This window comes from Mus pahari, chromosome 1 (assembly GCF_900095145.1).
Source record: "Mus pahari chromosome 1, PAHARI_EIJ_v1.1, whole genome shotgun sequence".
NCBI lineage: Eukaryota > Metazoa > Chordata > Mammalia > Rodentia > Muridae > Mus > Mus pahari.
The window spans coordinates 89021373-89093461 of NC_034590.1; the positions used below are offsets into that span (position 1 = coordinate 89021373).

General features: G+C 43.3%; 1 pseudogene; it reads left to right on the forward strand.

Moving 5' to 3' along the window:
• Window positions 1–883: 883 nt before the first annotated feature.
• Window positions 884–13940, forward strand: LOC110325025 (annotated as a pseudogene).
• The last annotated feature ends 58149 nt before the right edge of the window (window positions 13941–72089 follow it).

Here is a 72089-nt window from a genome sequence, read left to right on the forward strand (position 1 = left end):
CCAAGGATGGAAAGAGTGTAAGAGCTCATAGAGCTCAGGTTCCAGCAGGCAAGGAAGGGGACAGAACAAGGTCTAGGACAGAGCTGAGAGACAGATGGGAGCAAGCCAGGAGATAGGAGAGACTTAAGAAAAAGGGTTAAAGACAAAATCTTGCCAGAGCAAAGATTCCTGTACAAAGAGATATAGAGTAAGTGTCTTAGCTAAGAGATGCCCTGAAACACAGTGGAGAAGCATACAGCAAGCAGATTCCAGCAAGCCAACAAGAGATGACCTTTCCATGTGATGGACACCCAGGAGGGAAGAGTAGGCTCCTGGAGCCAGAGACACTGTGGCCAGGAGGACTCTTACTGAGTGGGTGAGAAGATGAGTGGTTATAGCAGGTGGACAAGAAGTGACTGAAGAGGCAGAACTCCCAAATTTGGAGTTGAATACTGAGGGTGACAGAAACCAGAAGAAACAAATGATCCATGCCTTAGGATAGCCACATCCTCAGCTTGGTTTGATTAGGAAAGGCCACAAGCCCCTAGGAAAAGCGTTCATTTGTGCCCTCCCAAGTGTTCTGCACTAGCTATATGCCAGGGTTTTAGCATCAGATATATAAATTGTTGACATAACTGTTCCATGATGTGGAAAGGTCTTTTGTAGATGGGAAAGAAAGAGAACAAGCAGGGGCATCTGGATGAGTCCATAGCAGAGAAAGAAAGAAGTAGACTGAACACGGCCAGCACACTAGACATGGCTATCTGTGGATCTGTGAAAGGGGGTGGGGGGAGAGCAGGGAACAAAAAAAATAAAGAGAACACAGTAGAAATAGAAAGAGTTGTAAGGAGGGTGAATAGCTACTGGGGAGGGAAGGCCAGGAGACTGGGGTAGAGCCCTTGAAATGTCCAACAAGGACTACAGGAACTGGGGCATCCTGGAGGATGCCATAGACCTTGATAAGCTTATAAGCACCACAGGTATATGGCAGTGGAGAGCCCTTTGTCCCTTCTGCCAGAATGAAGAAAGACTCCTTTTGGCAGGCTAGAACCAGCTCCACAATTTTCTGAGGAATACTGACTTTTTATTTCGCCTTCAGAAACCCTCCTATAGTTCAAGTTGAGCTCATTTATGGATATTTGTATTGCCATTTAGAGTTTGGGAAACTGGAGTTTCCATTAGACCTGACAGGAATATTCCCTACTTTACAACTCAACCATTCATTTATCCATTCATCAAATACCTACTGTTGGTATTCTGTCTAAATCTACACCCACAGTTCCTGGCAGCAGCCAGGTATGCTCCTCCCCACAGTTTCCTGGCAACAGCCACATAGACCTGGCCCTATAAAAGGGAATTCTTGGCCCCTCCTCTCTTTCTTACCTTCTTAGGCTCTTGCCTCTTGCTTGCCTCTTGCCCTCTTAATCTCCATTCCCTTCTCCCCTCTCTCCAGGTGGCCATGGCTGGCCCCTACTTCTCTACTCTTCCTTTCTCTCTGCCTTTCTCTGCCTCTGCTACTCTCTTAACTCCCCTCCCCATTCCCTGAATAAACTCTATTCTATATTATACTGGTGTGTGTCTAGTCCCTCCGATGGAAGGGATGCCATGGCATGGGCCCGCTGAGGCACCCCCTTCCCCCACACCCCACTAGAACATCTTCTTACATCTCTTTATCTTTTTAAGATCACAACACCTACAGTTTCCTGCTCTGTGGCAAGCACTGTGCTAAACACACCATAAAACCTGCTGTTATTTAACAGTGAGTAGGCAAAACATGTCTGTTTGTCTGCCTACATATCTATCTATATACCTACAAGTCTATCTACCTTCCTACATATCTATTATCTATATATTTACCTGTCAATCAGTCAATCAACTAATCAATCATCAATTTATTTCTACAGATACAAAAATACAGACTATAACAAATGTGCCAAAAGATAAGCACAAAGCTCTATAAGGATTTGGTAAGATTTATCCCAGAAACCTAGTTAGCAACTAAAAGATGAAGGAGACCTTACTGGAGTAGTTGAGAGGGGGGAGGGGTAATATCTGTATATAGACCTACAGAGGTCATTAGGAACCAGAATCTGCAGGACCTCACAATCCATATTAAATGTTTTGGTTTTTATCCCAGAAGCCATAGGGAGCCACCACAGAGGTCTGAGTGAGGTGGAGATATTTGACATGATCAAATTTGCTTGACAAAAAGCTCTTTCTGGCTATAGAACTCCTCAAAGCTCCCTGCCACTTGTCCTAGCCATGAGCGGCCTCCCTGCCCAGTCTGGGGCCAAGCAATTACTTTGTCCTGGTGAGGACAGCCACAGTAGGTGACTGAAATCTCAGCCCTGTATTTATTGACTTTTGGCTGCTGTTCATAATGAACTCTCAGCTTCCCTAGGGGGGCTGAGTAGATTTGCCGAGAAAGCAAGAGCGAGAGTGGGGCAGGGACTGTGAGGAGGGATGGGCTATGGCTGGCACTCAGGCTTTCACATCTGTCTCCCTCAATTGATGCCTGCTATGGGGGGATGCATTAGAATTCTATATACCTTGCTTGTCTTTTCCTAGAGAAGAAAGGCTGGTGTGGGGAGAAGTGGGCCCCTCATCAACAGTGAAGGCAGATGCTGCTCACATGAATTGCTGTATTAATAAGCAGGGAGAAGCAGATTCCAGCTTTCACCCAGGATGTTTAATCTCTCAACTTCTAGTGGCAACTTCAGACAAATGGGCTGAGCTGGGCACTGCAGCCTCTATGACTAGGAGCCGAAGGGGAAATTTTTTTGTTTCTTTTGTTGGGGATTTTGATTCCAGGGATAGAGGCAAACTCTGGGAAAAATAAAGGTAAGTACCCAAAGGAATCTAAGTCAACATATCATAAAGATGGACACATCTGTGTTCACAGCAGTGCCACTGACATCCTAGATGTGGAGCCTAGCTACTGTCAACCGGTGAATGGGGACAGAGAACATGGTACACGATGGAGCTTTATTCAGCACTAAAGAAGAGTGAAATTATATCATTTGCAGGAGAATGAATAGAGCCAGAGTGAATCATGTTAAACAAAATAAACCAGACAATGACTACAAATATGCAACATTTCTCTCATGTGCCAATTCAGGTGTAAATATAGATATATGTTCACATATGACAGGAATGTAGGCATAATCTTTTGTATGCTGTATTCATATTAAGGATAGTTCATCTACACAGGAAAATAGAAGGTGGACTATGTGGGTGAAGAGCGGGGTCTAATGGGAAGAAAGAGAGCAGAACAAGAGGGACTGGTGGGGAAGAGGAGCTGAATGTTGCATGAATTCTGTCTTGTACATATGAATGACACAGAAGGGGACTTTGGTGAGGAGAAGAGGAGTGGCGAGGGGGTGTGTGGGGAGTGGCAGGTGGAGGAGAATAGTGGGTGAAGGGCAAATGTGGGCAAATTCACTGACACTTGCTTGAGAAAATGCCCAATAAAACATTTTTGAGCATGATAAACAGAATATTTAACTACGGGCATGGTGGCTTTGGAGTGGCAATACAGCACTCCATCTTATATGCTCTCCTAATCAGCAATGTCCTCAGTGACAGTGGCCTCTGACAGAGAGATTACTTTGCATGGAACTTCTGAAAGAGCAAGAGTATATTTGGCCCAACCAGAAGTGCCCATCCAAAGAGGAAGCTGCCTCTGCTAGGACAACACTTACTGCTGTTCAGAGCTGAAAGCTGTCTTTTGAATCTCAGAGGGGAGTCCCAGGATGTTTCTGGGTGGTTGACTGGCAAGAGGGACAGAGATTAAGTTATGAATGACATTACAACTATTACTTCTGTAAGAAGTAAACTCAGACACCCGTCAGTGGAAGCCAGTGTATGCCAGGCCTACTCTGTAGATAACAAAATGTATCTCATGAAATTTTATTGAAATGGCACAAACAAGGGACTTCCATATGGGAAAACTGAGGCACTGAGCACACTAGGGTGGCCTTTGCCAGATTTTAGGGCCAGGTTTGTCTGCCTCTCAGAACTATGTTTGTAGCTGCCATTGAACTGTTTCCTGCATCTTCTCTCCTCTGCTCAGTAGAGACATTTACAAAATATTCCTAAAAGAGATTAGCCTGTTGGATTGGCTGGTTTTATCCAATCTAGAACATTCCTGAGGCTAGTTCTCCCATAGGACCATATTTGAACTTGAAATCTGCCAGGACTGATTCCCATCTCTGTATAGACGCTTAAGACCAAAGAAGAGCTCATGTAACTCAGTGGTCCCAGATTGCTGATGAAAAAAATTGAGACCCATTAAAGGGAATTACTAGCTGAGGTCTCACACAGGAAGTGTGTGGTAAGAAACCTCTGGGCAGTGGGCATACTAGGGTTCGTTGGGTAATAAAAGGCTGGCACCTGCCCACACATGGGAGAAGGAAGTAGACAAGCTGTTCTTGCCTACCTGATTAAAAGAGTTTAGTTAACTTTTTTCTTTCCTTAATCTGCCCACCTTCCCAGAACTTTAGAGAGAGAGAGAGAGAGAAAAAAAAGAGCTCTTGGAAAAAAAAAGTCTTATTCTGATGTTTTATTAATGGAGACTGCTGGTGTTTCAACCATTTTAATTAGGACTGAATTTTACTGTATTCAGACCCCAGAGAGCATCAAGGGAAGGGAGCCACTGAGGAAACCTGAGGATCAAATGAAAAGATTAATTAAATATAAACACATAGGCAGCTTGAGGCTGGAGGGACCAGCAGCCCCTCCCACCACCCACATGTGGACACAGAGCAAGGCCCCTCCCCCCTCACACATGTGGCTATGAAGCAAGGAGGATCAAGAGCACAAATATATGAGTTGCTTTATACTTAGGGAAAGTTCCAGTTTGACACCAGCCAGTAACTCTTCATCCAAAGACTCAGGAGTGGAGCCCTTACTTGGGACACTGCTTCTCTACTTCTCCTTCAAGACACAAGTTCTGGCTCTGTTCCCCTGTTAGTCCATTGATGTCTGTGTTCTGACCCAGTGTGTGCTGGATACTGGTTTGGAACTGAGTGCTTTCCAGAAGACAACTAGCTTAGTCACCACAGCAATGCTCCAAGAAAGATATCTTTATGCCCCCATTTTATAGGCAAGGAGACCAAGGCTGAGAGAAAAGCTAATGTGCTTGAAGACTCACAGCTGCTAAGTGATACAGTTGGAGTTCAACCAAGGATTCTGCTCAGCCCATGGCTCTGACCACTGGGGATTGGTGCTGGCTCTGTGTTGTGATGACAGAGGCCCAAGGTCCAGGTTCATGTCCTCAAGTGTTAACCTCCAATGGGCTCCCACTTTACTGGGCTAGCAGCTCGTCTTTACTCTGGCATTATAAAGCTCTGAGTCCGTCCTGTCATTGTGTAAGCTGTCACCAGTGCCACTGTTCAGATGCTTGCTCTGAGACCGCATGCAAGTTGCTTAATTTCTCCAGGCTCCCATTACTCCTTCTCTGTTTTCCTTCCTTCCTTTCTCAGTAGTAGGGAGTGAACCCAGGACCTCATATATGCTCTGCAATTGCTGTGCCACTGAGCAGCACCCCCAGCCCTCTTACCTTTATAAAACTGAGATGACAGACTGTGGAGATGGCTCAGCAGTGAAGAGTGCTGGCTGTTCTTCCAGAGGTGCCATGTTCAGTTCCTAGCACCCAGGGCAGGTGGCTTGCAACATTCTACAATCCCAGCTTCAGGAGATCAGGCACCTCTGTCTTCCAGGGACTCCTGCACTCATGTGCCTGCATGTACATAACCACCGGTGGACACACCCACTTACACATAACAAAAATAATCACACAGTTTTGAAAATTGAGATGATGATATGTGAAAATCCCCAAGACAGTAACTGTCAGGAGAAAGCAACTCCTGGCAGCTCAACTGGCACTATGATTGTAGTATTACAGATTAGACAATTGCAAGAATCTCTTTCCTAAAAGGCTTGAGATTCTTTTAACCCCTTACACTTGTTTTGCTTTCTGTCTCTCAGAACTCACCCTTGAGCTTGGAATGACCTTTTCAACGTCCCTTAATGAGGGAGGCCTACCTGTTGGCTTACAGACAATTCTGCTAGGCTCTGCCCAACAGCTGCCTAGCAAGGGCTTGCCTCATTGCCTCCCAGGCTTGAGCCAGGCATGTAAGAGGATCACTGGCACTTCCTCTCTTTCTCTCTTCCTGTCTTTCTCCTCCTTCTCTGCCTCTACCCCTTTCCAGGTCCCCGCTCCCCTCCCTTCCCCCACAATAAGCCTTCTTTATACCAGGCCTGTTGTATGGCGTGATTCCTCAGGGGGGCATCTTGGCATGGGCCTGCCAAGGTATTCCCACTGCCGGGGGCACATTAAACCGTATTATAAAACATTACACTGCCCCTTTGGTATTCCTAATTTGGGGTAAATCTTTGTCTGGTCCAGTCCAGGCCAAGCATCCCTTAGATACCAAACAGGTGATGCTCCTCCTTCATCCGATGCTGCTCCTCTACACTAGGGAATGTCTACATCCTTAGAAGCTTCTGGTTTTCCTTGTCCCAAGAGCAAGGATGATAAAACATGAAGCAAGCTTCATTGCAAACACCGGTGGAAATCATGCAGCAACTAGGAAAGCCTGCTGAGGACTTTCTATTTCCCTGCAATTAAGGATTAAAGTGGAGGGGGGGAGTGTATTGTGTGAGAGGGGCTCTCTTAACAGATGATTTACCCTTTTAGCCATTTTAAACTGGGATGGAATTATGTTTATTAAGCATATTTAACAGTAATTGTTACCAGCTAGTTTTAAAACTTTAAAGAACATACTAAATTTCGTGTTCATGTTTTCGTTCTATTTTTGAGATAGGGTCTCATTGTGTGTCCCAGGCTGTCTTCAAATTCAAACTTACAACACTTTTGCCTCAGTCTTCTGAGTGTTAAGATTATAGGTAAGTGCCACCATGCTTGGCATATAGCATGTACATTTTTAAGTCAACACATGGTGAGTGATTCTACGTGTATGTGGATATGTGACTCTTCAGCATACCAATAGAATGCATTGTAATGATCTCAGGGTGACTGGCATGCTTACACCTCATGTAGATGTCATTTCTTTGTGATGGGGATATTAAAAGTCTTCTCATGGCTACTTTAAGATTAATTAATTAATTAATTAATTGTCAACCATCATCACTCCACAGTCCTACAGAACATGGGCACTTCCTGTCCAGCTGCCTCTCCCATACCCACTAACCACTTCTTAATCTCTCCACTCTTTCCGAATGTGTGATATATATATATATATATATATATATATATATATATATATATATATAGAGAGAGAGAGAGAGAGAGAGAGAGAATAAATTTCATAGTATTTAAGTAAGTTTACAGTTTTTGTTGAGCCATGTTCACAGATGTTCTGGGCTACAGGTTGGATAGTCCTGCTGCTCTGGCTTCTGCTCATTTGTTATCTGTCCCTGTGGAGTTAAGAGCATTTAAACCACAAAAGCCAACAGAAGCCTGCTAATACAAAGAGAAGCATTTATGGAATGAGGTAGCAGAGCTTGGTCAGTTCCATGGAGATAAACCCCAAATCTTCTCGTGGCTTCCACGTGGCTTCATGCCTATGACCCACCTCTCTATGCCCCAAACTACACACAGAAGATATAAAAAGAAGGTTATTGGAAATCACTTTCATGTAGAGCATTTATGAGGATTAAATGTGATATTGTGCGTAGGGAAATGAGACTAATCTCTGGCTGTAGTTAAGTGTATCCATTTATTGTTGGCTTTCACACCAGAAGGTCAGTCCTGTGGCTTAGAATATAACCTTCTTAAGAACATGAACCTTTACTGGAGAACTCCAGAATCTAGTTAGATGCCAGGCACTCAGTAGGTGCCAGCTGAATGGGAGTTTGTGGACAAGGGGAGCAGGGCTGGTCTCCCATCAATGTGATAAGTATTTGGGAAAGTCATGCAAGGAAGAAAGCTGTGCTGAGGCTCACAAGTACAAAGGCTTCAGTCCACAGTCACTTGGCTCCATGATTACTGGGCCAGTGATGAGGAAGAATGACATCATGGGAGCCTGTGGTGCAGCAAAGCTGCTCACCTCCTGGCATTCTGGAAGGAAGGAACAAGGAGGGACTAGAGATAACAGTACATCTTCCTCTTTACCTCTCATCACCTCAAATAGTACCACCCAGTTATGAACCATCAATGGGCTCATCCCATGATCCACTCATTAGCCCAGAGCCCTCATGATTCAATTGCCTCCCAAAGGCCTAGGTCTGAACACTGTACTGAGGACCAGGCCTGCAACACATATACATGTGTCTCCCTACTGGAAAATGCTTCAGATCCAACCTATAACAAGAGATCAGTTGTATGTTGTAACCCCAGTGTAACAAAGAGTCATGAATGCTTGATAATCATTATTAGCATCATTAGCCATCAGAGAAATACAAATAGAATCACATCAAGATTTTGTCTCAACCCAGCCATCCTGAGACCAAACACTAGCAAGGATGCTAGTTTAGACATTGCTTGTGGGAAATTTAAGCCATTCCAGCCACATGCAAATAAGTACTGAGTAAATTGACTATCCCACCCCTGAAAATTTTCCCAGAGGATTTCTGTAATGGATATTTTAATGCCAACATGACACAAGTAACGTCATCTGAGAGGAGGGAACCTCAATTATGAAAATGCCTCCATAAGATTGGGCAATATGCAAGCCTGAAGGGCATTTTCTTAATTAGGAGGGCCTAGTCCATTGTGGGTGGTGCTGTCCCAGGGCTGGTGGTCCTGGCTTCTAAAGGAAAGCAGCTGAGCAAGCCATGTGACCAAGTCAGTTAGCAGCACCCCTCCATGGCCTCAGGATCAGCTCCTGTCTCTGGGTTCCTGCCCTTTCCTCTCCAAGTTGCTTTTGACCATGGTGTTTTATCACAGCAATAGTACCCCTAACTAAGACAACGTTCATGTTCATGTATTGAAGAGACACTCATGTTTACTGAATTCAGAATAGTCAAATGACAGAGGCAGCAGAGGAGGAGATAAAGAAAATGTAACTTATATACACAGTGGAATTATTTTTCAGTGACAACAAAGTTATGCTATTTTTGGAAAAAAATGGATGTAAGTGAACATCCCATTAACCCATTAGTGAATTAAGCCCATCTCCACACATCTTCTCTCATTTGTCTGTCCTGGATTTTATATAGACACATGAAGTCATCTCCATGCAGGATCCATGAAAGTAGAATTGAAACCATCTGAGGTCCAAAGGGGACTAATGGGAGGGATGAGTAAGGACAGACAAAAGGAGAGAGTAGGGCATATGGAATATGCCCAAAGTACATTATATATGTGCACGAACATGCTCTTATGTAACTCAGTATAATTAAGTTAAATGGAAAGACAAAAGAATAGCTGGATGCTGAGAATTGTGACTTATTACAGTCACAGCAAAAACCCAGATCCACCTCTACTAAAAATATGGTAAGCTGAGCACGACAGCGGTTAATCCGACACTCATTATGTGTCCGGCATTTAGCACGTGCCTGGCACCTCTGAAAAGCTTAGGTGAATCAAGTCCTTTAATTTTATTTATGTCTCAACCTGTGAGACAAAATTCACCAGACTCAACACAAAACCAGCCTGAAAATCTGGTTGTTTTCTTTTAAAGGAGTGAAATGTCAACAAGTACAAATGAACCCAGTGATAATTGAGTCCATCTGGGGATGTTGGGCAGGGTCAGGTGAGGACAGATGTGGAATGCTGATGAACATCTGCATCCCCGGTCTCCCCTGCTTGTTAATCACCAGGATGTTTGCTGCCTACAGCACTGTCCCTGCTTCAAGCCTTTTCTCCGCACCCCCTTTCTTTTCAATTCACCCTTGATTTTCTTAACAGGACAAATCTCATCTAGCTTGCTCCCTTCCTTTAGGGAAAGCATGGAGAAAGAATGCACATGCTCCCATGACTTTAGTCCTCCAGAGCAGGAAGCTCTCTTGTCTTGGGGGCAGTGCTCAGAGACAGTTTAATTGGATGCAGGGCAGACTGCTAGGAGCAGGTGTCAAGGAACCATGGCCTGAATCAAATTCCAGATTAATTAAAAGGTGTCCAAGTGGATTGAATATTTCATATTCTGAGGGCTAGAAATCAAATATGAAGGTGCAGTGGGAGGAGGGCTGGAAAGGGGGGATTGAGGGAAGAAAAAGAAATAGGAAGAACAGGAGGAGGAATGGAGAGGAAGAAGAGGGGATGGAAAGAAAAAGGAATAAGAAGGGGAGGAAGGGGAAGACAGAGGAAGGAAGAAGGTAGGAGGGAGAGGGGAGAGGAAAGGAAGGAAGGAAAGGTGAAGCAATGAAGGGGAGGAAGGAGGAGCGAAGAGGGAGAGAGAGAGAGAGGAGGCAGGGAAGGGGAAGGAAGGAAGGGGGAAGCAGAGGAAAGGGGAGGAAGGGAAGAGAGAGGGAGGAGTAAGAATGACTGCATGGACTCCATGAAACTTTTCTAGCTTGCCACCTTTGTCATCAGACATTCCCAGAGGACCATGTATTTTTCCCATGGCCCCGTTTCAGCCGACCCTTTCTGCTATCCCATGAGGCTAGTGCTCTCTCCTGCATCCTAGATGCTGGAGTTTGGGGAAAAAAAAAACCACTCTTTGTCTTTCCCTTTCAACTTCCAGAGTTCCAGAGTTCCAGAAGTTTCTGTGTCCAAATATCACTGCAGCACAAGCAGGAATCCAGGAATTAAAGGTCAAGTGCCACTTCCCAGCTACAGGCTCACCAGAGCTTGGGAAATGTTTCTGCAGAAATGCATGCTTCCTGTTATATTTCTGTGTCATACAATTAGCATGGCAAAAGCAAAACAACTGTATGCTAGCCAAGGCTCCTGCTGCAGACCTACAATCTCAGCTTCTTGAGGGTGGAGGGCTTGTGGGGGGAGGCAGGGCAGGAGGGTTGCAAGTTCGAAGCCTGCCTGAATTACAGAGTGAGTTTTGGGGTTAATCTGAGAAGCCCGAGTGAGACCCATCTCAAAATATAAAAGTAAAAATAAGAGTCCTGGAATGGGGCTCTGGCAGGCATGAGGCTGTGGGTTCAAATCCTCAGCACAGCAAAACAAAACCAAGTAGACAAACAAGCAAAAAAAAATTCATGTAGACAGGAAATGTAGATGAACTTGAGAGCCTGGGAAATGAGTTTCTTGGGTCTCTCTCCAGCCTTGGCTTTAACCTCTATGCTCATTTAAGCAAGAGTGCAGGCTGTCACCTCTTCTGCACCTGTTTGTATATCTGTCCTGTCTGGCCTTGGTCTTTGTCTTGTTATTTCTCCTCTGCCCACCCCTTTCCATGTCTTCTTTCTCCATTCTCACAACTCTGCCCACCTACTCAGCTTAGTTATCTTTCTCTCCTCTCTGCTCCATTGTCTCTCCCTTCCTTCTCCCCTTTCTTGCTGTTCTTTCTGTGGTCCTTCTGCTCTTTGTGACCTTCCATTGTCTTCCCAACTTTTGCTGGCCCTCTCCTGCTCCTGACTTCCAGCTCCCTTTCCTACTTCTTCCTTCTCTCTCTTGTACATAGGTATTGTGGGTGTCTTGTTGATACCATCACTTCACAGTAAGCAAATATCCATCTCTAAATCTTGTATCAAAGATGCTGAGGTATCCCTTGAAGACAGACCCATCTGGTTCATGCCTGCAACTTAATAAAAATGTGTTTTCCTTTCAGCCTCAGGTGTCAAGTAGCCTTGACTGGGGTCACCTCTAGGAGCACTGGTTAGTGTGACTGAGCCACAGAATAAGAGGGAGGCAGGATGACACAGAGTGTCAGGGGATGGATGGCTAAACAGGTTGGTACAACAAAGAGTGTTGTCCTTCCTGGATGGCCACTTTTAGCTGATCACTGGTCTATCTGAACTCAGTCACTTGTCCTTAGGGGAATGGTCTCCTCACTTCTCCCCGCTCTTCAGATTCATGGTTACATCATCAGTGTGGTCAAAGTGTGGTCTGGACCTTCCTATCCCACTTTTGGTGATTTCCCAGATAAAATGCAAGACAGAGGGAGCCTCTGGACTCTAATTATTTTGCTAACTCCTTGTTCTGCATATCAATTTCCCTCCTCTGCACCATTCATATTCTATAGGTCTGGCTGATGGGGAAGATGCCTGGGGAAATCACATGGCTTTGCACAGGAGATTTGTTCCGACTTCGGAAGAGAAACTATTTTATTTTGCTTGATAATCTCTTATTTATGGGTTTGTTCTTTTCTCAATATTAATGAGATCTCCTATCTCTATCTTGCTGTGACAGCTTTATCAACATCTCCACGACTGCCTTTCCATCCTGTAAGAGAGCTGTGATCAAATAGAATTGGCATAAATAATAGGAAGGATCCATGGGTTGCTTGTGATGAGCAGAGACTTGCTTGATGCTGAGGCCAACACTAAACAATGGTCCAATGCAGAGAGCTGGGATTCTTTCCGCTCTCTGGGGCTCTGTGGGTTCAGATTCTCTATGCAGTGGCAGACACTGTAAGAGGGGCTCTGGTTTTTTGTTTTTTTTTTATTTTGTTCGTTTGTTTGTTTTACTCATGTTCCAGTAATTTGGATTAATGACTGGATTTTCTCATCAAGAAAGAAGGCAAAAGCTTCAGAAAGAGCTGTGACTTAAGGGTGGTCTGCAGTCAGTGGTGGATGACGCTTTTTATATGAAGCTGAAGCCATAGCTTTAACCTCCAGCATGGCAAAAACAAGCAAACAAACAGAATAATCAAAGAGCTACACACTTCTCCAAGGAGAGTCACCACTCAGTACCACAGAGAACTTGTCCCAGGGGCCCCAGGGTTCCAGAGTCAGAGATGCTCACACAGTGAGATCTTCAGACGGCTCTCATCACACCCAGTTCTGCCTAAGCTGTGTGAGGAGTGGCCATATGATGTCTAGGGAAGGATGACATGAAGTCTTGGCACAGGCAGCATACATGTGTTTTTTTTTTTTCTTGAATGTTTTTGATAAGGCTGGGTTGCTAGACTGCTGTGTCCTTTCATGACTCCACAGACTGGTCAAACTGTGGCAGCGAAGCAGTTCAGAGACAGAAGGCATATGGACGCAGAACAGTTGGGATCAGGTGGTTTGAGCTCTTGAATGGAGAAGTCACAGCATTTTGAAATCTCAATGTGTTTATTATTGTGACAGGGAAGACAGTGCAGAGATCCCTCCATCTTATATTGTTGCTGAGGCCATTTCAGGTTTAGTTAGAATTTCATCTCCTTGATGGAGACTCCCATGGAAAATTACCAAGATGTATTCTAGGAGTCCAAGATCTAACTTAGCTTCTTATGCAGAAGCCACTCCAGCTAACCACCTATCTTTGTTTCTGTAAAGTTGTTTGCTCATATGAAGTCTCCCCTGGCTGCCAAGCAAGACAGGACATTGGTCCTCTCTTCCTTGGGACTACATTCTGGTTTGGAATACCTGAGTATAGTCACAGCCAGTTGGAATAAAGACATTCAGTTGTCTGTAACTGTCTGAGTAGTCAACTCTGGTGGGCTCCCCACAACATTATACATAGTTGAACAAGGAGTCAGCATTATGGTATTGCACTGAGTCAAGAAGGCCAGTTTTGCCATCACCACACCCTTGCAGCAGGAGCTGGTGGCTAGGGAGTGCAGTTAAGTGACAGGTTTGGCATCTCAGGTCTCCCACCCCATGCCACCACATTGTGCAAGAGGAAGATCCATGGGAATGGAGCAGCAAAGGTGGAGCCCAAGTGCTGCTCTGCTCTTGCTCAAGCTTGCCCCTGCCAAGGTAGACAGGAAGCAGGAAAAGGTCACAGGGAAGGATAAATCATCAGACAAAACCGTGCAAACAAAGGACAGCAGGCTGAAGTGGCTGACCAGCAAACCACAGATCTGCCTACAGAAAACAGAGAGGCAGAAACCCAGAGTCCAGCCTCTGAAGTGGAAAAGCAGCCCAGCCTGACTAGCATCCATCACCTCAGTTAGCGATTCCCGCCTCCCTTCTTGTGCAATCGAAAGGAATCATTTGTTCAACTGTTCTGTAAATTTAAGTTTTTCAGTAGCTATAGAAACACTTTTAAAAGGTGGGGGGAGTCCAACCTCATCCCATTTTTAAAGTACAATTTATTTAATTTTTTAAATAATTTTTAAGAGGTAAATCATTTGCTGGTTGTTTATTTGCATATATATATATATATATATATATATATATATATATACTATTTTTATTTTTTATTATATATATATATATATATATATATATATATATATATATATNTTTTTTATTATATATATATATATATATATATATATATATATATATATATACTATTTTTAGGTACAACCAGAAAATATAATGAGAAAATACCAGGATACTGAATCAAGAGAGGCTGTGACTGTCTTGGGAGTCACCATAACATTCCGTGGAGGGGAATAATTTTATGTCCTATAATTCAAAGAATGCTTAATGCCAATTTAGAGTCTCAATTGTACCTTTGTGTCTGGAATATTTTCAGTTATATCTGGTCTCATGTTTCTAGTAGAACCATTTCCTAAAAAAGCCACTCCTTGGTCCTGTCCTCTTAGAAGTGCAAAGTCTCTGGTCATGGCAGTCCATTTTCCTAACAGTTGTAATAACGTGCTGTGAATGATGGGAATTTTGAGTTCATACTGTATGTGACTTGAAATTGTGATTCAGTGGAATGTGGACTGTGGGTGTTTGTTTGGTTGTTGTGTGAAGACTTAAGGGCAGCTTGCCAAGTTTGAGGCTGGAGCATCAAACTTGGCAAAGAGAGACAGCACGTGCCTCTTCACTTGGGTACATGAACATATGCATAGCTCTTGAGAGTCTGGATGCATGAACACAATATATGACTCTTCAGAGTCTGGGTACATGTGCTAAGAACTGAAATGTCTGTACTCCGCTCCTCAACCAGTAAAATCTCAGTTGTGAAAGAGAAGGAGTATCAAGGCAACTTTGACTAACCCTGGTAGAGGCAGTCTCTCAGGGCCCTAAACATACACTGTGTCTTTCCTCATACGCCATCAACAGTTGCATTAAGACCAGGAGCAAAGGCTCTCCCATTTTCTTGAGGCTAGTCTGGGGAAGCCTTTGCTATGTCCCATGGATCTGAGCATTGGGTCCTTGTCATTGCCAGCTTGTCAACAACACACATCTACCCAGGGTTTCCTCTGCTCACCACAATGGGTGGCTGCAGATATGAAAGTATGGAGAACTGACCATACTTGCAAACGCTTTCTTGATAGCCTCCCATTATCCTTTGATGTTCAGTGACAAAGATTTATTTTCATTAATCTCAGAAATAAACAGAACTCAAGAGTTCACTTTTATTCAGTCACACTTCTAAAACTTTCTATAATCTTCCAGTGTGCTTCCTGATTGTAGGTAAGAAACTCAAGCTTAGAAAGGCTATGAACAGCCGGGCGTTGTGGCACATGCCTTTAATCCCAGCACTTGGGAGGCAGAGGCAGGTGGATTTCTGAGTTCAAGGCCAGCCTGGTCTACAAAGTGAGTTCCAGGAGAGCCAGAGCTATACAGAGAAACCCTGTCTCGAAAAACCAAAAAAAAAAAAAAAGAAAAGAAAAGAAAAAGAAAGAAAGAAAGAAAGAAAGAAAGAAAGAAAGAAAGGCTATGAACTTTACACTAGTCAGGGCCCTGGGTGAGGAGAAGTCTGGGCTACTGTGAAAGGCTGCACAAGCCATCCCTACACAAGTCTGTGGATTGTTCACTTGGGTCAGCAAGCTGTAGCCAGTGAAACACATCTAGTCTATTAACTGCTCTTGGGCTTGAAGTTTTACTGGGACAAAACACTGGAGCTGAGGAAATGGCTCAGCCAATAAAGCACTTACTTACTGGACACAGTGTGAGGTAGACTTCAGATGCTCAGAACCCAAGAAAAAGTTGGGTAGGAATGATGGCTACCTATAACCCAGGACTCAGAAACAGAGTCCCCAATGTAAGCCGAGTAAGTAGGCAAGCCAGAATTGGCAAGCTTTGGAGCCAATAAACAAGGCAGAAAGTGATCAAGGAAGACGCTACGTAATGACTTTGTGCCTCTGTCGGCACACATACGTTCAAACTGAACATAGTCAATTTGAACATGTTCAAAACTGCAGCTCTATCTCTTTACAGAGTAGATACATGGCCTCCAATGTAGAAGAGAATGTACACTCCCCGGAGGCACTCCACATGGAGACCCTGGAGGCAGAATTTGAACATGCATCTAGGTGCTCATTTATTTTTTTCCTCCATCATGAGGGCAGCCTTGAGAATTTACAAGTAGGAATAGTTCCTCCACAAATACATATGTATGAAACCCAAGGTTAGGGATAATGATGACTGGTACAGTATTGTTTCTTCCAGGAAAATTTAGCAATAGTATAGAAATCCATCTCCGAAGAACATAGCTACCCTAAAAGTGGGTGCAGTCATGCAAAGACCAATTGCCAAGGTGTGGAAATGAATTTCCCTCTGTGGAACAGCTGCTCTAGCAAGGCACACAGTCCCTCATCCATGACTCCGGATGCTCTGGCTCTCCTGTATTCTGTTATTCTAAAATGCTGCTTGCTGCATGAACCACAGCTATTTTATGTGCCAATAAGAAAAGCAGCAGCCATAGGGCCATGTCTTTAATTGTAAAATGAATCTTTATTTCACAGTATAATTTGAAAACAATAAAATGTCAGTCCTAGAACTGGGTCTGGGGGATAGCTCAATGGATCAGGGTCCTTGCCTTTAGGCTTGGGGACTGAGGTTGCTCCTTGGAGCATGCATGGTAGAAAGTGTCCTCTCCTCTAGCCACCACATGCATGCTGTGGCACACATTCATGTGCATGGACACACACAGGTGCACAAGTGAATGACTAAATAAATGTAAGAAAAACTTTAATACTAAAAACAAAGTGAACCCTAGCACAAGCAATCTGTCTCATCCACTGCCATGAGTGGACTTACCCCCAAATCTCTACAGACACAGCCTTTGCTTGATCCTTCACAGATTTTATAAAAGTCTCTTGAAACAAAGAATGAATGTGAAGTGCAATGATCACCGCACTGTCAGAAAGTCTTGAACAGCTAAGGAAAAGGTTCGCTAATACTACCTGCACTTACAGGGAACAGTAGGCTTATTGATTGCTTTATCAGTTAGGAGGATTCAAAACTGTTACTTGTTACATGCACCACGTGAACACATGCACAGAGACCAGAAGACATCGGTGTCTTTCTCTGGTACCCTCCACTTTATATATATATATATATATATATATATATATATATATATAGAGAGAGAGAGAGAGAGAGAGAGAGAGATACTGGGTCTCTCATTGAACTGAAGCTTATTAACTTGCTAGAGTTACCAATGAGCAACTAGCCTCTTGCTAGAGTGGCTGACCAGCGAGCATCAGCTACCCTCTTACCTCTGTCTTCTCACCACTGGGATGCACTACTGTGTCCAACTTGTGAGTTGGTGCTGGGGCTGCAAACTCAAAACCTCACACTTGCAGCCTACGCACTCCACCCAGTGATTTCTCCCAGCAGCTCTCTCTTCCACTTCTTTCTTGATGATACAACTTGGTTTCTTTAAGGGATGCAGTTCATGGAAGGATGGAGCATCCCCCTGGCCCAAGGATAAGTCATGTTTGGAACAAGAGGTTTGCCTCCTTTTGAAAATGAGAGAATGGGATGCAGTTCTGGTCAGTGGCATGAGGAAACATTTCTCAGACATTTGAGGAACTTCTAGGGGATGTGTTTTTCACTGTCTGAGGCATTCCTAGCGCAGTGTTTCTCAACCTTCTTTTATGCAGCAGCCCTTTAATATAATTCCTCATGTTGTGGTAATTTTGCTATTGTTGTGAGTTGTAATGCAAATATCTGTTTTTTTCTGATGGTCTTAGGCCATCTATAAAAGGGTCCTTCTAATCCCCCAAGGAGTCATGACCCACAGGTTGAGAACCTCTGTTGTAGGGTGGTGCATTCTTTACCAGTCTGGGAGTTTCTAGGGGATGTGTTTTTCAGCCTAGAGAGACAAGGTTATGCTTTACTCCTCTTGTTCAGAATATGAATATTTTATTCAAAGTTCTAATTCTTGAATTATGTAGTCCTGATTAATGAATCCTGAAGGGATTAGTGTGAAGACAGAACTTAATGTGTTTATGATGGAAGCCTGAAAAGCTAGTATAGAAAGCAAAGTGCACATCCATCTCAACTCTGACCTCCTTAGTGGCTCTTGTCATGCTGTTAATTTTGGTTTGATTTAAAGAAGCAGCTGTGCCAGGGAAGCAAAAGGTTGTTGGAGGGTAGTGGACCAGAGGGAGGGAAGAGGAGGGGAGAAAGAAGGATGGGAGAAGGGAGAAAAGGGGAAGAGATAGGGGAGGGAGAAAGAAATGGAGGGAGACACAGAGGAGAGGGGAAAGGAAAAAGTGAGACAGGGAAGAGAGGAGGAGGGAGAGAGAGAGAGAGAGAGAGAGAGAGAGAGAGAGAGAGAGAGGAAGAGAGAACAAGGGAGAGAGGGGGAGAGAGGGAGAGAGGGAGAGAGGGACAGAGGGACAGAGGGACAGAGGGACAGAGGGACAGAGGGACAGAGAGCCAGAGAGACAGAGAAACAGAGAATGATTAGAAAGCATTATCAAGTTTGGCTACTGCTAAATGTCACTATCCTCTAGGAAACCATGCAAATTTCAAACTGCATCTTGAGTCTAGGACTAGCATTTTCACATATGGGTACAAGTTCAGGCTCTGCATGAGCAAGATGCAAGTGTAGGGGGTTACTGGTACACATTTAGATCATACCAAATTGTGATGTAATCCCAACAGTACTGAGTCAGGAGATGAATCCTTTCTTGACCTCCAGTGTGTGTGTGTGTGTGTGTGTGTGTGTGTGTGTGTGTGTGTGTGTATGTGTGTGTGTGTGTGTGTGTGTGTGTGTGTGTGTGTGTGTGTTAATGAGTGTATATGGGGGCCAGACCTTGGATGTCATTCCTCAGTTGCCGTCCACATTGTTCTATTTTGGGGACAGTGTCACTCTCAGGCCTGAAACTAACCAAGTAGGCTCTTTCAGTGCGGGCATAATCAAGACTTTAAAATGTGCTTTGTAAGAGACTCTGTGTGATGCTGGCCATCCACATAAGGGAGGTTAGTGCCTTTGAGAAACCATCATTAAAAGAGACTTTGTGTAATTAGATAATGTCTGGAGTTGCCTCGTCTTTGAAGAATTAAATAGCGCAGCTCATATCTCCAACTGCAGCTCGTGCTATTGGATTAGACCTCCCTAAGTCCTATGGCTTATGTTAGTATCTCCAGCTAGAATTTCCATTAGTGTGAAAAGCGTTTATCTTCTGCTTTCTGGCCTGTGCTCTTCTTGCCTCTTGCATCTGTCCAAAACTGCAACAAAGCTGATTCCCCTTGCTTCTCCAAAATGCTTGTCAATTGAGAGAGCCTCACAAAAGCCAGGTTCCTCTCAGTGTTTTTTGGTTGAATACAGTTATCCAAGGAGTTCAATTATAGCACAGCCAATGGTTTATGATAAACTGCTCGATAGTCTTGTTCTGAGGTGCTTTTGTTAGACTTGCAGGCTGAGGAGAGAACATCTCATTGGCCAGTGTTGCCCTCAAGGCTTCTGTCCAGCAGTTCTGCTAGGGTCCTCTGCCCCTGAGACTCTCTACACATCCTAGTCTTCTTTCTAACACCTGCTTTCAAATTCCCTTGTGTTAATACACAGAGATGTTCAGTGTTCCGTGGGAGTCCTAAACTGGAAAAACTCGGGATCCATCCTTCCACAACCCAAATTACTGGCCAAGTGCAGCCCCCTCCATGAAGCTCAGCCTTAAGTAAAGGTTTTATTTGGGAGTGGGTAGGAATCGATCCGGGGTGTTCCTCAGAGGGATAATGAACCTGACCAAGGTGTGGAAAGTGAAACTGCAGATAACCAGAGATGTGAGAAGATCAAATTCCTCCTAAACAAAGACACTGAGGCATGCGGCATCAAGTATCTGCCCCTGTCCTACTCCTTGCCTTGAATGCATTTCAACCTTCATTAAATCTTGTGAGTCAGAGAAGGCAAGGGACCCCATGGAACTAATCAGAAAGGCTACTAGCTCCAAGGTCACCAACCATGATCTCCAGTAGAAATGCAAAGGACAAGACCTTTAAGCCCTAACTTTAGGGTGTCCATAAAATGAGATGAGATGAACATTCTCTGAACTTCCAGCTAGGCTTCCTACTACGTATACATTAAATGTTCAGGCCAGGCATCCAGGTTGCTGCATCCCAAACACTGGCTCACTCCATCCTAGGCCAGTGACTGAGCCTCTCAGTTCATCTATCCACTTACCAACCTATGAGCGAGCCTATTCACTCATCTGTAAAGTTGACAACACCTTGGGTTGTTCTGAACATTCATTAAGTCAAGTCTATGTCTTCTGCTTAGAACCATGCCTGGCACAAACCAAGTCCTCATTAAACATTAATTCCTAATGCAGCTCTTTACCCAACTGGTTGACAATACGAGCTTAATCATACAAGTTAGCTTTGACTCAAGCAGGTTTGCACAGGATGCTATCAGTGAAGCTAATGGTCACAGCTTGCTTTGCTTATACATCTATTATATAGCTATCAGATGAGAATACATACATTGTAAAGGGCTGCTTTGCGGAGTAGTTGTGTGTCTGCTGGGGAGTGCTCTCATCCTTTCCTGTGATCACTGCTGACTGCTGGATTGTGTTCGCCTCCATGAATTATCATGTACCTGGTCTGGGCTGTACCCTGCACCTTAAATCTTTGCACATTTGTGTGATTCTGCAAATGGACACACACACACACACACACACACACACATACACACACACACACACATTAGGATGCTGGACTTTGACAGCAGTTATAGTTCCTTAATCTCTCCCCACCATTACATTTTTTAAGGCAGGGTCTCTCTCTGAGCCTGAAGCTCATGGATTTGTCTAGGCTAACTGGCTGACTCGCGGGCTTGAGGAATCCACTTGTCTCCACTATCCCTCCTCCCCAAAGCTGGCGTTACAGGTAACCCATTTCTAAGATCAGCTTTTCACATGATTCCTGTAAATCATAAATCAGGTCCTCATACTTCCATAGTAGAAACCTTATGGACTATGCTATCTCCCCAAACTGACTGGGATTTAAAACAACACCACCACTCCCCCCCCAAAAAAACCCTCTAGGTGATTGTAATTACAGCTGATGTTGAGAACCGTTCTTAAGAGCAGAAGCAGCCAGCACACATGGGACGTGGGATGCAACTCAGTGGTAGAGTTTGCTTAACATGCATAAAGCCCTAGGCTGCATCTCTCCAGCACCGCAAAACAAAAGACAAATAAAATAGCAAGACCACATCCAAGGCACACCACTACAAATTAAGCTAGAATCATTGTAGCTGGGTACAGGCATCAACAGATTTAAAAGCTCTCATGGAGATGCAAGGTGCAGCTGGGAGCTCAAGGCCACGGTGCTTGGAACTCACTCATTTGAGTCTAATAACAGGGCTATTTAGGATTTTCCCACTGGATCCAGGTTTCATTCTTGTCAGTTTTATAGCCTGCAGTAACAAACAATGCAACATACCTACTTGTTAAAAAAAAAAAAAAAAAAAAAAAGACTAAGCTGGGGCGATGTGGTGATGGGGCGATGGCTCAATGGGAAAAGTGCTGGCTGTACACACTTGAGAACCATGTTAACTACAGGCTGTGGTGGCACACTCCTGTGACCCCAGTGCTGAACGAGTGGAGACAGGTGGATTCCAGAAGTTCTGGCTAGAATTAGAATGGCAGGATCCATGGTTCAGTGAGAGATCCTGCCTCAAAAGACACTATGAAGAGTGATCAAGGATACCTGATATTGACCTCTAGCCTTTCAGTGTGAGCACACCTGGTTCCACTCATGTATACACACAGACTACAGAAACACACACACACACACACACACACACACACACACACACACACACACCTTTGTGTTGAAAAATATCTCCCCTCTCCCCCACATTGCTACATTCATCTAATTATCTCAGTGTCCTAACACCATAGGATTATAGTGTACTTTGTAAAGTGAGAGTTCTTAAGATCACACAACCTCATCTTGGTAAGTCCATACTGCTGTACATCTGTTTCCTGGAACTTATCACTCTTCTGACAAGAGTAGTCACTTTAAACTCTTACCTTGTATTCTTCCTCTTGGCCAGGTGAGTGAAACAAATATGCTCACGGACACACACACACACATACACACACACACACATACACACTCACACATACTTTCAAAGTATTTTCTTGCCTACTTCCTTTGGCTTTTGTAGTGATGCTGGGCAGTGAGCACTGAAGACCTGTAGACTGTGTAAGGACAGGAAGGGAGAATGTGCTGCTCACTGGGACCTGGCACAGTGCCCCACATGTGGCAGACACATAGTAAATGAACACCAAGAAGATATAGTAATCCTAAGCTTTAACAGTGTGGATCCATCCTTCCTCAGGACTCCCCTCTGACTCAAGTTATTCTTGGATTGACCTATTATCTGGGGATTTTCTCTCACTTATTTTTTTCCACATAGACTGTTTCCTCTGCCTTCCAGGTTCAAACCCATCTGTCAAGACTCAGAACAAATGCCACTGCTTTATGAACTTAGCTGGAGTTTCCACTAACAGAAGACATGGTAATCAGCCTTCCATTACTATGACAAATACATCTGATCATCAACTTTCAAAAAAGAAAAGGTGTCACTTGCTTTAGTGTCGGAGGCTTCGGGCTACAGTCTTGTTGCTTGGGGTCCTGTGTTGAGACCTCATACCACTGTGGAGTGTGCAGAAGAACAATGCTCAGTGCATTGCTGAAAAGGGAAGAAGGAGGAAGAGGAAGGCACGAGGTTCCTACCATCTACTTCAGTGACACACATCTAGTGACCTGTATGTCTCCTAGTGGGCCCCACCTCTTAGAAGTGCCACAAAACTTGAGACAAACCCTTTGACACATGGGCCTTTGGGGGCACATTTCAGATTCAAAATATAGATTATGGCAATGGTTTTCTTCTTCCAAATTCCTATGAGGAAAGTAATACTGACCTAAACAGTCTAGATGGATTCCTCATGTCTCCCTTCCTTACTGTGGGGCCCTGAACAAGTCATAGGACATCTGTATGGTCTTTTCCAGGCAAAACGATGGGATATGGGCAGCAGGATTGCTCAGTGGGCTGAGACACTTGCTGTCAGACCTGATGATCTGAATTTGATCCACAGGACCCACATGACAGAAGAAACTAATATCTGCAAATTGTGATCTGACCTCTACATGACTTTCTCTAAGTAAATAAATCTAACAAAAAGTTCAATTAAAACATTGGGATAAAATACTACTAACAGAGGCTGGAGAGATGGCTCAGCAGTTAAGAGCACTGACTGCTCTTCCAGAGGTCCTGAGTTCAAGTCCTAGCAATCACAAGGTGGCTCACAACCATCTGTAATGGCCTCTTCTGGTGTGTGGAGAACAGTGAAAGTACAGTTTTTTTGTTTTGTTTTGTTTGACTTTCACAGTTGTGTTCCAGGTCTCATGGCAGACATTAAGCCTGTCATTGTGAGCATCTGAATTGTTTCTAGACTGCTTTACTACCAAATGCAATATAAATGGATATCTGTGTTGTTTAGAGAATGACAAGAGGAAGGTCTGTAAGTTCTCAGTTGTGGATAAAGTGCACACTTTCAATATATACTAGTACAGAAAAACAAAACAAAACAAAAAATAGCAGTAATTTCTGGGACCTCAGTTCATAGGTGAGGCACTGTGGTGTGAAATAACTCACACCTAAGGTCAAAGGGCAACTCACTCACTTGTTTCCATACAAGATTATTTACTGAGGCCCTTCTGTGTGTCAAGAACTGTGCTGCTAGGAATGAGATAGAGCAGTGAGTCAGACAGACAAAATCCCCACTCCCAAGGTTGTGACAGAGGTGCCTCTAGTATAAACAGATGCTACCAAGTGCAGTGAACGTGACAGAGGGGAGTTGGGGATATGACAGGACAGAAGTTACAAACTTGACTTCCCCAAATTAGGGCATTTACACTGAAAGGGGAAGAGTATGAACCTTCAGTACTCTGTGATACAAAAGTGAAGGGTCACGTTCTTTCTGGCCCAGCTGATGGAAGAGCTCTCACTTTGATAACTCAACATCCTTTCTCTTTGAATCCCTGTCTTTGCTAGTTCCAAGGACAGATCATCCCACTGATGGCTTAAATATGAAATGTCCCGCACAGACTCGTGTGCTTGAATACTCCATGGCCGGATAGTGGTGGTGGCTGAGAAGGCTAAGGACCCTTTCCCACCTCCAGGGAAGGGCTTTGGTGTTTTATAGCCTGAGTGTACTTTCTGTTCTTTCTCTTCTTAATTGTTGGTGCTATGTGACAAGTTTGCCTCAAGCTTCTGCCACTACACTTTCTCCACCACAATGGACTCAATTCCTCAGGAACTGTGAGCCCAAATAAACTCTTTCATATGCTCTTTCTTTTCCAGCATTTTTCCATAGCAACAAAAGACACTAATACATCCCCCTTCCCTTCAAATGCAGGGCTGGGAGAGAATGGGGGTTTCCTTGTGACTCTGGCTTGCCTGTTTCTAGCCCCTCTTCTCTGAGCTGCCAGCACCTCTATAAGTCATCATCTGTATCCCTTCTCCAGTCAGACATTTTGTAATAGTCTACATTCTCCAAAATCACCTCTATGGGATACTAAAGAAAACTGGCTTTTAAAGGAGCCATGTTGGCCTTGTGCAATGTCCCTTCCCTTCCCATATATCACAGTCAACCAAGTCATCAAGTTCCCATTCCAAGACAAGTCATCCCAAAGGTATTTGATGCTGGGACGCAATGGGACTGATGCGTTGTTGGAGGACACAGGTTAGATTTTCGTTTTTAAAATCTATAAAGTTTACATTAAAATCCCAGTTTCAGACATCTGGGAAAACAAAAGACCTGGTAACCCCATCCTTGCCTCTCTACACAGCAACCTTATATTGAGCTAAGTGGTAGATGGGTCTTACAGATGGAGCATGCAAATTACAGCTTACCACAGACCCCTCTCCTCTCTCTCTGCTGTCTTCCTAACAGAGCCTGCTCCAGGGACTCAGCATGCTTCCTTGGTCTCTGAAAGCACTCGAGCTAGCACAGAGTCTGAATCTGGATTTAAAGTGGGATCTGGCACATGATAGGAGCTACATTAAGAGTACCCACTAGTAAGAGCAATTATGGCATCCATTATTCAATGAGTAGAGTCCCAAGGCTGGATAAACAGGTACTTTTCCTGGACAGCACTGAGTAGAACACAACCAAATACATGAAGCACTTTGTTTCCTCCTTCCTAATTGGCACTCTTGCAAGAGGATGTTTCCCAGAAAATTGCGCAAAATCTTTCCCCATCACAGAAATAGTGCATGTTGTTATAGCTAAGAGATTATTATTTACCACTACTGCATAATTAGGCATAATTTCAATAATTGCGTGAACACAGAGTACTGAATAAATATTCCCTAGGAAAACATGAATTCACAAAATGAGAATCAAGTTGATGGTGATGTCTGCAGAGTCCTAAAGGGTATCTGCCATTCTGACCAGGACAGGGAGAAGGCACAGAGGGGACCATCAGGGCCATGAACCAGCAAAGCATTTATGTTTTCCTGGTCAAGCTGGTGTGTTTTCTTTGTCTCAGTCTTTTACAATGTGAGCCCACCGTAATGAGGAATAACAGCTTATCTGACTGAAATGCTATTCTACTAAGCTGATGGGTGTCCTTTCAATCTAGGGATATTCCTCTCCTTCAGCTTCTCAACTCTCCTGTGCTCCTATCTCTTTTTACATTGCTGGCTTATGCCAGTAATCTCTGTGCTTGGTAGGTGGAGTCAGGTGAGTTAAGGTCATTCTCAGTTATATATATATATATACACATACCAGCCTGGGCTACAGAAGACCATGTCTTACAAAAACAAAATAACAAAGTTCAGTAATATATAGTCAGGAGCAGCTGTCCAGGGTCTGGGAGCTGTCCCAGGTGCTGACATTGAGTGGGACTCAGAACAGCCATGGACCTGAGCCCTTGTCCTTTACAAGCTCCACCCATTGGTCCTCAGGGAACTAGAATTGGTCTGCCATTCCACAGGTTCTTGTTGAGGGTTGCCTTCCTGCCAGTCAGGAGCCCCTGTGCTGCAGAGTCTGCAATAATCAAACCAGACATGTCCTTCCTCTCTTGGAATAGGGAAGAGGTAGATAAGTTATCTAAACAAGAATCCAGGAAGAAGTGCCAATAAGAAGGAACACAAGGAAGTCACCCACTGCAGAGCCCTACCTGAGGGCACTTCATAGGGCTCCAATCTCTTCTTTATTCATGTCTTGACGACAACCTACATGCTCTCTCCCTAACCAATAAGTTCCATTTTTCATACTTTCTTTTTGAGGTAAGGCCTTGCTGTATAGCCCAGAATGGCCTCAGACTCAAGATCCTCCTGCCTCAGACCCTCTACGTACTGGGATTACAGGCATGGGTTACCATGACCGGCTTCTCTCCAGTTTGTCTTGCATTCCGAGGTTAGGAATCTGAATTTGACTCCTAGGCTGCCACTGTTATGTGTCCTTCAGCGTCTTTGTTTTCCCATCTGTGGAGGCGAGACAGGATCTCTCCTCTGTGGTAAATTGTAAGAAATGATAGAAAAATGAAACATGGTGCCAAAAGTTGATAGACAATATTTCCATGTAACGTACAAGTCACTCACCGCATGCTTACTTATAAATGGATAAGTGATCTGGACCTTACTCAAGCCTTCCCTTTCTGGGAAGCATTCTCATCACCTCTACCCAACCTCTTTTTACATGCAATGCCTTTGATTTTGAAGCCTAATCTGGGTGTTGTTAATTTATTTCGTCTGCTAATGATCAGCTCCACCAAAACCTACCTGAGATCCTTTATATCCTTGGCAAGTATTCCCATCCACCTAACATCCTGCTGAGTCTTTGTGAGGCACTGGATTGATTTGTGTTTATTGATTGACAGCATGTGCATGAATTGCCTTCCTTTGTTCTAATGCTAAGTCATCTCCTGCAGACACAGAGCAGGGGAGATATGTATTGTGGTGTTGGGATTGCATTGGAACATCCCCTCCCACCTCTGCCCAGTTATAGCAATATTGCTATTCATGCATGGATGGCTATTAAGACCATAGTCCTCAAATTTACATAGATAGGCTGTAGTGGGTCACCCCCTTCTTTCTTGCATGAAGGAGAAATAAAGGATAATTGCAGGGCTTTCTTCAGTTCCATTTGTGTATGTGAGGAGCCTTACACTGGTAGTAATTACAGAAAGGAAGGAAATGGAATAAGTAGCAAAAGAAGAATTAGTTGTGCTGACCTAATTAAACTCCCACAGGAAGGATTTCCCTCTTACTTGGAAGGTACTCTCAGATAACCTTGAAGCCATTGTATGAACCTCTGCACTTTTCATCTCAAGGGGAGTGAATGGCAGAAAGATCATTCTGAAAAGGCAACCTTTTGAATGTCTTTCAGAAACTAAATGACCTTGATTTCTGGACCAGTTCCTCCCAATGAAATTAGATTTCATTGAACCTTATTAATTAGCAAGGGGAAACTCATCCGACTGGAGAGAAGTGCTCCCCTGAAACGTCCTCTGGCAAAAGAGCTTTGGGAAGCCTGTGGGAGCAGAGAGGTGAGGGGTCTGAGACTCTAGTCAAAGCTGGCTGGATTTTTTTCATGTTATTTGTGCACACACACACACACACACACACACACAGCTAAAGAAAGGCACCCTTTCTTGTCAGATAATACTTATGCTTTGTCTCCTTATGTATCTGGTCCAAAATACCACAAAGAATTATCCTGACAGGACACTACAGACTATGTCACTGACAAGAGTTTGATAAGTGAAGTATTTGGGTTTTGCAAGTTTTCTCTGTGCATTGTGTGAAACATGGATAAAAGGGGGTGGTAAAAATGCATGAAGAAGAAGAAGAGTTAGAAAGTGTACCTAACAAAATAGATGGTGTGAGCCAAGCCAAGTCACTCTCTGCTGGCTAAGGTGACAGGTAGTGTGTACATATTTTGCCTGTGCTGTTGCATTGGCTTCTCCTAATACTCATGAGAGACAAATAGGGTTCCATTGTTTACATTTTACAGATGTGGAGACTGACTACTAGACTATTTTAAAAACTTGATAGACACTTGAGCCCTTGCTTGTGATCCCAATGCTGAGAAGGTAGAGTCTGGACGATTCCTGGGGCTCTCTGGCCAGCTTGCAACAGCTGAATTGGTGAGCTGCAGGTTCAGTGAGACACCCTGTCTCAAAGCATAAGTTAGAGAGCAATTGAGGAAGGTATCCAATATTAGCCCCTAGCCTCAACACACACACACACACACACACACACACACACACACACACACATGTTTAGGAAACTTGTAAGAATTACATAACAGCAGGGACCAAACTTAAGCTTGACTATGTGGCTCTGACATGTGTTGTGGGCCCTGATCTACTGTTAATGCAAAGACAACACTTTGTCCATGTGAGGCTTGGGAAGAAACCCACTTGCAAGAGTGCCAACTGATGGCAAAGCACAAGATGGCCTGACTGTTGGAGGCAAACTGGATCTTTCAGGGGATGACAAAATCCTGGCTCCATAGTGTTTGTCTATAGTGTAAGTTATTCCCATCATGGCCAAATTCAAGTTCCAAGTGTGAACCTATCCAGTAGGACTCAGAAGGTGGTGAGGTGAAGTGAGAGAGAAAGCCGGGAACCCTTTTAGAAATTTGACCTCTCTTGGCCACAGCTGGTTGCTGGTTATCATTTACATCTTCAGTGTATCCTGAAACTGGGTTGCTGAAGATTTTCGGTGGGTGACATGCTTGAAGTGCAAGCATAAGGGCTTTACCATCCTCAGCACCCATGTGAAAGCTGGGGTTGGTGGTGCATGTTTGTAACCCCAGGACTGTGCCGCAGGAACAGAGACGAGTATATCCTGGGGCTCACTGGTCAGTCTTTCTAGGCAAAATGGCAAGCTCAAGGTTCAGTGAAAGACCATTTCAAAACATGACAGGGAGAGTAAGAGAGAAGGAACCTGAAGTCAGTCTCTGGCCTGCACACATGCATGTGCACACACACACACACACACACACATACACACACTTCTAGTACTCATGTCCAATGCCACAGTGTTTGCAGGTAAGGCCTCTGGGAGGTGATTGGGTAATGAAGGATTTGACCTCAACACAGTCCTCATGGATGAATTAATGGATTACAGGGCCTTTGTTATAAATGCAAGCTCACCCTCAGAACATCCTGTCTGCTAAGAAGTGAGCAGCTCTGTTCCATCCCTTCTCCCTGCCATGATGTCCTTTCTTACAGGCTCAGAGACAGCAGAACCACATGACCATGGTCTCCACAGATCTCCTCATGTATCTTATCACAGCAGTAGGAAGAGCACTAACATAACCCACTGCTACAAGTTTCTAATTTTCCTTAGATAAGACCCAATTTTAAGAAAACTTAAAAAACCGCCTCCAGGAAATGCTTATTGTTACACAATTCTAGAAGGTGCTTCCAAGAGTTTAGATCCAAAGGCTTTAACATCAACGTCCTTATGCTCTATGAGAAATAAGGGTCCAGTGGGCGTCTAATAAGGAAGCCGGGGATCAGCACATGCTCCTCTCCGTGTTTGTGCTTCAGCTGCTGCAGGCTGAACTGGCAGAGCCGTTCTTGCCTTTCTCATTCCAGCTAGGCCAGCTATAATGATGATGCAGAGACACAAGTCTGTCATGGACGCATTTGTGGTGCTGTGTGCATGCTCATGTGTGTGTGCACACGTGTGTGTTCATGCTTGTGGATGTTTGTGTGTGCCACATGTTCATGCTTGCGGATGTTTGTGTGTGTTTGGAGATATATATATATATATGGCATGGGTTGTTGAAGTTGACATTAGGTGTGTTCCTCAATTCATCTCCAGGTTGTTGTTGTTGTTGTTGTTGTTGTTGTTGTTGTTGTTGTTCTTCTTCTTCTTCTTCTTCTTCTTCTTCTTCTTCTCTCTCTCTCTCTCCTTCTTTTCTTTCTTTCTTTCTTTCTTTCTTTCTTTCTTTCTTTCTTTTTTTTGAGATAAGGTCTATCACTAAAACTGGAGCTCACTGATTGGCTAGCTGGTTGTCTGGTAAGCCCTATGTATCTTCTTAACTTTCCATCCTCCACAGTGGGATTATAGGTGACTGGCACCACGCCAATTTTTTTATGTCATGTTGGGAATCCCAACTTGCCTACTCAGGTGAAGACCCACTGCTTCTTGTTTCCAGGCTCCTGAAGCTGGTACCCTGTTTCCTCTACCTCCTTATAGTCGTTGAATCAAGTCACGTGTTCGAAATCAAAGTCGAGTGTGGGGGTAGCTAGTCTGTCCTTTTACTGGAGGAGAGTCTTCTGCTTGCCTGAAGATTCAGAGAACGAACATTATTGTATCTTCTTTCCTTGGCCCATTTTGACAAGCTGGGTGACCTTTTGCTCACTCAGTGTTTCAAGCCTCTTGGAAAGGTGCTGCTTAGGCAACTTTGCCCAATACATCTTAAAATTAGTGCATATTTCCCCCAAGTAGGCCTTATTTATAACATGCACAACACAACAACAAAAAAAGGAAGATAATTAGGAATACACACAGCAATCAAGCATATTGGCTTGGTTGGAATCATTAAACTTAATTACTTTCACTTGTTATTCCTGGGGGCTATAATATCACTATTAAATGCCAATGGGATATGCAGTAGGTTTGATTCAGCTGAAACAAGGATTTGGTAATTTACGGCCTCTCAAAGACTTTCATCAAAGTGAAGAATGTGCTGAGTACCTCTTCTTGTTTTTCCTAGGACCTGCTGGAACATACCTTTGCTGAACTGCTGGGCTGTCATCATATGCCACCTATCTCTGTGACTCGCAGGCTTCTGTCCTCTAGGGTTCCTGGCATCCCTGCGCAAAACACACACTTTAAGGAAAGGAGATCCCAAGAGGCTACAAAGCTTTTCTTTCTTTCTTCCTTCCTTCCTTTCTTTCTTTCTTTCTTTCTTTCTTTCTTTCTTTCTTTCTTTCTTTCTTTCTTTCTTTCTTTCTTCCCTTCCCTTCCCTTCCCTTCCTCTTTCTTTCTTTCTTTCTTTCTTTCTTTCTTTCTTTCTTTCTTTCTTTCTTTCTTTCTTTCTTTCTTTCTCTTTCTTTCTCTCTCTCTCTCTCTCTCTCTCTCTCTCTCTCTCTCTCTCTCTCTTTCTTTCTTTCTTTCTTGTTTGAAATAAAGGTTTGGTATTCAGCTTGGCCCTCTTGAGAGATGGTGGAACATTTAAGGGGTGGGGCCCAGGCTTTAGTTAATTGGGGCTGTGCCCTTGAGGAGGGTTGTGGGGGATATTAGTCTTGTTCTTTTTCTTTTAAACTTCTTAATCTCATTTTGCTTTTGGTGTGCACATGTGTGCATGTGTTTCTGTGTGGAGGTACACATGTATGGAGGCCAGAGGTAGAGGTGGTCATTTTTTGGGGGTTGGCCCTCAGGAACTCCATTTTTTTGAGACAGGATCTCCCTAGTCCAGGCCTCAACAAGTGCTCTAGGCTGGCCATCCACTGAGTGCCTTTCTCACCACCCTTACTTCCAGAATTGTAAGCACACACCACCATACTGTGTTGGTTTTTTAAGGTTAAGATGAAATCCAGGTTCTCAAGCTTGCAAGATAAGGACTTTGCTGATTAAGCTATCTCTCCTGCCCAAACCTTAGTTTCTAATAAAAGTCACAGTTTATGTATGCTATTCATAGCCTGCCGGTGCAATATGAGTTTTAAATACTTGATATCATATGCTCTTCCCAGTAATCATATACACTATAGTTTACAATGGCCTATGTGCTAAATAAAGGTACTCAGTTTGGCCCCATTGAGAAGTGGTGAAACCTTTAAAGTGTGGGGCCCAGTGGAAGACTTTAGGTAATTGGGGCTGTGCCCTTGAAGGGGATTGTGGAAGACTTTAGTCTTGTTCTTTGTCTTTCAGTTTCTAGCTGCTATGAAATTAACCAGTATCTGCTATCACCTATCCCCACATCATAATGTGTCATCATAGGGCTAAAGCCATGATGTCAATCAGTCATGGCTTGAAATCTCCCAAACTGTGAGACCAGATAACCTTATCTCTTTATAAACCGATAATTCAAGTGTTCTGTCACAGTAAAGGGTAGCTGACTAACACACTATTCAAAGCACGTGCTCATCACATGTCATAATGATCATCACTATTGTGTAGTGAAAAGCCTTTGCATCAGGCTGATGTCAGCATATATATCAGCTGATAAGAATGTTTTCAGCTGTGGGTCAGAGTGGATACCAATGGTTTCACCATTATTCACGGTAAGGGGTAATACTCAACTATACCATTGCCCTCAGTTTTCACGAATGTCTCTGGATCTGTGTTTTTCATCCCATAAGAGAGAACCCTTAAGTGATGGGCAGGCGGCTAAGGCTGTCATGACTCTCGATAGCATTGTTAGAAATCCAGGCTCCTTCCATTTTAGCTCCATCATCCCTAGAGCATTTTGCTGTTGTTTTCATTTGGTTCAGTTTGGTTTTCCTTCATGGACATGAACTAGTTGCTCCAGCTCCAGGTGTTGTGTTTATCTTTAAGATGAGAAAAATAAGAAGGATTTTATTTGTGCTAGGCACACTAGTGGCTTGTCACTGAACAAAATGGCCCTATGGTCACTTTCATCTCAGGGCATCAAGGGGAAGAGATCTTGATTTATTTGCATGTATGTATGCCACGAACAAAAACCAGGTTCCCGTGAGTGGGGCAGGAGCAGAGAAAGAAAAACCCAGCCAAGTGTGCTCCAGCATCCTTTGAGGATTGTTGAGCAGGCCCAGCTAAGGTGCTCCAGCATCCTGGAGGATAGGTGAACAGGTACAGCCAAGCTTGTGCCAGCAATCTCCGAGGATGGGTGAGCAACCCCCCCCCCAAGGGTGCTTCAGCATCCTCTGAGGATGAGTGAGCAGGCCTTACAGAGTCAGTGCAGCATGAAGCTTTTCTTCCTGACAAGCTTCACTCTGCTCTGTTCTGTCCCTAATCCTCACAAAAACCTACTTTTTTACAGTTGGCATGCAAAGCAATGGTTTCCTCACAGCATCACCTGTACACACTTTGTTCCTGTTTTCCTCCTCTCACTGCTCTTCCACAGCCCCTTGGCCCCTCCCCGGCATGCTGTCCCTCCCACCAGCCCCTCTGTCACAGCCTTTGGAGGAAGTTCATCAACTCTTTTTCTCAGATCCTCTAAAACTCTGTTTTCTCAGCCAGATTTTGCAGCTTCAGAAGTGATGTGCAGACTCTCCCCATGTCTATTCCCCAAATGGAAATAAAATCATTTTACAACCATAGAGCAGCCAGTAGGGAGGAACAATCTCTGCCTTGGACAGACCCTGGCAAGACTCCGTCCCCCTTCAACAAACATAGATACTGTTGGACTGGGGAGAACCCTATGGATGGGGAATTGGGGTGGGGAATGAGTACGATTTAATTATGGGATTAACTAGGCTCAGAGTCAAACCTCTCAACATGCTCCTAATTAATTGATCAGATACACCACCTGCTGACCTTCTCTCTTACACAGGCTTCCCAGAATGCACCGGGTGAGGAGGGAGCAGACAGCCTGCTCAGGCTTGGGGAATTGGGGAGTTTCCCATTAAGTGGGTATGCAGTCAATTAACATGTGAGCCCAGAGACCCTCTGAGCATGCCTAGCAATGGTCAATTAGAGCTAGTAGATGAGGGCTGTGAGGAAAGAGGGAGCCCTCTCTGTTTATTGATCCTCCATGAGGCTGTGGGGGTACACAGCCAGTGGCAATTTCCAACAGCCATTTCCAGCTCAGATAAATAACGTATTCTGTGGAGGCATGGAGTGGAAAAAACAAGCATAGCTACAGAGTCTGCTACTGCCAGCTCAATAATGACTGGCATGTGGCTAGGAGGTGGTTTTGTAAAAATAATTTCAACTATAAAATTATGCACAACAATAACACATGACAGCCTTTCTTGGGTGGTTATCACGATGAGACCTGACTCAACCTTTACTTCCATTAATCTCAATGATCAAAGTAACGCGAGACAGTTAATAAATACCCCAGATGACGGTTCAGCTGAGGAAAACTAAAGCCAGAGAGGCTCAGGGCCTCTGGTCTCACAGCCCAGAAGCAACAGAAAAAGAACCCAAACACATTTGTGTCTGACTGCAGAACCCATGCCTTTAAACACTAATCACTCCATCCTGCATTCCTGTTACCTTAGGAAAACTTGAGAATGCTAATAAGTAGAAAAAATATATATCACTATCCTTAATCCCAACACAAAGGGACAGGCTGTGCAAGATATTCTAATCTTTCCCTCCAGTGTTCTTCTTAGTTTTTGGCCCTGGGTTTGTTTCCCTTTCGGCTATCCCTTTCCTTTTTTCTCTTTTTCCAGCAACAACGCTATTAAAGCCCAGGGTAAATTGCTGACTCAGGATGGGCTGGTTCCATCTGTAGCTCTCCAGGTAGGAGAGTGACGGGGATGGAGAGGATTCCTTGGAGGAAAGCAGATTGCTGGTTTGTGTGCATGTGTGGGTCTATTGCCAAGGATTCCAGTGCTGTCATGGCCAGGCTTACACAGGGGAAGCCATGGGGATGCAAAGGTCCTGGACGCCAGGGGATCGCCAGGAAAGCAGGTGGAAGGAGAGGCAGTTCTGATGGTGTGCTGTTCTGATAAAGGGGGAGGTGACAATATCCCCCTCATCCACAAATCACAGCTCCTTGGGTCTAGCCAACCTTCCTTTCAAGTATGTTCATGAAATGAATTTTTTAAATTTTGTCTTTTTTGATTTTCTTTTCCTGGCAACTAGATGATTCCTGAACCAAAAGAACTACTGCTGACATTTGAGGGGAGTGTCCTTCCACTTGAATGTGCATGCTCAGATGTAGAAAGCTGAGATTTCCCCCTGGGTCACAGCACAGTTTATGCAAAGCCACTCTCATTTTATTTATTCTCTGCACTCCTGTACCCCCATTCCTAATTCCTATGCCTCCCATAGCTCCTACTGTAATGGCTTGTATCTACATCCCCCGTGTGTGTGTTTGCTTGCACTCTACACATGTGAGCTTTTTAATATACTCGCATGGCAGGATGCCATCAATCTTGTTCCACTGTCTATCCTCTTCTGTAGATACCAATATGTTGTGAAGTTCCCATTTCCCAGCTTTGCTATCTCCTTATGATTCAAACCATTCTTTCTAGTTAATGTCGTAGCCACATTCTTGTTACCACAGTGAGATGGAGTTTAGCTTATTCTAAGACAAGATTCCTAGCTTCCTATCATAGTCTCTTTCTAGGAGACCACATGAAGGAATAATTTCAAAATTCCTCAATGTTACAAGATGCTCTTCTCATGATGAACGAGGAGGCATTTCCCAGCATCTCCCAGTATCACCAAGGAAGAGGATGGACTGGATGGCAGAGAGGATTCTGAAGTTTTAGACTTCTGATCTGCACCCCTTGGCTGTTCTCCTCTCATGGAAAGTTGGGGAGCTGGTGAGGACTTGGGAGCTGGACAGCATGGTGGGCTTTATCCAAGCTTTAGCTCCAGCCTCTGGGAAGCCAAAGAGAAGACAGATGGATGTATACATTGGGGTGTTTTGAAAAATTCTATCATTGTTTCCTGCCTTGCATACCTTGGTAATAGAGGGCAGGGACCTCTACAAGTGTCTGTGTCCAGACACTTATTGTATAACATGAGGAGAGGATCCAATGCTAGTCTATTTCTACATCTTGGTGCTGTCTTCTCTTTATTGGCTTCATTCTGTAGCAAGTTTTCATCAAAGGCAGGCAAGGATAACCATGGCTGCTCTAGGCTTACTTCACCTCCTTTGCAACCTTAGCAGACTGACAGCTTTCCCAATCATTCCTATCAAAGTCCCTAAATCCATTTTCTTCCACTGGGCAGGCCTTCCCTGAATTAGTCACTGTGGCAAGGCTTGCCCTGACCTGAGCCATATGAATGCAATTGGCTCCATCTCTAGATGGAACAAGAAAAAAAGAGGGTCCCATGTTTCTATTAGAAGAAAGGAAACAGATCATGAACAAACAATAGCCAATACACACACACACACACACACACACACACACACACACACACACACACACATACACATACACGTATATATCAGCCTGAGTCAAAGAAGGTCCTTAAAATGTTTATATAGGTCTGGGTGTGGTGGCGCACACCTTTAATCCCAGCACTCGGGAGGCAGAGGCAGGCAGATTTCTGAGTTCGAGGCCAGCCTGGTCTACAAAGTGAGTTCCAGGACATCCAGGGCTATACAGAGAAACCCTGTCTCGAAAAAAANCAAAAAAAAAAAAAAAAAAAAAAAAGGTTTATATGAGTGGTGGAGAATAGGTGCAAGAAGCAGCTGACAGAAGTAGATGAGCAAGGGGGACCTTGTATATTTTAGCGCTACCAGGGCTGAACCTGAATGAATAAAAGGAACTAGAAAATAAAATGCTGTCTTTAGAATGAAGAAGCCTGGGTTCAAATCTCAGTGCTAATGCTTTGTAATTGTTTGGTTCAAGCAAGTCTTTTTAAACTGTGAGCTTCATTTTCCTTGATTTAAGATAGAGGTTCCTGTAAAAATCCGAGGCAATGGCATAAAGCAGTGGCGCGTCTGACCCAGTCTCTGCCACTATAGGTGTTTGCCTTCCCAGACACTAACACTGCTTATTACAGTGTATCAGTATAATTTATTGGTGCATTTGTGTCCCTCATTCTGTGTATACTTTAAAGGGAGCTGTGAACAATTCATCACTTTTGCTCAATAGTTAGAACTTAACTAGACACTAAATACTGATTAGATAAATGAATATTGCTTACTAGAGGTCTGTTCAGAGTTAATTACATGGGTAATTAGTGAGGAGTTTGACCCAGGAAACATCATTCCTTGAGAAACTCCACATTTGGGGTCTAGGGAGATGACTTGATTGTTCCGTGAAGACCCTTGATCCCCAACGTCTATGTGAAAGCTGAGCACGGTAGCAAGATCTAATCCTAGCACTAAAAGGAGAGAAGCAGGCAGATCCCTAATCTTCCTGACCAGCCAGGCTCATTAGTCAGTGAGCTCTAGGTCCAGTGAGAGACCCTATGTCCCATAAATAAGGTAAAAAGTACTGAAGAAGATAGCTGGCATGTATCTCTATAGGCATGTGTGTGTGTGAGTGCACACACACACATATAGACACACACAAACATACACACATACATACACACACATGCACACATATACACATACATACATACACAAACACATACATACACATACATGCACACACATACACACACTCACACACATACATACATACATACATACATACACAAACACACACATACATATACATACACACATACATACACATACATGCACACACATACACACACTCACACACATACATACACATACACCACTACACAAATAAATTCCATCTTATCTTTCAATGTAGCCTTTATAGGAGCATTATATCTCCACCTTAGTCTAAGTCTGAGACCCATCCTGAAAACACCTAAATGCTGAGTCCTATTGGACATTCACCTGTCCTTGAAGTTGACATAGACAGAAGACAGCTAATAGTAAAATCAGGGTGGGTATAGATATGACCAATGGTGTAAGTGTATTTTATGAGAGCACAGATAGAGACAAATATGCTCTGTGGATTTAGCATGGCATGATTTTAATAAATGAGACCATTGAGATGTGCAAAGCTTTATATATCATGCCCTGTATTTATATTCCTGCCAACCTTCTTCACTTAAGCAGTATATTTATTACAGTCTATTTCTCACAAGATAAATGCTGTATTGTGTCAGACAAAAATAAGTGAGGTGGGGCAGGTCTGAAACAATGTTTAAAACAGAAGAAAATTTGGAGCAGAGGTAGGGAGGGCCGTTTCTGCTTTGGAAAGCCATTGTGCTCTTGACTCTGGGGTGTGGAAAGAGCTTGGGCCCGGGAGCCTTCTTATAAATGTCACCTATCATCTCAAAGTTTGTCTCCCAGAAAAATGAGGACCAATTCCATGTGTTGTCATCTTGACTGGATTAGAGGATATCCAGGTGATAGAGTATATTGTGTATGTGTGTGAAGGTGTTTCCCAAGACACTTGCTTAATAGAGAAGATCCACCCCTCCCCCAGTGTGGATCAGACATTGTCTGATCACTAAAGAGCTCTGAAAGACAAGAGTTCTCTCTGTTCTGGAGGTAGGACACCCATTTCCTGTCCTCGGACTTCAGAGCTCTCGCCTCCCAGGATTTGGAACTCTTCGTGAATTTCATCACTGACTTTCCCTGTTTTCCAGCTTGCAGATGGCATACCATGGGATGTCTTGGCTTTCATAATTGCATTAGCCAATCACATAATAAATTCCATATAAACACACATACATACAGAAAAAGTCACACATGCACATGCATGCTCATAGACATACATCTGCATATATTTTACAATGATTTTATGTATATGTTGTGTGTGTGCATGTGTGTGTGGTTGCATGCTTATGGGGGTCTGAGGACAATTTTATGTATTCAGTCCTCATTTTCCACTTTATTTAACACAGAATATCTTTTTCCCTGCTGAGTATGCCAGGCTAACTGGCCCACAAACTTTTGGAGGTGTCTCCACATCCTATCCTGTAGCAGAAGCAGATCATGCACTTGCTTTGTTGCACCCAGCTTTACATAAACCTGGGTACTGACTCAAACCCAGGTTATCATATTTGCATAGCAAGCAGCTTGACCACTGAGCCATCTTCCTGGCCCCACATCTGCATATCTTACTTATTCTATTTTCTCAAGGACTTTAGTAGTATGCTCTGATAAGCGGAGAAAACCAAGGAATCCAGCCCCCTGAACTATATGAAAGACTATTTTGCATTTTCAAAAACATTCCTGAAACCTGATTTATCCCACTTGAATAATGTGCTCAACTTCTAACCTATCAGGCACAGCACACAGGCAAAGTGTGTACTGGCTCCTCTAATAAGGCAATCAGTGGGGGAAGATTGGCCTGGGAGCAGAAGTGTCCAGGGTAAGAGGGAGATACTTCTGGGATAATTCTCTAGACGTGTGGTTTGGCTAGTGTTCCCTTTTACTTCGTATTATGCTCCCCTTCTGTCCCTAGTTCAGGAGATACACATTCTTTATGACCCCTGCCTCCAGTCCACAGGATAGGACCCCATGCAGCCTATGTGCATGGCCAGCACTCTAACAGTGAGCCCCAGCCCTCCTAGCTCTTCAGTGATCCTGGTTTCCCGGGAATACTGTGGTCTGAGTGCCACTGGCCAGTGTAGAAAAGCCCACCCCACTTCAGGTTTTCTCTCTGAAGTTTCAGACATTCTGAACTCCCTGCGGCTCCTTAGACACAGCATTGTCTCATGACCCTAGTCTTTTGTGAATACCACTTTCCAGCCAGACGTGCCTTGATCCTCTATCATCTGCTTGATCTTCAAAATAGCATATACACTGCCTTAATTAAAAAGATTTTCCAAACTCTCCTTCCCATCTCAAATCCCTTCATCTAACTAAGAAATAGTTAGATTTATTTCTTTTTCATTGTTCTACTGATTTTTCCCAGTTTATGTGGTCCTGGGTCACATGAGGACATTTTTGTACAAGTGTATAAATGTACTTTGAGCATATTCTCCTTCATATCCTGATTTTCCTCTCCCACCCCTCTTCTATGCCTTGAATCTCCTTTGTTCCCCTAGAGTCATCTCTGCTTTACATCATAAGTACATATCTGATTTTATTGGTCTATATAAAAACTGGGGACCACAAAGGATAGAAAGCCTGTGATATTTGTCTTTCTGAGAGTTGTTTCATATGATCATCTCCAGTTGTGTCCATTTTCCTGTGACTCATGCAACTTTACTTTTCTTTTGGGCTGAATAATTAATAATTCCATTGTGTGTGTGCATGTGCATGCGCTTGTCTACACACACACACACACACACACACACACACACACACACACAGCTGCTGGTCATATCTTGCCTGGTGCATTTGTATTGCTGTATGTGGTTTCTAGCACTGGGTTAGGTCACTGACATGCTTTCTCTCCTAGCACCTTACACAGAATCTTCTGGTATTACGAAAGCCAGTCAACAGGGAAGAGGTTCTGGTCAGTTTGAAATTGGTTCTTTGTGTCCTGCAGCTAAAGTAGCTTTCTTCAGTAATGGAGTCTTGCCATGTGGTTATGGTGGGTAACCAAGGATAATGCTAATAGCCTGTGCTCTTTTGAAGGCTTCTGGGGTCTCTGACCAGTAACTTGCAGGGAGATATTCCATACCTTAATTTTCCTTTAATAATCCATGTAGTCTGGGAGCTATACTTTCCACCCATACCGGGTAATTGCACTGAAAAATCTTTTTAAAGTTGTATTTTAAAATTAGCTTACTAAGCAGTGAGTTTCCATAAGACCTTTCCATTCATTCTTAGTTTGGACAATTTACCCACCACTCCCTCCTCTCTCCTAGTCATAAGTTCATCCGTGCTTAATTCTGTAACCCCCACTGTCCTCTCTCTCTGTTATGTCACATGTGCCCTACCGCCCCTCCTATTTCTTTTTAACATTAGATTTCATCAGGCTTTTCATACACCCTTCTTTGCCCTCCTTTCCATCCCTAGTTTCCTCCCATATTCCAGCACCCTCCCTACTAAACCAGCGTTCTCTCGTTGAATGAACTAGTAGTCCAATGATCAATGAAAACAGAACGGGAGCATCCTTGTCTTGCTCCTGGTTTTGATGGAAGTGCTATGAGGCCTTCTCCATTTCATGTGATGTTGGTTACAGGCTCGTTACATCCCTATATTGTGCTGAGATCTATCCCTTCAATTCCTAGTTTCACTGGGATTTCTTTTTTATTCACGAAAGATGTTGGATTTCATCAGAAGTCCTTTCTGTATCTACTGAGCTTAGCACTTGATTTCTGCCCGGGAGTACATTTATGTGATATAGTGCATTTAATGATTTGTTTATGTTAAGTCATTTTGGTATGAAACCCAACTTGATTGTGGTGAATGTCTTTTCAGTCATTTCTTTAATCTGCTTTGCACGGGTTTTTGTTGAGAATTTTTGCGTCCTTTGTTGGTGAGACTACCATTTCCTTCTCTTGTTATGCCATTACCTAGCTGTGTATCATCATTCCTAAAAAGAATTTTGCAGAATTCTCGTAACTTCTCTTTTATGGAACAATGTGAGAAGCCTGGATGTTGGCTCTTTAAGGTCTGGTAGAATTCTTTGGTTTTGTGTGTGTGTGTGTGTGTGTGTGTGTGTTTAGCTAATGGTTTGTCAATCTTGTTTGTCCTTGCAAAGAGCCAACTCTGTTCAGTTGATTTTTTTGTTTCCTTTTTTTTTTTCTTTTCCATTTCATTAATTTCTACCCTATCTTGATGACTTCTTTCCATTTACTAATTTGGAATTTGGCTTGTTCTTGTTTTTCCAAGGCCCAGAGGTTCACTACTATCATTTGTTTGAAATCTCTCTGGTGTATTAATATCATTTGTAACTACAAAGTTCCATCTTGAGGTGGCTTTGCTCGAATCCCACTGGTTCTCACACACTGTGCTCTCATTTTCTTCTGGCTCTGGGAGTTTTGAAATGTCCTTCTTGATTTCTTTGCTAGCGTAGTTATAATTAAAGAGTGTGGTGCATCCATAATCCAAAAGGGTGGTTTGCAATCTCCTCGGGTTTGTTTACATTCTTCAGTTTCTCCTGTTGTTGATTTCCAGTTTTAGACATTTTGGTCAGATAGACTACAAGAAATTATTTCAATTTTCCTGTTTTTATAAAGACTTACTTTGTGTCCGGTTAAAGTAAGTTCTACCAGTTGTTGAAAAGAACATCCAGGAGTGTTTATATGGCCCATTCTGTCTATTTCCTCTGTGACATACTTTAACTCAGATATTTCTATATTTTTTATTTGAATGTCAAGAATGGGGTATTATTTGTAATTTTTGATTCATATAAGAGCTTATTTGCATCTTCTTTGATTTCTTTAATTATTCTTATAATCATTCATTTGAATTTTATGCTTGGAATTTCTTCTCACTTATTCTCATTGGAACCTGTTATTTTAGAGCTGATAGTTTTTAGGGGTCAGGTGAGTGCATTGCCTTGGGTTTGTGTTGTTGTTATTGTTTTGTTTTTGTTTGTTGTTTAGTATTTCTTCTATTTACACATGAGAGTTATTTTATAGATTGGATCTTATTTACTGTATTTTTCCAGTTGAAGTATCCTCAGAGTTGAAGTGGGGCTGAGTAGTAGTAGAACTGAGGTGTGCCATTCAGTGTCTAATCCCTCAATCTATATCCTCAGCTCCTAGTCTCTTGAGTATGTGTCACTCTGGGTATAGAGTATTGATTGCAAAAGCAGCCACAATTCTGGTAACACCCACTATTCAAGTGCCACAGTAGCTAGCTAAAACAGTTATCACTTTAATAACTATGGAAGGGACCAGGGCATCATCATGTGTGGCATGACATTAGTTACTGAGGTTGGGAGTGGAAGGGAAGTTGATAGGGTTAGGGGCAAGAGATCCTATTAGACAAACAGAAAATCTATTGGTAGGGAAAGTAGCTGAAAAGGGAAAACTGGGATGCCATTAGGGTCCAAAATTTAAAGATTACTGAAGCTATGGGAAGAAATCTTTAAAGTAGTAGTAGGGTTGAAAAGAAAAGTGTATGTGTTGTGTAGGAAGAACGGCAGAGATTATGCAAAAATGGAGATTAAAAATAATAAACGAGCCGGGTGTGGTGGCGCACACCTTTGATCCCAGCACTAGGGAGGCAGAGGCAGGCAGATTTCTGAGTTCGAGGCCAGTCTGGTCTACAAAGTGAGTTCCAGGACATCCAGGGCTATACAGAGAAACCCTGTCTCAAAAAACCAAAAAATAAATAAATAAATAAATAAAATAAAAAAATAAACGGTAGCAAATAACAACAGCAAAAAGATACAGTGCAATGAAATTATACCAGATTAAAAATAGTATCACACTAGCACTGCTTCTTCCTTGGTGGGATGTTTTGAGTTCTTTTTCCCCATTTAAATGGTTCATGTTCAAATCTGCAATTTTACAATTCTAGTTCAAACCCATAATCAGATCTAGGGTATGCATTGACTCATGGGAGTTTAATCCAAACTATCTTTTGGATTGAGTTTTCTGTTCCTATACTGATGCTTGTTAGGTAATAACCTCTCTCCAGGTTGTTGAATCTGCACAGGCCCTGTCTCTCTCGGCTTGGCACCAGTGTGCATGGGAATATAGGGAGATGGGAGCTCTTGCTGAAGTCTCCATTGACTGCAGTGGGAGCCATAGCAGGGAGGTTGTCTCAGCCTCACAGTGTCTTCAACCCAGGTCTCCAGGCTACACCTATCTCTAGGCTTTGCCCACAAAGGTGTATCTGGCCCTTGATCCAACCAGGCTCTACAGAAGTTCTTCTCTCCTGTTTGTGATACAAACTGTTTTCTGGCAGATCTCAAGTCCTCATTGACCTTGGCCAAATTCTTCCATGATAGGTGTGAATATCTGCTTGTCAGTTTGGGGATCTCAACATCAACAGTGTGTCCTGTCTTTGGTTGGTTCAACTGTTTGACTCTGAAGCACTAGGCCTGTGTGTGTGTGTGTGTGTGTGTGTGTGTGTGTGTGTGTGTGTGTGTTGGAGTGGGGAGCACTTTTCCACAGGTTTCCAGTAACTTCACCCAGCACCACTTGTTATGGCTAAGCCCTTGATTCTCAGACCCTCCTGTAGGCTTCCAGGCATCACTGTGGAGATATCTATAGGCTTAACAAATTCACCTGCAACCATTGTGTGTCATCCCATATCTCTCTCTCTCACACACACACACACACACACACAGAGAGAGAGAGAGAGAGAGAGAGAGAGAGAGAGAGAGAGAATACATCATTTCCATTATAATTACATGTCTACTCATATATCCCTCCTGTTAGACTAAGAGCTTTTTAAGTTCAAGGACTACCTTGTATCTCTATATCTTCAATTCCTAATCTGATACTCAATGCAGGAATTCAGTAAATATTTAATAAATGAAAAAGACCTCCCGAGTTGAGCCCTTCACAGTTCCTGTGGTGAAGTTCAGAACTAGAGTGCGGAGCTGGGCACTCTAAGATGCAGGAATTATGGCCCTGTAATATTTAGTGGAAAATTTTCTACAGGAGCTTCTTTGGCTTCTAATTAGGGGAATTATGTTAATGAGCCACCTTGCAAAATCCCCGATAATCATCCTCCAAACTTACCCCACTGGGTCTCATTTAGATGTAAAGGATCACAGAAACAGTGTGGTAATGAAGACAGTTTCTGGCCTCAATTAGCACGCACTGCCCTCATTGCACCCTGAGGATCTCCTGTCTGCTGGACACAAAGAGACAGCTCAGCAAACTACAGTATTGGGGCTTTTCCAGGTCCTCAGTCATCTTCCCCACTATACCTCTGCTACAGTGTCCACTCTCATGCTCACTCTGTATTTAGTCCACTGATTATTTTTTATGATACTGAAGTTAATGGTAAGTATTGATTTTTTACTATGTCTCAACAAATATTCATCAAATCATCCTGGAGTCTAGGAAGATAGACATTAAATTCCACAGAAGCTTCAGAATCGAGCTTCAGTTCTGATATGTAATACCAGATATGTAATACCAGAGTATTTGGAAAGAATCATTGCTATGCTGAAAAAAGTTAGGCCACTTGCTGCCTGCATCGTCCCTAAAGCATGGCTAATGGCCAGACCCCATGAAGAGAGATATATTGTTGCCTTGGGAACAAGGGACTTAGCAAGGGTAACCCTCCATCTTCATCTCAGCTCTTCTTCACTTGTCACCATGTGACAAGTGAACTTCAAGGAACTGACATTTGAAATACCAGCCAGAAATACAAGAGGATAGGTACAGGTGCCCAAATTTATTTATTCATTCCCTCAATCTGTCTTCCTGTCTGCTTTGTTCCAGTAGAGTCTGGGCCCTGTCTTCTAGACCAGAGTTGCTTGTTCTAAAGTGAGCTTTGAAGTCTCCCAGGAATTGTGAGAGGGAGTTAGTCTTTCTCCAAGCATGGGCCTTTGTTAAGGTGTCTAGTTCATCAGCAGCCACACAGTGACAGGTTTGGTTAAACCTTTGCTCCTCTGGGTCTCTGGTACAGTAGCTGAAGTGACATTTAAATAATATAGTAGGTTATATACTAACTTGCTCATATTAGATAATATATAGTGAATTATACTCTAAGTGATATATGGAGTCACTTGACACCCCCAATTTTCTGAATAATTGTATTATTTATTGAGCACCTGCCACATGTCATGTTTTGGGAGGCACGGTAAACTTCCTAGTAAGAAAACTAACCTAGATCCTGAGGATGATACCAGCCATGAGGGAACAGCTGCCATAGATCATAATCCTCTGAGAAAAACAGTCACTGTCTTCATTAGATCAGCTGTGCATGAAGTATCACCAGCAGGCCTCTGACTGCTACTGTTAGTATTCCCTTATAGGAGGGGAATAGAGTGTCATCAGACACCCCTATCTGTGCATCCAGCTACTCTTTCCAGCCATTTGTACGTAGTGGTGTCCCAGTGGGTTGCTGGGAGTACATGGGGTTGGCAAGGCTAAGAGAAAGGGGCTCTATTTGTGTGACTGTGGTGAAGCCATCATCCATACTGGGTGAAGACTTTCCAGTGCAACGGCTTTGGGTTCACCTACACTTCTGCTAACACCTCATCTGCGCATTCTTTATACACAAGATACTTAACTTTGTACACAAGTTAATTAACTGATTCACCCAGAACCTGAGTCTCTGGGATGAACTTTGATATAAGTGAACTTTGGTTTGTGGTTGGAGCCTTATAAAGAAGGGGTAAACTTGGTTAGCATCTCCCTTGGGAGGAATTTCCACAACACTTGCAAAGCTGTAACAAATTACCTGACAGAAGCGACTTAAGGAGGAGGGTTTTATTTTGGCTCATAGTTTTAGGGGATACGGTCTAGTATGGTGAAGGAGGCATGGCAGCTGAAGCAGCTCTGATCATAGTGGCAGGAGCTCAGCCCGTCAGGAACCAGAGCTTGGGCTGAAGGGGAAGCACATAGCACCTTCAAGGCCTCTCTCTCCAGCAACCCACTCCTGCTGGCTAACCCACTGTACCAAATGTTCTAGAACTTTCTAAAACAGTGCCACCAACTGGAGGTGACATGTTTAAATCCATGAGTCCATAGGGGCCATTTCACAGCAAATGACAACACTGGATATAGTCATGGGAAGTACAAGTACATAACATTTATGCTCAGATGATTTTATTTCCTAACCCATGGCAGGCCATCACTAATTCATCATCCTTTCTTTTCCAAGAGCAGACAAATACTCTCAACCACAGCCGGTCGGCATTACCAATTGATCTGACTTTACTGCAAAGTATGACATCTGGATAGCTTCCTTGACTGGTGGACCGAGCACTGAGCCTTACACACAGCACTTGCTTTAATGTTTTAGTTTCCTGTGACTTCGGTAGCTAATTTACAGCAGCGGAAACTCATTTTTCACTGTGCTAGAGGCTAGAAGTCTGGAATTAAGGAGTCAGTAAGCTGACCCCTCCCCCCGGGTTGTCCAGAAGAAGTCATTACTATATTCTGTCTGCTGTCAACATTCCTTGATTTGAGGTTCTCACGTTGCCCATCTTCCTGCTGGGCCTTCCTTCTCTGTGTCTCCCTCCTAATCCACGTGCTGTGCTTATGGCCCAACTCCTGCATCCAAGAAAAACTCCTCTCAGCATCTTTAATTTGATCACATTTCATTTTTTTTCATTTTCATCTAAAATAGTATTTTCAGATTGTGGGGATTAGGGCATGTACATACACTGGGGGAACCACCACGTAACCACCATAGCACCAGAGTACCCAGGTAGATAAGACATGACCTGGTTGGAAGAGCTATATACACTGATGGCAGATATAAATCTATTAACTAGAAACTGTAACATAGTGCTATAAACACTAGCAAATTTGGTGGGAGGACGACCAAAGAGAGATACCCAGCCCTAGTGGACTGAAGATTCTAGAAGGCTTCCTAAAAGAGGTGACACCTTTGTTATTACTGGTTCTTGCTTAGTTTATTTGCACTCTTTCAAAGTATGGCCCTCTTTAAGCAGTCAGTAAGTATGTTACTTATACTCTCTCAGCTTGTTGTTGGTCTTTTAAGATTGCTACCATGGAAAAACAGAGGTAGAGTACAGGCTCTGAAAGCTCTAGAAAAAGGATGAATCAGAAGAGCAAGAGGAAAGGAGATATGAGTAGTGGAGCAGTAAGAAGGTGGGAAGAAAAGAGCAATGGGAGCCAACGGAAGGTTAGGAAGAGGAGCCTAGGGCTCTGTTTTATGCCATTAGTGGTGCCTACCAGAAAGGATGCTGCTGTCGGGGCTTTCACAAGTAAACTCATCTTTGTTTCTGCGGACTTTAGCAAAAAAGGAGAACTGGTTGGCTGTACATAATGGAGAGGCTCACATTTTCCTTCAGATCTGTCTGGATTCAAGGCTGCAAATGACAGGACTTAGATAGAAAGCTAATTGCCCTCTTTCTTTCTCAGGTAGGATTTCCTTTGTCTTGCTTCATTCCGGTGGGCCACGGAAGCTTCATGTTGAAATGTCAATGGAAGAAAAGCATTTCTTTCCCAGTATTTCAATCAATAACTTCATGTTCTGAAACTTATGGGCCCAGTGTAATTATGTGCCTGAATCAGAACCAATTATGGTGACTCTGAGTTGTCTAGCCTGTCTGATGCAAGTAGATGACAGATAGAAGTCAATTTCTACTTATAATTACTTCTGTCCCTAAACCATAAGAGAGATGGCAAGCTGTGGTTCCTTAAAGGACAAAAAAGGTTACTTAATACCAGGAGAAGGTATTGATCATGCCCAAAATGAGTATCTACACAGAAAATCATAGTAATTGCCATTGTTACTCTGATCCCTGCCATTGCATTAGGCTTAACATGGTCCACTTAGTTCTCATAGCAATGCAATGAAGTAGAAACTGAAAGTGTGTGTGTGTGTGTATGTGCACATGTGCGTGCGTGTGTGTGTGTGTGTGTGTGTGTTTTATCTATTTTATAGATTTGGAAATCAAGAGTAAGTGAAATGAAATTGTTCTCTTGCTCACATGGCCTCAAATCTGAATCCATCTGGCTTCACAGCCAGTTTCTTCGCTAGATCATACCTACTCTCTGGCCAGTGACTTGTGTCTCCCATCTTTTTGTGTTTCAATATCTTCATTAATAAAGTGAAAGCTGTTACAATTTGAATCTGATAGGTTTCCTCATAGACTCTTGTGCTGTTTAAGAAGATTGTAGAACCGTTAGGTCAGGAAGTGTGGTTGGCAGAGATAGGGCCCTGGGAAGGGGTCTTGAAGGTCATTGCCCAGGGACTTCCAGTTTTACATTATGCTTCCAGATTTTCCAAGACACAAGAAAGAGCAGTCATAACCTCCCACTGCCAGCCGTGTACCAGACTGCTCCCCCGCCCTCCCCTGCAGTGACAGATGGGGTTGTCCGAAATCATGAGCTAAAATAGACTCCTCCTCCTGTCAGCCGCTTCAGCTAGGGATTTGTTCACAGAGAAGAAAGGTACCTGATGCAGAGATCTTGCTCTCTGGGCTACTGTGAATGTGAAATGCTATGTAGTCAACAAATGTCACCTGTCACTATTGGCCGTGACTGGGCTCCTCAGCATGCCCACAGGAAGCCATTCAGGGAAAGTAGTGTGATAAATTGTCCTTTGACCTAGAAATTCCACAAAGGGGTGGCTCCTTCAGGTACATCCCAGGCCTTCTTGTCCTCTACAGGCCTACCCCAGTTAAAGGATTCTCTATAAGCCAGTGGCTTGCAGGATTACAATAACTCCATTTCTATATCCAGATTCTCCCTTTGTCTAATTTATAGGAGGGGGCCAATTGAATACTAAGGACAGCTGACAGGCCTTCGAAGCCTCCAGCTGCTAGGGAACTACTGATTTCTGGCTCCACTCCAATTCCTCCTTCTCTACATTACCCTCCAGGGAGGTGGCCGGCTGTGCTAAAGATTGGTGAATTCTCTCTGCATCTGCTGAACTGAAACAGCATATTGATGATGGCCTGCAAATGTGAATTAGATGGGAACTGCTTTGCACTTCAATTGAAGAACAGGTGTTAGTTCTCTGGAAGGTAGAGTGGAGAGGATGCTTTTCTTCTGCTGGGATGCAGGGGAGGGGAAGGGAGTTGGCTCCTAACCTTTGCCACTGATTTTTGAGCACTTGTTTTGGATCTACTGTCTGCCTGTCATTTTATTCAGGGTATCTTGTGATTCCTTTCCATAGACACACCCTCCAGAAAAGATTTTGTTATCTTAAATGCAACAGTCAGCTTTTGTTTACCACAATAAAAATGTCTGACTCCAGCTTGACCCTCTATTAACAGCCTTCTCTGGACAGTTCAAGGGGGAGCTGATTGTAGTGGTACGTGCCTAAGATCCCAGTTATTCAGGTAACTGGAGCAGGAGGGTCAGGGGTGTGAGTCCAGCCTGTGCTACCCAGTGAGATTCTATCTCAAGTCTTAAAATAAAAAAAGAAGGCAAGGGATGTAACATAATGGTAGAATGTTGCCTGGCGTTTGAAAGGCTCTGAGTCTATTCTTCAATACAAGAAACAAACAGCCCTAAGGAGTCTTGTTAGCACAAGCTTCCCAAGGCATGTCTAATGACCCAAAGATTCCCTACTGGGTCCCAGACCCAGAGCATTCACCAGTTCTGGAAAACATCACCTTGAGGACCAAACCTCCACTGATAAGAGGAAATGGAGTCAGAAATCACACCCAACCCCAGTATAAGTTTATAAATGAATACCTCAGTGTTGCACATCGAGACAGCTTCTCAGACCTAGGAACACAAATGCAGATATATTTGGTGCAGGGTTGGCACTGGGTGCTTAGCATCAATCACTCCCTTTGGGCTTTGGGGAAATATTCCAAAGGGAGACACTGGGCTTTCTCAGATCATGAGTTCTGGAGCTAGAGCAGAAATTGGCAGATGTTTTCTATAAAAGTTCAGGTGTGAATTGTTAGAACTTGGGGGGGGGTCACACCTTCCCAGTTTTCTTCCCCTCTCATCTCATCCTTACTATTAGAGCAGTAAAGAATGCACCGAGAAGTAAACTGATAGTCTGACGGGGTTAAAGAAATATGTATGCAGGTATTCACTGCCTTTTCCAATGAGCAGATATGAAACCTTATTGAATTCTTTCACTTCCTCATCTGCAAAGGGAGCTATAGTACCTGTTCACACCCATTTTAAGTGTGGTACTTGATGTGTTGTGAAGACTGATGAGTCTACGCATAAAGAGCTCTTATAACAGTGTTTGCCATAGAGGGAGGGTTACTGCCATATGGTGCCATCTCAGCCATTGTCAGCATCATCCACCTGCAGCTGTTAAATGTGACCATGGTTAAAATGTGCTTCCCAGGGTGTTGTTAGGATGAAGGGAGAAAAATGGGTGCACAGGAAGTGACCCATGAGACACCCCTCCCACTTTTATTGGGACAAAGAGGAGGAGTGACACAGTTGCTTATGTAGTACCCAAGACAGGGCTCTGAAAATTCCCAGTCTCAGAGTAGAAAGACACTGCACAGAAGAGAGACCACTTGACTCAAGTGCAAAGGACAGTTCCAAGAGGGATTCCCTATAGAAACTGGGCTTGGGGTGATGGGTGAAGAGTGCAGTGACCATTTCCTATACAAACAGTTACATTAAATGCCATTATGACCCAGCAAAAGGATTGCCTTCACATGACTCATAGAGGGGTTACTGGTGCTTCTTACTGCACAGCCCCCACCCCCAGGTTTCCTCCAGATGACTCACACACTGTGCCTTTCAAGGAGTCAGCTAACGTCTACAGAGTTTAGGGGTGCTTAATGCATTCCTGTTTTGTCTTCTGCCTGTCTTCTGGCCTTCTTGAATGTGATGAAAGAAATGCAGAGTGAATTTAATGTCTTCTGCAAACACAAGCTGCCAATATGTCTGCATGTGAGTTTAAGCTGTAATAGATGGTGTACCAGAGGCTTAGCTGGAACTCCAGCGTCAGAGATTGGGCTTCAGGGTCTAGCACAGCTATGGCTTTCTGAGTGACCATGGACAGCCTACCTGGTCAGGATCTGTCTCCTCACTTGTAAGACAGGGAGTCCCACAGGATTCAAGGAGAGAGCAAGCATATGGGAACACAAAGCATGGTATTCGACACATAAGAGGCTGTTGCAGTACAGAAATTACTGAATCTGGGGGTATAGGGCAAGATGGACCTGGATTTAATCCATTCAAGCTTGGACACGCCACTGACCGTCTGTAAGGTAAGTACAGTGATTGGGAAGGCAGTCGCTTTCTACAGTACTTGGTTCAAAGCTTGACATTATAAGAGCAGTAGTCATTTGCTTTATTGCCATGTCCACTGGTCAGAATCATAGTGGATAGCAGAATGTGGAAATTTTGAAAGAGGGGAATCCTGTCTTAGGTCTCTGGCTGACTGGGTAGACCAAAAGCAGTGGAAAAATGGCCTCAACTTCCACCTTAAGCTTTAAGGCTCTGAAGTCAAGATTCTGTCAGGGCCACATTTACTCAAGGATCTTTCTTTGCATCTGCCTCTGGTAACTGCCAGCAGTTCTTAGCTTATAGCTACATCTCTGCTTCTATGGACATAGAATTATGAAGCAGCAACAAAAATAATTTTATGGTTGGAGGGGTCACCTCAGCAAGAGGAAGTGTATTAAAGGGTTGCAGCATTAGGAAGGTTGAGGACCCCTGCCTCGTGGCTTGCTCAGCTGCTTTCTTATAGCATCCAGGCCAGGACCACCTGCTCAGAGGTAGCACCACTCACAGATAGCTGGGCCCTCCCACATTAATAATCTATCAGGACAATACCCCACAGACAGGCCCACCGGCCAATGTGATGGAGTCAATTCCTCAGTTAGGTTCCCTTTTCCAAGCTGTCCCTAGTTTGTGTCAAGTTGACAAAAAAACTAACCAGCATATGGTCCACCTGGATTACCTGGGAAAGCCCTCCTCATCTCAAGATCCTTAAGCCCATCTGCAAAAATGTTACCATGCCAGGCACTAGAAGATTCTGGGAATGGATTCTTGCTACCCTTCGGAGCTTCCATTCCACCTGCTTCACTTTATGGGTCTCATGGGAAGCATGTGCAGCACAACCTGGCTCTGGTCTGTGCATGGAACCCCTGCACCCCATTTCTTCCACCGAGCTGCCGTTTATGGGTGGTTTTAAGGATTAAGTGAGGCAGCACGGAGAAAGCACTTAGGCTGGTTGGGAGGGGAGTTAGCATATGGGGAAAGTGTAGAGATTCAGCATAAAGGATAAGGAGACTTTGGGACACTAGGAAGGGAGGAAGGAGGCATCTCAAAGATGCCTACTGTGCACAACATCCTGGGACTAAAGAAACTGTTTCTTTGGAAGTTTGCTCAGAAGATCGCCATGGTCAAGTGCAAATCACAACTGAGTGATGTGCCCTACTGATGTTCCTTTCTCTCTGGAACTGTGGGAATGCATTGGTTAATTGATCATTGGTCATCTAAAAGCCCCAAACCAGCCAAGTCACAAGATGTAACTCAACCCTTCTCCTGACCCCTTGCCTGGATAGTGGCCTGCTCTGGCCTCTGTGGTCCTCAGCCTTTGACTAAGAGGAAGTGACTTCTGCTATAGGTACTAAGCCACACAAATGAGCCAGGCACCTTAGCACAGGAAGTCCCTTTTGGCCTCTTTAATTTGCTACACCATATGCTCTGCAGGCTCCGGACTTGGTGTCCTTAGCAGAGAGTAATGCCTTTTCTGATGTGATTTTGTGGCTATGTCGCTGATGACTAAGGGCTCCTTGAGGTCAAACATAAACCAAAGGCTTTGAGGTTCCTGACTTCCGGGCCAGATGTTTCCCTCACATCAATGCATAGCATTTCAGCAGAGGGATTTCGTGTTCTGCTCGCTGCTCTGTGTTGCCACTGAAGCCACCCAGGGAGGGTTGTCCTTCACATTCAGAGGCAAGAGTCAGACTCAGAGCCACTCCTAGAGTTGGCACTGGGACTCACTGAACTCATGATGACTGTGAATCTCAGGTCCTCCCTGAGACAACGAATTCAAGTGAACAGACAGGTGGCTCTGTGCTAGCTGGGGAACACAGCTGTCGTGGTAAAAGAATCTGCCTTAACTCCAGAGAACATCTGCTAGTCTAAACAACACGGCTCACTCTACTGCAAAAAGTATAGCAATGTGCGTCTGACTGTACAAGTGTGTCCTTTCTCCACTAGTGAATGTAATCTGTTCCCCCAAGCAACCTTATAGGCTGTGTGTGAGGTGGGTGCTTAATCTGTAGAATTAGGCATTTTCCTAAATACATGTGTGAGGTGGGCTGCTTCAGGGCCATGTCAGGCTTTTCAGACCAAGTACAACATGGAACATACCAGTAGGTATCTTGAACAAGCAGGGAAGTGAATGATAGTATTGGTTAATAAGAAAGTACATTCAATAACCTGCAGCATTGTGAATATTTATTAATGACTTTTTGGAATAAGAAGGCTGCCAACAAAGAGCCAACTGGAACAAATCGGTGCCCAGATGAGAAAGGTACTTCCTTTATGGAAGAGGGGCAGAGCAGCCAGAAGTCAGGCAGACGCCAGGCTGGAGCTGTAGCTCTATCACTATCTGTGAGCATTGGGTTCCATATCCAGTAGGAGGAAAAAGTGCACTGGGCATTGGGCATTGGGCATGTTGGTGCATGTGTAAAATGCTAACAGTAAGAGCAGAAGGATCAAAACTCCAAGGTTAGAGCTAGAGAAAATGGCTATGCAGTAAGAACAGTGGCTGCTTCTCCAGAGGACCAGGGCTTGATTCCAAGAACCTGCATGACTCACATCCACGACTGTCTGTAACCCCAGTCCCAGGGCATCTAACACCCTCTCATGGCATTAGTAGCACAGGGCACATAGGTAGCACATAGATCCGCCTGGACTCAAAATACCCACGCACATAAAATAAATGAATTTTTTTTCTTCTGAAAAAAGAACCCACAGTCCAGAGAAAACATTGTGAAACAACAATCACAGAACAAATCTCCAAAAATGCCACTTTAAAGTTGCAGAGACAAAGTTTGGAGCTAAGACGAAAGGATGGACCATCCAGAGACTGCCCCACTTGGGGATCCATCCCATAATCAGCCACCAAACGCAGACACTATTGCATATGCCAGCAAGAACTTGCTGAAAGGACACTGATATAGCTATCTCTTGTGAGGCTATGCCAGTGCCTGGCAAATATAGAAGTGGATGCCCACAGTCATCTATAGGATAGAACACAGAGACCTCAATGTAGGAGCTAGAGAAATTACCCAAGGAACTGAAGGGGTCTGCAACTCTATAGGTGGAACAACAATATGAACTAACCAGTACCCCAGAGTTCGTGTCTCTAGTTGCATATATAGCAGAAGATGGCCTAGTCAGCTATCGTTGGGAAGAGAGGCCTTGCAACTTTATATGTCCCATACAGGGGAATGCCAGGGCCAAGAAGTGGGAGTGAGTGGGCAGGGGACAGAGTGGGGGGAGGATATAGGGGACATTCGGAATAGCATTTGAAATGTAAATGAAGAAAATATCTAATAAAATAATTTTTAAAAATGCCACTTTAAATTCCCTTCATGCCGGTCATCTATTACTAAGCATGGAGCCTGCCCTTAAGTGTGGGTAGCATACCCAGACTCCATTGTGAAAACCATTTTATCTTTTGTGAACTGTTTCAATTGTAGGCCGCTTCTCTGTTAGAGTTGGCAGTTTGTGTTTACCTCACCTCTAAGGATAAAAACCCATAAAAATAAAATTGGGCCGGGCCTGGTGGCGCAGGCCTTTAATCCCAGCACTCGGGAGGCAGAGGCAGGCGGATTTCTGAGTTTGAGGCCAGCCTGGTCTACCAAGTGAGTTNTGGTCTACCAAGTGAGTTCCAGGACAGCCAGAGCTATACAGAGAAACCCTGTCTCGAAAAACCAAAATAAATAAATAAATAAATAAATAAATAAAATAAAATAAAATAAAATAAAATAAAATAAAATTGGAAACTATAATATATATGCAAAAGTTCTGTACGGTAGGTTTGTATCATTGTGATATGTTAAGTTTACCCTGTCTTCTTCCTCTTCCTCCTCCTCCTCCTCCTTCTCCTCCTCCTCCTCCTCCTCCAAGATGGTTCTCAGTGATTAAGTTCAACTTCAGTGCATAAGATCTTATCTGGACAACCACCCCTCACATAAAGTCAGGCAGACATGGCTCCAAATAAGACCCATGCCATCTCTTAGAGGGATGATCCTGAGTAAGACTTCATTTTCCAAGTCTCGGTTTTCTGACTTGTGATAAATGTCGCTTACTCACAGGCTTGCTTTGGACTTATAGGAGATTGTGAGTATGAATTCATTTTTTCACATTTCTTGTTTAGGATTTTAATGAAGAATACTTTTTGCATGCTATATCTGAGGGCAGCAGAAAGCCAACTCCAGGTAAATGACAGATGCACGTGGAAAGACTCTCCACGGCTTCTTCCTTTCCTTGCACCTCTTGAGGGCAGAGAGGCAGCTGAAGGTTCTAGATCTGCTCAAGAACTACAGCGCTAGTTTTCCTAAGCCACAACACCAGGAATGGTACTGGGAAGCCTTGCAAACCAACAAACAAAACGAAACAACCTCTATGCTGTATATCCCTGGGCTTTTGAAGCAGTTTTGGAGGAGGATGGGAGGAACAAGAACTCAAATGGTAGAGCCTTTGATTGCATGTATTTAATTAAGCCACACCCCAGTGTCTATGCTTCTGTAACTCACCTGTTTGTTCAGGATGCCGTTTGGTGTATTCCATGATGTGCTGGGTAGGTAGAGCTTGGCTTCGTATTACTCAGTTCATAAGACGCTGACTCATGAGGACCCCAGATAAGGATGGAAAGCGTCATTTGTATTGGGAACCATCTGTGTTCCCTATTCCCTGCTATGTCTCAGACTAAAGTTGCACTCAGGTGATGCTGTCAGGGACTCTGCATGGTAGGAAGTTCCCTGCAGTACTTTCAGAGGTGCCAGCAAGATGAGGGACAATGTGGTTTACTGTGTCAAGACTGCATGCAAGCTTTGTACTTAAATTCATGCAGTTTTGAATCCAAGGTGTTAGCTACTGCCCACCTTAGTGAATTTCATCAAGTCTCCCCATCAGACACCTCACCTCAGAGACATAGACTATGGAAGGAGTTAGGACACTTGACTAAAGTCACAGAGCCAGTAAGCCAGGCGGTTTCATTGACTCTCAAGGCTCTGATACCAAAGCCCAGGACTTGATGACTCCTCTAAGAGTTTGGTTTATAGAGCTGTTATTTTAAAATACAGGCTATGTTGTTAGATAGGTTTCATGAGGTCAAAAAAGATGTCAACTTGTGAAAAGACTTCTATTCACAGTTCCCAAGAGGAGGGGCAGCTCCGTGCCATTCGGGGGTTATATGAGGAAGCATATGTATCCCCAAACATACATTGGTCAGAAGATGGGTGTGGTAGGAGGAGAGCCAAGGAAAGAACTGAGGCCTCTGTAGGGACACAAGATGAGGCAGGATGATTACTCAGGCTTACGATGGCTGGCTGAGTAATTACTGTAGAACTTGTGGTGTGGGACTCTCCTGGTTTGTCTGGTACATGGTCTTGTGGTGATGAAGACAAGAAAAGTTGGCCTGTGGTGTCCAAGCCTGCTAAAGGAGGCATTTGAGAGTAGTGAGCTGACTTGCATAGGAAAAGCTGCTGATAGGGTTTGGGTTCTCTGATCTAGATAGCTTTGGGAAGTATATTTCCTGCTTGGTTAGCAAGCTCTTGAGATGTCAAAGCATCATAAAACACAAAAACATCAAACAACAACAACAACACCCCTTAATGAAATCAATTCCCTTACCCTTGGTGGACTTTCGGAGCTACATGGTTCTTGCAGATGGATCAGCATGGCAGATGCTCCTTCTGCACTGAGATGGAGTCCAGGCCTTGCAAGGGTTCTTCCCCTGCAACCCCAGGCTTACAAGATAGTTTTGGAGGATGCAGTCTAGAGATAGAGCTCAATGGTAAAGCACTTGCCTAGTGTGCAGGAAGCCTTCCGTTTTGATTCCAGAATAAATTGGGTGTGGTAGTATATGGCTGTAACCTCCACAACAGGAGGTAAAGTTGTGAGGATCAGAAGCTTAAGGTAATATTAAGCTACATAATATGTTCAAGACCAGCCTTGGACACGTAAGAACTTGTACAGGGGTCTGCATTTTTAGTTTTGTCTTTCTGTTTTCCATAGTACTGGAGATCCAACTCAGGGTCTCACACATACTACCAAGTACTAGACTACTGACCTAGCCCCATTCACAAGTTCTGGTCCTGTTTGTGATAAAACCAAAACAATGGTGTGGTTTTAAGCTCGGTCTTAGCCAAAAGGTTAGGAGGTAATGCAATGGTATTGTCTATCACTGCCAAATAATCTTCAAACTCAATGCCAAGTGTTCAGTGAACTTACAAGGCTGACAGCTTAACTGTGGATCAATGATGACAAAGTTATAACAAAACTCTGATCGCAATGAAGATATAGGTTACCTAGGAATAAACTTAACCAAAAATGTATGTAAGCAATGCTGTGTCAAAATACAAATGTTTACCAAAGGATAAAAAGGAGGAATAGGTGGGAACCACATTTTTTTGTCATTTTTTTTCCAATTTTTTATTAGATATTTTCTTCATTTACATTTCAAATGCTATCCCGAAAGTCCCCTATACCCTTCCTGTGCCCTGCTCCCCTACCCACCCACTCCCAATTTATGGCCCTGGCGTTCTCCTGTATTGGGGCATATAAAGTTTGTAAGAGCAAAGGGCCTCTCTTCCCAGTGATGGCCGGGAACCGTATTTTTAGTATCCATCAATTTATCCAACATTAAATAATGTTATATAATTCTCATGAAAATATTTTTAGTTTTAGTTGCTGCCTAGTGAAATATCAAATTTCATCCATAAGAATTTATATTTGAAAATAACCAGAGATTTTCGGAAAAGGAGGTGAACAAAAAACCAAGAAGAATACATATGTCTAAGGTGATACAAAAGTTAGGCATTGCAGCACATGGATGTACATTCATACAATCCCAGTGTGTGGGCAGCAGAAAACAGGAAGAATGGAATACTAAACCAACCTTGGCTACTCAGAGTGTCTGAGTCCAAACTGATCTACCAGAGACCTTGACTCAACAAACAAACTAACAAGCAAATAAAGAAACCACCCTAGGCATTTCAAATAGGCAAGGAGAGCAATTCATATATTTAAAACTGTTAGGCAGATAAACTAGCTTTATGTGGCAAATCAAGTGAGATCCTTATTTCACCATTTATAACAAAGTTCATGTTGTTTGAATATATGTATAAATAGTAAACACATGTAAACTTCTGTAAAACTACCCAAATGAAGTTTCTTTTCTCTTTGGAAGGTGGAGATGGAAGTCAGAAATCACCCCGAGTAGAACACTGATGGATTCTATTACATAAAATTTTAAATCCCTACAGCATAAGAAAACAACACTAAAGAGTGAGAAATGCACTGAGAAGTGTTCTCAGTATCTGTTCTTTACCATTTAAAATGTCAACATCCCTAAGTAAGCCAATGGAGGGGATGGGCAAGATGTCTGAATACGCACATTCACAAAACAGAAAAGGAATATTCTATAAACATTTAAACTTAATATTAATGGGGTATATTGTTGAAATGAAACAGCAAAGTAATAACTGGTCACCCCTCCCCCCTGCTATTGGATGGTTGAAAATCCAGAGTCCTGCTACTCAGAACCAGTCATGTGATAAGGATCATTGCTCATGGGAAGAGGGCAGTTCTAGCCTTCTTTTCAGTAAATTTATATATATATATAAATATATATATATTTATATATATGTGTGTGTGTGTGTTTGTGTGTGTATGTATATGTGTACACACATATATATGTATGTATATATATATATATATATATATATATATATATATATATCTCACATATCCTTCATCCTCAGCTGATATGCTTCGAGAAATTTAAATGAAGAAGGGACCCAAGCATTTAAGATCTTAGAGTAATTTTATTGCATTGATTGTTATGGTGTGAGGGAGGTGTGTGTTCACTACTGAATTAATAATTTGCAGAAGTCTTTGCACCATGTAGGTCCCAGGGACTAGACTCAATTCATCAGGCCTGGAAAAGAGTTTTGTTTTGTTTTTTTATCTGTGGAACCACCCTACCAGCCCCTTCAAGTTATTTTTTATGAGAATAACAAATCAGTGGACATAGCCTAGATGTCTAGTGATAGTGCATTGGTTCACTATCTCTTATACTTACATACAATAGGATTTTACACAGCCATTAAAAATTATCTTACAAATAATATACACACATACGCTTTTAAAGACAAGGAAGATCCCACAATTTAATTACTGTTAGGTAGCTTGATAGATGTCAGCAGAGTTATGGACATTGAGGACATTGAGAATGGACCCTGCCCTCCTCATCAGCAGCTTGTAAAACAAGAGTTGGAACAACAGGACAATACTTGCTTGTCAGAGGAAACAGACTTGGGTCCTGTCTCTGACCTCGGTGGGAGACTTACATCCTGCCCTGCCCTGAGAGTCAAAAACACATTAACTCTATAAACCAGGATCCCAGATCACAGCTATTCTAAGGTGACTAGAAGGCCTTCTGAGAAACTGTGAATGTGTCCCATCACCCACGCCCATCCAAATGAGCCAGTCAACAATCCGGACAGGAAAACACTCCCCAAAAAGCAGTCACTTCCAGAAACTTACAGTTTGTAATTATATAAAACCCATCCACTATGTAGATAAGGAAAATGGTCTTTGTGGCAAGTGTCCACTCTCGCCCCTTGAAAATGTGCCCTCTTTTCCTCTGAGCTACTACACACAGTGCCTTGGCCACAAGCATGAGGCAGCCGGGGGAAGTCCAGAGCAAGAGCCCAGTGGTGCTGTAATTAGAAAAAGAAGGTTCCCAGGGGATATGTGAAATATAATTCTGATGTAGCATGTATGTTATATATAATCTCTTTGTAAGAAAAATTAGGTACCAACCTGCTAAACATGGTTATCTGCATGGTGAGTTAAATGTAGCCTCTTTTTATTCTGAGTACTTTTACATATGTATTCTGAAGTTGCCACAGACTTGTAATTCTTAAATCCATAAAAACAATGCAATGTAATATTTCATATAGTATTCTTTACTAGGGAGTACTTTCTGTTTCTCCCATAAGAAGGAGCATTTAGAAGAATGTGGGGAGGGGCTGAGAGCATGAGGTTGGGTTAAAGGATTCCATCCTTGCTGCTGCTGAAAATGAGGAGAGAATTGCCCCTGCCGAGAGCGCTCGCTGTTCTGACCTTCACTGTGAAATGAAATTAGAAGGCCACTTGAAAAGAGAATGTTTTCTCTCCAAGTTTGCTATAAATATTTAAAGTGGAAAATATGGATTATGTCAAATGTGGTTGAAGAACACAAGACAGAAAGCTGGGTTTATGCTCAGACATAAGTGTGGGAAGGGAGGCAGCTGAACAGGGAGCTGGCCCTCAGAAAGCTCACTGACTTGGGGTGTCGTGGATAGATCGATGGTGCTGATGTAGATGGAGGAACGACAAGGACTACTGTACAGCCCGTAACTTGCTATGTTCCAAGCTCTGAGCTTATGAGGGCTTGCACAATTTACTGTGTTTGAAATGGAACCAGAAGGAGGACATACCCACTGGCTACAATCACATTCTGAAGGGAGGCAGGCTCATTAAGTGGCATTTGCTCCCCTCAATGGCCTCTTCCTTTCAAACATACCAGAATATCTATGGGGTCTCCATCTCCTGGTCCGTTTGCTAAATTTAAAAAGATATTCTACTACAGCCCCCCCAGGTAAGTATGTATATTAAACAACTATCCAAACATGAAGCCAGACAGGGCCCTGAAACTCTGGATCTGACCATTTAACTGTATCATATTCTTTGACCAAACCATTTTGCATTAAAAACCTATGGGGAAAAAAATGATGAGAAGAACCTATGTCTTCAGAGGAAGTCTCCAAGTATTAAACTATTCCTTAAAATAGCAAAAATGTAGAAAGAGCCCAAATGACCAGTTATATGAAGTTGCCAAATTATCTATATTTATATACAGCAGAAGTTTAAGCAGCCATGAAAGATTATGAAGTTCACCCTGACCCATGCTTACAGTCGCATTGCTCAGGAGGCTGAGATCAGCCTGAGCTACATGGACTATAAAGTGCGACTGTCCCTCAAAAGCATGTAACAACAACAAATAATGGTATAATATAAACACAAAATTACAAATATATAATTTGTCCAAAATATAATTAGAAAAATAAGGTTGCAAGGATTATGCACAATGTATTTCTATTCTAGGAAGAAATAATATAATCTCTTTTGAAAAAAAAACCTAGGTTAGGCATGGAGTTATTTAAAATAGGTTTAATAAATTTTGGAGAGTTAAGGTTCTGAGGTGTTGGATGCAGAATAGGAATAATAAGATTGAACCAACACTGCTCACTCCCTCATTCATCCTATGTGTATTAGACACAGACTGTGAGTCAGATACTTAATCCTCCAACACAAGGAGGGACTGAGGAATGGCCCCTACCCTAGAAGAGGTGTGGTCTAGTGAAGGAGACAAATGCATGAGCCATGGAAATACCAGATGCTCCATAGACAAAGAAACCCAGCCTGCCATAAGCAAAATATGGGGCTAAATGTGTTTTGGGGAAGGGGTATCAGAAAGGCTTTCTGATAGAAAGGTTTTGATTGGCTCTTACCACATGAGTAAAGGTGACCGTGCTGAAAGTAAAGTAGAGGGCTGGTGGTGAGGCAATGGGAAGAGCATGCAACAGTTTGACCCTTCTGTGTCTACAGTAAGCTTTATAGACACCAAGATCTCAGACGACATGGGCTGCATGAGTGAATGAGCAAGTGAAGATGTGAGCCGAGTTAAAGGGAGATGCGCAAAATCAAAGCAGAGAGCCTCTGATGGGGAGATGTGGGGATCCAAGCCCGAAAGGGAGCTTAGGAACATGTTTGAAATGATCTATTTTCCTAGTAAATTAGACCTAACCCTGTTTTACACCTTTGTTAATGCTAAACAAACTAGAGATGGAAAATCCCATATTAAAATATGGTTTCCAGATCTCTTTTCACCCCAGTCTTCCAAGTTATCCAACCAATATCTCAAGACTTCCACATCAGGTTTTGGACTACAGTCTGTTAGGATGAGCTTGGCCATGCTGTGGTAACGAATAGCTCCAAGTTTGTGGTGGTGGTGGTTCTGTGCTTTTGTTTTGCTCTGATTTGTTTTGTACAGGGTTTTCCTATGTAGAATAGGCTGGCCTTGAACTTGCAACCCACCTGCCTCAGCCTCACAAGTGCTGTTATTACAAATGTACACCACCAGGCTTAGCTGTCTCTGAAGCTCAATGCCGAATATGACAGATAGGCTTCCCACTCGTGTCATGAGACACTGTCCTCTCTACCTGGAAACGCTGCAGGAAGTCATGTGATTCTATGGAGAAAGGGAAGAGCAATTCTACTTTGTACCCAGGAGGAGAGAAGAAAACATTTTGGTGAATATCATCAGTGTCTACCCCTAGAGGCAGGAGAATTACTCACTGTGTGAATATCATCAGTGTCTACCCCAGATGCAGGAGAATTACCCACTGTGTTAACGTAGGGAAGCCACTAAAGCTTTCTGAGCTATTTCTTTTTTATCTTTTTCAGTAAGACATATAGAACATATACAATTCTAGAACATTCTCTGCCTTTCTCCGGTTGTCTATGTTTCCCTCCCTCATTCCTTCTCTCTATCTCTACTTCCTTCTGTAAAATATCAGGGTGGGGTGGGACATGCCTAGGTACAGAAAGGTCATGTGCTTTCTTAGAGCTCAAGCCAACATCCTGACAAATGTGGAAGCAGGGGACAAAACTTAACCTCAGAGTCCATAAAAAATTTACAGAATTGCAAAGTGCCAAGCAAAAATACAAAAGAGTTCCCTGCACTACGGGAAATTATTGAAGCCATAAAGATCCCAGCTCTTGCAGATGAGGCCGTCGGTGAGTAGAGCAGAGCAAATCAATAATGTCATATGCCTTGCCTGGATCCGAACGCTCAAGGAAATCGCTGCAAATAAGAAGGGGACAAGGTTTGTCTCAGTCAATCTTCGCGCCAGCGGAAGCAGTGGCAGGGGCACAGTCTAATCGGCAGGCCCGGAATGTTAAAAGCCAGGAAAGCATTTAATCAAAACCAGAGCTACTGGAGATTCTAGAAGATAATTACTCAGCACTGTGGCAGAAGAGCAGCCTGGAGGAAGGGTCTGGCATACTGAAGCGAATGCTAGTTTCATAACTGCAGAGAATTCTCAAGTGTGACAGGGAATGAGAAGCAGGGAATGAGAAGAAAAGTATCACAAAGCAACAATACAAACGATGTGTGTCTGACTGTGTCATCTCTGCTGTGCCTAGCATTGTGCAGGACACATTCATCCACTTCTTCATTCACATAGTTCTGTATTCCTTTAGTTTTATTTCATTCTTAGGTGGTGCCCAGAGCATCGTGTATGCTAGGTAAAAGCTCTATCACTGAGCTACACTGCCAGCCCCTGGGATTTTGATTCAGGGTCTCAACTGTCCCAGGTTAGCCTTGGATTTGTGGTCCTTGTGCCTCAGCCTCCCGAGTGCTGAGATTTTAAGCATGTACCACTGTGCCTGGCTCTAGGGAGAATTTGTTAAACATCCATTCTGTGATGGGCATTGTTTTAAAAGGAGAAGTTCCACCAGGGGCTAAAAAGACAAGGTCTCTGTTCTCGTGGAGCCTTGAGCTGATCCTGGAGTAGAGAAGGCAATGGAAAATAAGAAAAAGAATGTAATTATGTTGGATAGCAGTCATGAGTAAGTCAGTAAGTGGAGAGATACACAAGGTTCTGGAAGTCATAAACTGCTCAGTCTTTTCTGCTGGGGGTGGGGAGAGATGTTAAAAAGACTGGACAGACAGGACAGCTTTAGGGAAGAACTGAAGCCTGAGGCAGGAGTACAGTGTGTGTGTGTGGCAGGGGGCGGTGCCCTCAGAGTCAATACAGACACCAAATTCTCAGCACAAAGGAGATTTATTACCCCTGAAGGGCAAGTAAAGGTCAGTCTCTGGATTGGGCAAAGGCAGATAGCAAGCAGCAGGCGTTTCTGGAGAAGTGGGTTCTTAAGGGGAAAGGATGTAAGTTCTAATTGAAAATGTTAACCAAATAAAGAATTTTGATTGTTGGACCTTGGTGTTTTGTCTCAGCAATGAGTCAGTGGCCAAATAAGAGAATGGCCCTTGGGGACTAGCTTTAGGAATGGAATCTAGCATCCAACAGTAGAGAGGAAAGCAGAAAGGGAAAATCCTGTCTGCAAGGCTTGGGCCTGTTAGTAAGCCCTTCACAAGGCACTCCAAGAAGGCTGGAGTCAGGATGCCACAGACCAGAGGATGGAAGTGGGCAAGGTAGAGCCTTAGAAGGCTCAGAAAGAAGTCATGAGCTCTGAATGACTAACCAGATGGTCCAAGTGGCTGAGCATAGTGATGCTTGGTTTGTACTGATCTCCAGTAGCTGGATTTACCCAGGACCTAAACAGCTTCATGATCCTGTGGAGCATCCTGGTCCTCCCTGATATGCTACAGTAGCAACAGCTACATTTCTGATATGATGAATATGTATGAACCAAGCCCTCATATGATGACTTCAGTCCCATGTGCTTAGCCTGACTACATGTCTATTCATTGCTATTATTACCCTCCTGTGTTTATATACATTATGTATGTATATGTAGAAAATGACTAGATCTTATGTAATAAGTATGAAAAGTAATTTTTTTAAAAAAAACCCACATTTTTTAATTTAAAAAGTTCTATATGGAGGCCATCAAAAAGCAGTGACCCTTTGCTGTGACCCTTTAAAACAATTTCTCTTGTTGTAGTGACCCTAACCATAAAATTATTTCACTGCTACTTCATAATTGTAATTTTGCTACTGTTATGACTCATAATATAAATATATGATATGAAGGATAACTGATATGTGACCCCTGTGAAAGGGTCATTCAACCCTCAAAGAGGTCAAGTTGACACACAAGTTGAGAACCACTGGCAGGGTAGAGGTACCTGCTACCAGGCTAATGACCTGAGTTCAATCCCCAGGACCTGCATGGTAGGGGAGAAACCCAACTCCTGCAGTTGGCTTCTGAATTCTAGCTGCACATACAGACAGACAGACAGACAGACACACACACACACACATGCACACTCACACTAAATAATAAATACAATAAAATTTAAAATTCTATATATTTGTTGCATAGACTACACGATTTTGATGTATCTACACACAGGAGAATGACTAAACCACTGTCTTTTGTATATATCACTGATTTTATTGATTCATTTTTTGTGTGAAAATATACTTGAGTTGTTCTGCACATCTAGCAATTGTCAAGAATACAATATATTGCTATTAACTGCAGTCATTTTTATTTGATGAGTAATCTGATCGTGTGTTATGGTTTTGGAAAGTGTCTCCAAAGTCCCATGGACTAATTACTGGGTCCTCAAGCTGCTCCTATTGGGAGGTGTTACATCCCATTGGTGTTGGGGCTTACTTAGGAGGCCTAAGAGTCATTAGGATCACATCCCTAAAGAGGATCACAGGACCTCCTCCCTCTCCTTTCTGTCACCTTTCCTGGCTATGAAGGAAAGCAGCTGGCTCTGCTCTCCCTGCTGTTGCCACCAGTGCCCTGCCCCCAGAGATTCAGAGTAGTGATCTGCCCAATCTCAGTCTGAAAGTTCTGAAACAGTGAGTCCAAGTAAACCTTCTCTCTTTATCATTTGATTACGTCTGTATTTTGTTAGAGAGATAGAGAGCTAGCCGCCATTCCATGGGAGAGTGGTCTGGGGACTGGTGATGATCTCCTAATTAACACTTTGTTTTGTTGATTACTTGGTCCTTATTGTTTAGCATGAGCCTTGAAAAATAGCAACCATTCAGTGAATTTCAACCACTGTTGAAAACTTAACAGCAATGCACATTGTCAACAGAATAAATGAATCTTCATTTTAACAGAAATAAAATTATACTATGTGATTTGCATCTGAATTTAGTTTTTCTCACTATGGCTATTTTTAATCATCAGTGGAAATCTAAACTCATTCTTTCTTTGCATGTGTACATGGGTTTGTGTGTGCGTGTACCTGTGTGTATTCATGTTACAGTCAGAGGACAATGTTGAGTATTGTTAGGTAATTTTGTTTTGTTTTGATTGTTTGAAACAGGGTCTCTCACTTGGTATGTAACCCACGGATTAAGCGAACCTGGTTGTCCAACACATGCCAGGAATCAGCCTGTCACCACCTCCCCAGTGCTGAGATTACAAGAGCACTCCAGCATGAGAAAAGTTGGCTTTCTACTTTTTTCCAACTACAGGGTTCCTGTCCTTGTGGTGCTCACAGATACAGGTCAAACAATAAAACAGCATGTATGTACTTGAACAACATAAGTTCAATAATCAGGGGCTGCCTCTTTTGGGTGCAGTTCATCCTCAAAGCATTGTGTGTTGAAGGCTTGGTCTTCAGAGGTAGAGCTTGGTGGGAGATCCTTAGGCCATTGGAAATATGCCCTCCAAAGAGATCATAGGAGCCTAGACTCCATGGCTTTCTATTTCATAATGCCATCTTTCTTCCCAGATTTGTCCCCACTGTGAAGTGATTTTTTTTAAATAAAGGAGTGTCCATTTAAGACCCTGTACCACACTTTTTGGCCACTCAGCATCCCAAACTGTAAGTTAAATAAGTTCTATTTTTTTAAAACAGTTACCTGGCTGGCCTGGAGGACCTGGTTACAGTAGTGATAAAAAGAACCAATAGAAGAATTAAAAATGTGTGAGGAATAACTTACTGAAGTGGACATTAGGGAGACTTGCCGGGTTACTGAAGATCTAGATGATATCTCATGGTAGGCAGAAGAATGAAGGCAAAGGTGGCAGAGGAAGGTGCTACAGGAAACAAGAAGGTGAGTACAAAGACCCTGGGATACAGACAATGTAACATTATTACATTATTTAAGGATAGAGAGAATTCCAGGGCACCAGGTGCACTGCATTCTAAGAGTAGCATATGAACTCTCTCTTAATCCCAGACACAAGTATAACAACTATAATATAGGTTTCTAATTCTTACTAGTGACTTGAAGCTGGTTTAAAAGGACACAAAGAATACTTCTCTATGGCTGGACAGGACCAGTGAATTCTCCTAACTGCTTAGCTTCATGTCTTTCTTAGCATGACTCTCCACGGCCAGGTCTGAGTCCCCCCCCCTTCCCTCACTGGAGATGATTCTGGCATCACTGCACTGTGGAGTCTGAGCCAAACTGCTTATTAACTAAAAATGTGGAGACAGTTTCCCACATTTTCATGTAAGATTCATTTATATCACCTTCATCTCCTGTCCAGGGTTGACTACCCTCCAGGAAGTTCTGTTATGAGAATCCCCCTTTGTTTGAGAGAAGTTACACCTGTACCCACAGGGTACCATCTTCCCTGTAACACAGACAGGACAATCCAAGTTTTGGGGGGCTGTTTCATATTAAGTTATGACTGAGGCAGAGACCCCTGGTTTAAATGAAGCTATTTCGCACTCTGACAATTTGACTTTTAACTTGTTTCTTGTTCTTACCACAGGCTCAAAAAATCTTGGAAGCTGGTTTTATTTAGGATCACCTTATATTGTGGGAGTGTATGTTGATGGTAGTGCCCAAATAAATACCTATCTTCCTCTCTATACAGTGATAAAGCATCTGATTTCTGAGTTTATGCCTCTTAACTGAAGATTATATTTCCTGGACTCCCTTGCAGCTAGGCATAACCTTTTTAGTAAGTCCTGGCTCCTGGAAAGCCATGCTGCCATCTATAATTTCTGTAGAAGAAAATAGCATTCCTTGTCTTCATCCCTTTCACCCCTGGCTGCAATGTCATGACACAGCATTTTGCACAGGGGTGATGACTCAAGATGGCAGAACCATGAGATAGGAGAAACCTGATATTTATGACACCATGGGGCCTCCATGTCACCTCTGTAAGTGTCACACTGTTAAGTGGGAGAGAACTAAAGTTTACTTAACCACTGTTATTTTAGCACCATCCAACTTGTATTCTAAAATCTCACATTTTGCCATCACACAAGTTACAGTGAACATAGTAGGTCCTCACAACATTGTTAGTAGTCTATATTTTTAGAGTTTTCCAGCCATCAGTGGGGATGAAATTGAAGGCACTTAAGTAGTGTTCTACAGAGACAATCTTTAAAGGAGGTGCCTTAATGGAGATGGGGCAATATTGGATTAAGATAGATCTTTACAGAAAAGATACACACAAAAGCCAGTAATACATTCCGTAAATCGGTGTGGATGCAAGAGACATATTTTACGATACAATGGGGATTTAAATGTGATGTTCAGTTCCAGCAAGAAAGAAAAGATTGATTCTCTTGAAGGGGAATAAGATTGGGAGATGGGAATGGTAGACATTCTGGGACTTTTAAAATTGAAGAAATCCAGCCTTCTCTGTGCTATATCTAACACCACAGCCCACAGCCTGCCCTGTTTGCTGCAAATGACTGCAGCTATGTGAAGATGTTTTGTTGACCCCAGTCTCTTGTTCCTCAGTATAGGTAGAGAATATGGTGAGACCTTGGTTTTTCTTCCAGACCATTGCCTCCAAGAGAAAGAAAGAGGAAGGGAGATAGGGAAAGGATTGAGGTTCTCACATTTCTTTAAGCAGCCAAGCATACCAAAGCATTCTGGGTAAAGAGAAGACAGGCGCAAAGGCCCTGTGATGTTGGGAATTCAAGGTATCTGAGGAACTCAGAGAAAACTGAAAGGTATGCTTACTTTAACTCAAGAATGAGGTAAATTATCTTAGTCCCAGATGAAGTTGTGTCTGAAGCAAAGGAGTATTCACACCCCAGAACCTCACAAAAGATGGTCAGTCCCTGGGCAATAAACTAAACCTTAAACATGACCAGGGGATGTTGTCTGCACTGCCTTAGCAACCTGTGTCACCCAGACTCCATGGTGCAGCAGTAACAGAGCTACTCCTGCTGAGGGAAGGATGGGACCCAAGCCTGGCCACTGAGAAGCTGGCTGAGAGAAATATGAAGCTAAGCAGTTAGGCAAAGCAGAGGATGCATTGGTCTTATTCAGTCATTTTAAATCAGCTCAGCCGCCAGTAAAAATATGAAAGTTACACTCTAGTTTCTCTTCTCTTAGCAACTTGATGGAGAGCCTTGAAAACCACTGAGCTGTCCTTCACTCCAAACTAAAGCTTCCAGCCTCAAAGGCCATGGTACAGGGCAGAACCCAAGACTTTCAATCCAGCCTCTGCCTCCTAAGTAGAGCCTGACATCCAGATAAGTACATGGGGTTTGGGATTCAGGAAGACTTGTGTTTGCATCTGCACTCTATGCTTTTCTTGTCACATCTGTGGACACAAGCAAACTGAGCTGTGGGAGGGTCAGTTTCCTCATTTATATACAGGATTTGCCTCATTTGTGTATAGGATTTGCATCATCCCCAAGCCACCATTGGAATGTTGTTTATAAGCCCAGGATCTGTTCTGGAAGAACAATGTTTTGAAATGAATTGATCAGCTCCTTGAAGACGAATATGCACGCTTGATGGAGGATGTGCAGTCAGCCACACAGCAAAATTCTGCATTGATCTGCCCTCTGAGAACCCCAGTGGAAATGGGGTGCTGGATTTAGCAGAGAAAATGACTTCCAGCCTGATTCTATTGCTAATTTAATGTTCGATGTCGATAGTATCCTTTCCCTTCTTCTGCTGGCCCAGCAGATGCTGGGCATTGATGGTACAACCTGGCCAGGGTCCTGGAACAGATCAGCAGACGCCCATGAGGACCAGAGTCTTGATTTGGAAGAGCTTCAGCTTTTACTAACATTCTATGAACACTAGCTGAGTTCTCTGTCCACAGGGTCATGGCAGAATGTACTGTGAGAACAGAGATGAGAAAACTAGATCCCGAGTGCACTAGTGCTCAGTGAGACAATGCAGACAAGGCCACTTACACATGTTACCCAAGTCTCTCTTGCTCATCATTATCCCACCTGGGAAGGGAACCTCTATTGCCCAGAAGCTCTGTGTCCCTCTGTGCTACAGCCTTACACCATGCCTCTCTCCTGGTTCCCACTTGCTGACTCCTGTTTGCTACCCCTGAGCCTTTGCACATACACAGAACCCTCTGCCTCCTAACCTGACATCAGTTCACCTCTGGTCTGTTTGTCGATTGAGTTCTGATATCTCCACACCCCCCACACACACACACAAAACCTTCTTAGATGCTCCAGAACTAGGTTAGGGTCTGGATTGAGTGTCCCATACCCCATCATATTCTTTACGGCAAAGAATGGCAACTGCCTGGTTCCTATATGCCTTTGACTCATTACTAGATTTGTTAAAGTTGTGCTTGCTCCTGCATAAAGAGTTGGGCTTTGAGGAACAGGCGGGTGTGGGACCATGATGACCCAGGATAAGCAGAGGAAGGGACAAAGAAAGCTTCAACCTCAGATAACTCATATGAGGACCACAGGCATTGGCTTCCTCCTCTCTTCCAAGCTGGTGCCAGAAAGTCAGTTGGCTGCCCCACTCTCCACTCCTGTAAGAATTTTCCACCATGACAGTTATCAGACCTTGTCTGACCTTATAAAGTTTTCCCTCCTCTGGCTCCTTGCCCTTGAGTAGGAAGATAACGTATCTTCCAACAGCCCCATCCTGGCCAATTGTCCATATCCACACCTTGCCCCAGATACCCTGCCCACCTCCCCAGGTGCATAAATACCACTTTCTCTCTGGCCCCATTAAGCTGAGCCATGTCTACAAAGCTGTTCCTGCATGTATGTGTTCTTTTCCTGCTTATTCACTGCTGGCCAAGGCCCAGCATTGTGCCCACACACCATGGCTAAGTTTCCCACCCTCCAGCCCAGCCCAGGGCAACAGGCTGGCTGCCCTGAATGGGAGAAACAGACACAGATCACAGAGAGGCAGGCAGGAATGGACAAGAAGGCCAGAAATGGTGAGCATCCTCTGTCTGAGGGAGTATACATGTGCTTAAGTATATGTGTAGGTGTATTTCAGTAAACAAACAAGAATTTCAGGGGCAGGTGGCAGGGAATGAGCAAGATGCAGGATGAAGCTGTCATTTGCTACACAGATCCTCTAAACTGATCTCCATTTGTTAATAGTCAAAGAAATTAGTCATGAGAGGTTCACATTCCCCAGGAGTCCAAGTCACAAAAGGCTCCATACCTACAAGCCCCCACATTCATCCTGAGAAGTCTCCTGTGTACTCACCTTCTGAAAACTGTACCCACAACATACTCAGAGCTTCATCCTTTAGAAGGGGAGTTGGCCAACTCTAGATAGAACCAGATAGCTTTCCCCCTAGTTTTGAAGTCTTTACATTTTGATAGTGACTACATAATGCTGTCTTTGTAATAACAGCTAGAAATGAGGTGTGGGCAAATGGGTGTGGCTGTGTTCCAATAAACCTTTATTGATAGCACAGACATCAGCACTTTCCCACTATACCTGTTCTTAAAATAATGAGTTCATTCAGATGGGGGATTTTCCTTTGGGTAGGGACTTCCTTATTCCAAGTCCACTTCTGTTTATTCATCTTGGATCCTCATCCCATGGGATGGTTCAACCTGTGTTAGGGGTAGGATTTCCCTGCTGAGTTAAACCTTTCTGGAGACAGCTTTACAGCCACTGCTACAAGTGCGTTTACCAGCAACTCTAAACTCTCATCAAGCTGACAATGAAAACTG